At 43.0% G+C, this 72,089-nt stretch overlaps 1 protein-coding gene across 3 annotated transcripts; it reads right to left on the bottom strand.

The window, feature by feature from the left end:
• Positions 1-38,006: 38,006 nt before the first annotated feature.
• LOC126355517 (cuticle protein 18.7-like) lies at positions 38,007-62,014 on the bottom strand. 3 transcript variants are annotated; one of them, XR_007565505.1, is made up of 2 exons: positions 61,948-62,011; positions 38,007-38,074 (listed from the first exon to the last, which is right to left on the bottom strand). XR_007565505.1 is itself a non-coding variant. In XM_050005860.1 (2 exons), the coding sequence occupies exons 1-2, from the start codon at positions 61,957-61,959 to the stop codon at positions 59,163-59,165; spliced, it is 432 nt and encodes a 143-aa protein (XP_049861817.1). In that variant the 5' UTR covers positions 61,960-62,014; the 3' UTR covers positions 59,015-59,162. The 3 variants fall into 3 exon arrangements, 1 of the variants encoding a protein (XP_049861817.1); XR_007565504.1 differs by lacking the exon at positions 61,948-62,011 and adding an exon at positions 40,186-40,240; XM_050005860.1 differs by lacking the exon at positions 38,007-38,074 and adding an exon at positions 59,015-59,582 and having other exon boundaries at positions 61,948-62,014.
• Between the last annotated feature and the right edge of the window lie 10,075 nt (positions 62,015-72,089).

The raw sequence follows: 72,089 nt of genomic DNA, 5'->3' as shown, positions 1-72,089 counted from the left end.
TATGAAAAAAATTTTCAAATCTGTATTGGCCACTGCCCAAAACTATTTGTAAATTTTTTTGTGGGGAGCATGGGTGCTATGTAAGAAGGCTGTTCAGGTTTTTTTGTTGGTAACGCCGCCGCCACGTAGCGCTCTGTATAAAAATCACTGGCTCTGCCGTGTGCAGTCTGTGGCTGGTTTGCATTGTTGTCTGCCATTGTAATGTTGGGCAGCGGCAGCTGGATGCCAACAGCGCGTAGCGTTGCGCAGTTGGAGGTGAGCCGCCAGCAGTGGTGGACGTGGGGAGAGAGATGGCGGAGTTTTGTAATTTGTAAGACTGGAAGTCATGAACTATCATATATATTATGACTATTAAGGTAAATTCATTGTCTGTTCTGTATTAAAATCTTTCATTTGCTAACTATACCTATCAGTAGTTAGTGCCTTCAGTAGTTTGAATCTTTTATTTTGCTGGCAGTAGTGGCGCTCGCTGTATTGCAGTAGCTTGAGTAACGAAGATTTTTGTGAGGTAAGTGATTTGTGAAACGTATAGGTTAATGTTAATCAGGGCCATTCTTTCGTAGGGATTTTTGGAAGGCAGATTGCGTTGCGCTAAAAATATTGTGTGTCAGCTTAAGCACAGTCGTCTATAAATTGTTCTAAGAGAACGTTTCAACGTCTTTAATATAGATCTGCCGGCCGCGGTGGTCTCGCGGTTCTAGGCGCGCAGTCCGGAACCGTGCGACTGCTACGGTCGCAGGTTCGAATCCTGCCTCGGGCATGGATATGTGTGATGTCCTTAGGTTAGTTAGGTTTAAGTAGTTCTAAGTTCTAGTGAACTAATGACCACAGCAGTTGAGTCACATAGTGCTCTGGAACAATAGAGGGCCTATACCACTTCCTAGGGAAACGCCGGATATTACTTCTCTTTTACTCGATGACTTTCCATCTACTGTTACGAACTGTGACCTTTCTGACAGGTAATCACGAATCCAGTCGCACAACTGAGGCGAGAGTCCGTAGGCACGCTATCTGATTAGAAGAAGCTTGTGAGGAACGGTGTCTAAAACCCTCTGGAAATCTAAAAATACCACTGAATTATAAGGATTCACTTTGCACTCAGTTTGTGGTGTTACTTGCGGTGCGCTGCATTCTGTTTAGTGCCTGTGGCGATCATAAAATCTGGTACGAGAATTGTGTGTTTTTGTTGTTTGGCACCGTTAGCAGCAATAATATCCGAAGAAGACTGCCACAAACTCTAGGAAATAAGGGATGTTATTCGGAACCAGTGACGTAGCATGTGGAGATATGGCACAATTACGAGCCGTTACCTTACACTCCTACATGATACATTTGGAGCGATGCCTCAGAAACGTATGGAAGACACCTCTCGTTATCCCTACCAAAGTAGCGCTGATCAAAACCCACTGATTAAAGTCTCCATCATACTTCAAGAGATTTCAGGAAATCATTACAGCTCCAACGAGGGCTGCGTTTTTAACCCTTTCCTTTCCATCAAAGCTTCGTTTACCGTCTTGGCTGTGGACAAATCCGGCATCCGTACCTACGTAGATTTACATGAAAAGCCTTTTCTTTCAGATATAAATACAAGTAATGTGTCTTGGAACTTCCTAGTGGTAATCATTACGTAATTCGATTCACGTAAACGTAACTTTATAGTTGAGAAATTATACGAAAATATGTGTATGTATTTGTGTGTCATTGAGGATCGGGAATGGGTGTGTATTTAAAATTATTTTCTGATTTCTCAGGTTTCCTTGGCATGATTGATTAACAGTGTACTTTCGTTAAAAGGGCAATATAAACTCGAAAGATTGGCCCTAAGTACATTGTTAACTTATCTCTAGTCTTCATTCCTCACAACTGCCTCAAAGTCTAATAAAAACTGTTTTTTGTTATAAACTTAGTAGCATGAATAGTGAACGTATATTGGTCTGACAGTTCCGCATAACTACTGGCTTTCGCTGTTGGTAACCATGGCCAGCCTGGTGTTGTCCGTCAACGAAATTTATTTGTGTTTTACTGGGTGGATTCATACGCAACGCCAACGAGCAGACCTCATGCATAGACGGACAGTACCGCTGAGCGTTGAGGAATGTGGATGTAAAAAATATCATGAAATCAGCAGAAAGCGCCACTCGTGAGTTCCAAAGTAGTATTAGCGGTCCAACTAGCACACTGACTCTGCGTAGGGAGTTAGTAGAGGTACAATGGCCGAGCAGCTCCTGACATGTCCCACATTTCTGTAGTATATGATAAGCGACCAAAGGTGTGGTGTAAAAGCGACGCCATTGGGCATTGGAAGAATGGAAACGAGTTATTTGGAATGATGAATCAAGAAGCACCCTGTGGTAATCCGATGGATGGGACTGGGTTTTACAAATTCCTGGAGAGACTTACTTGCCATCACGTCTAGTGCCATTAAAGATGCACGGGAGAGTTGGTGCTACGATATGGGGCTAATTTTCGGGGTTACAAACTAAAAGGTATCAGATAGATCATATAATGGTAAGACAGAGATTTAGGAACCAGGTTTGAAATTGTAAGACATTTCCAGGGGAAGATGTGGACTCTGACCACAATCTATTGGTTATGACCTGTAGATTAAAACTGAAGAAACTGCAAAAAGGTGGGAATTTAAGGAGATGGGACCTGGATAAACTGAAAGAACCACAGGTTGTACAGAGTTTCAGGGAGAGCATAAGGGAACAATTGACAAGAATGGGGGAAAGAAATACAGTAGAGGAAGAATGAGTAGCTTTGAGGGATGAAGTAGTGAAGGCAGCAGAAGATCAAGTAGGTAAAAAGATGAGGGCTAGTAGAAATCCTTGGGTAACAGCAGAAATATTGAATTTAATTGATATAAAAATGCAGTAAATGAAGCAGGCAAGCAGGAATACAAACGTCTCAAAACTGAGATCGACAGGAAGTGCAAAATGGCTAAGCAGGGATGGCTAGAGCACAAATGTAAGGATGTAGAGGCTTATCTCGCGAGGGGTAAGATAGATACTGCCTATAGGAAAATTAAAGAGACCTTTGGAGATAAGAGAAACACTTGTATGAACATCAAGAGCTCAGATGGAAACCCAGTTTTAAGCAAAGAAGAGGAAGCAAAAAGGTGGAAGGAGTATATAGAGGTTCTATACAAGGGCGATGTACTTGAGGACAATATTATGGAAATGGAAGAGGATGTAGATGAAGATGAAATGGGAGTTACAATACTGCGTGAAGAGTTTGACAGAGCACTGAAAGACTTGAGTCGAAACAAGGCCCCGGAGTAAACAACATTGCAGTGTAACTGCTGACGGCCTTGGGAGAGCCAGTCCTGACAAAACTCTACCATCTGGTGAGCAAGATGTATGAAACTGGCGAAATACCCTCAGACTTCAAGAAGAATACAATAATTCCAATCCCAAAGAAAGCAGGTATTGACAAATGTGAAAATTACCGAACAATCAGTTTAATGAGCCCCGTCGGCAAAATACTAACACGAATTCTTTACAGACGAATGGAAAAACTAGTAGAAGCCGACCTCGGGGAAGATTAGTTTGGATTCCGTAGAAATACTGGAACACGTGAGGCAATACTGACCTTACGACTTATCTTAGAAGAAAGATTAAGGAAAGGCAAACCAACGTTTCTACCAGTTGTAGACTTAGAGAAAGTTTTTGACAATGTTGATTGGAATACTCTCTTTCAAAATTCTAAAGGTGACAGAGGTAAAATTCAGGGAGCGAAAGGCTATTTACAATTTGTACAGAAACCAGATGGCACTTATAAGAGTCGAGGGGCATGAAAGGGAAGCAGTGGTTGGGAAGGGAGTAAGACAGGTTTGTAGCCTCTCCCCGATGTTATTCAATCTGTATATTGAGCAAGCAGTAAAGGAAACAAAAGAAAAATTCGGAGTAGGTATTACAATCCATGGAGAAGAAATAAAAACTTTGAGGTTCGCCGATGACATTGTATTTCTGTCAGAGACAGCAAAGGACTTGGAACAGCAGTTGAATGGAATGGACAGTGTCTTGAAAGGAGGATATAAGATGAACATCAACAAAAGCAAAACGAGGATAATGGAATGTAGTCGAATTAAGTCGGGTTATGCTGAGGAAATTAGATTAGGAAATGAAACACTTAAAGTAGTAAAGGAGTTTTGCTATTTGGGGAGGAAAATAATTGATGATGGTCGAAGTAGAGAGGATATAAAATGTAGACTGCCAATGGCAAGGAAAGTGTCTCTGAAGAAGAGAAATTTGTTAATTTCGAGTATCGAATTAAATGTCAGGAAGTCGTTTCTGAAAGTATTTGTATGGAGTGTAGCTATGTGTGGAAGTTAAACGTGGACGATAAATAGTTTGGACAATAAGAGAATAGAAGCTTTCGAAATATAGTTGATACAGAAGAATGCTGAAGATTAGATGGGTAGATCACATAACTAATGAGGAAGTATTGAATAGGATTGGGGAGAAGAGAAGTTTGTGGCACAACTTGACCAGAAGAAGGGATTGGTTGGTAGGACATGTTATGAGGCATCAAGGGATCAACAATTTAGTATTGAAGGGCAGCGTGTAAGGTGAAAATCGTAGAGGGAGACCAAGAGATGAATACACTAAGCAGATTCAGAAGGATGTATGTACTGGGAGATGAAGAAGCTTGCACAGGATAGAGTAGCTTGGAGAGCTGCATCAAACCAGTCTCAGGACTGAAGACCACAACAACAACAACAACAATGTGGTCCCTTTACTGCGGCTAAGAAAACAATAAACAACTAGGCATATGAACATAATTTATAGTGTTGTGTAGTGCGTAAAGGAGAGGAACATTTCGAAGATAAGCATTGTATCAGAAATACAATGCATCCTGTCATGAAGCACCACATGTGAGGCTGTGGACAGTGGACAATAACATACATGAAGAGGACTGGCCTTCCCAGAGTCCGTGCCTGGAAGCAATGAAACACCTTTGGGATAAGTTAGAACTTTGACTTCGCTCCAGAATCCAGCGTCCAGCATCAGAACCTTCTCTGATTTCGGCTGTTAAGGAATAACAGACTGACATTCCTCCACTAACATTCAGACATCTTATTAGAAGTGTGCCCAAGAGGGTTCGAGTCGTTATAAAGACGAGGAGGGGACAGAGGGCCACATTAGTCCACAAGTAGGTGTCCGGACACTATTGAATACCGTAGATTAATTCCACGTAGAACCGGCGTGCATATTCAAACTCTTCAGTTTTTTCTAGGCTACGCCGAGCAACGGAAAGACCAGTTGTTGATCTGCCGTCTTAAATAGAGACTTACATTCAGCTAAGCAGAGCAGGAAGGGAAGTCTTTCTGATGAACACGGTGTTACACTGAGCTATGCGACTTTTGAGACGTAAGCTCATGAAATTTGATTTCCGCTTTTGCCTAACGCTGTCGCACTTTCTTAACTATTACACAGTCTAACTCTATAGCTCTTGAACTTTTGTGATTGAAATACCACGTGGCGTAATTTCAATGTTTTCGTATTTTTGGTAAATATGCTAAGTATTTATATTAACTCTCATTTCATGTTGTAGTTTCTGAAAGAGCTGTCTTCTATGTTGTATATTCGTATCTGGTTTGACAGGGAGATATCATATGTTTGACATTTAAATGACTGTGAACAAATCAATAGAAGTGTGTTTCATATTGTTAGTTGTTGGAACGGCTGTTATTACAACACAGGCCCGAACACAAGGATTATTTTATATATATAGAATTTCACACGGATGTATTAAGTGCATTTTTAATGGATGGCTGTATCGTTTTTGTGTGTACTAGAAAGGTATAATTTTATTGCTTAAGCACAATATAAGACTGGCATTCTTCACATCTATATGTTGTTTTCCATATTGTCTCTTGTCCTTTCTAATGACGAAGTACATGAGGTAATAATTAATTCCTTACGTATGAGATATCCCATTCACTTTTCTGAAAAGGACAGTCGGTGGGGACGTAAATATCTCCACGAATATTTTGGCCTGATCATGAATGTTAGTGTCAGGAAACGTCTAGCTTCTCAGTATTTTAGTCATCATTAAAACTAGTATGCATTTCTTTGGACTTTTTATTATAGTACTTCAGAAGTTTATAAAAAATTGTTACGAATCATTCTAAAACATCTTGCCTTGTTACTGGTTTCGTTACGTCTTTTCATAAGCAGTGGCTACTATAAGCTATATGAACACTGAGACTAGAGAATTAGGTAACGTTTTGTTTTGCGCCTAAAATCTCTAATGCCTCTCTCCCATCTGAGTATCGATATGCAAGCTAGGACTGCTAACCATTCTTCAGTGTGTATCTGATAACAGACTGCTAGGGAAGGAGCAAGTAATTTTTTTATTACATTGTCACTACTAAGTTTTAAGGCCTTCGTGCAGTCTAATACATTGGCCTGAAAGAAAGAGCGGAATCAATGTCTGATTTGTTACAGCTCAAAACTTTCAGTAAATCTTAGAAATACATTAAATTTGTTTAAATACTCCAAGATACTGAAGTAACCGTGGAAATCGCCGAAAGACATTTTGCTTCAATCGCTAATACTCGTCACCCTATAGTACGTCTGGAGGCTGAACCAGCTGAAACTTTTATTTGACAATCGTGTTGTGTGCCACTAATGACACTGCGAAAAGTTCTGAGGCTCGCTAAATAGCTGTTTCGTGCAACTGAATAAAAACTAGATTAAGAAATCCTGGATATTCCTTCGAGGGACGCAGCGGCTGATAGACAATAATGTACAGACAAAACTGCCACAGGGTAGCTATAATTAACGTCTTTACTAGTTTTACCTATTAGGTGAGAGCAACTTTTTAGGGCAAGGAAGATCTGAAGATATTTTTCGCGTGACGAGCGAGGATGATAATAAAACTAATAATTCTAAACTACAGTGTCTTTGGCTGTACTTGAGTTAGAGCTGGAGCAATGACGAATGGAACTTCTTGACTGTGATATCGTCAAGCACAACGAAATATGAACATAACACGCCTTTTCTACGGCCTGCATCGTATGAACCTAACATATGGGATTGTTATCGATCTCATGTTGCCATTAGGGTTTTCATGTGTCATCTCGTCCTGGGCCAAACGGAAAATCTCTTTTAGTGGGATACCGTATGAGAAAAGGCGTATCTGACGCTAGGTTAGCCGTCCAATATCACGGATTACACTGATAAGCAAAAGCATTATACCGCTACATGACACCAGCTTTAGTGCCGCCAGATAGCCTTTGGGGCACATGTGGCAATAAGGAACGTTTATAAGCAGAGTAGGCAATATAGGGCACCAAACAGGAAAATCCACTGACACAAATGACTTTGAAAAATCGCAAGTTGTTATTACCCGGTCACTGCGAATTTAATTTGCATCTGGCTAGTGACGAAGCCGGATGTCTGTTCACCTGCTACTTTCTTTATCGCCTACGAACGCTGAAACCATGAATAGGCGATTATGTAGACATTCACACCTGATCGCAGAACGTGGATGACGGTGGCTTATCCGCTCTACAAAGTGGCATAGGTGGGTGTCAAAGACAGGTCTGCTGTCAGAGTACAATAGTGCTGCAGGCGCAAGTGCTTCGGAACACACCGTTCGGAGCAGTTTCGGACACCAAAGAGGACACTCTCTACATGTTCAAGTGTTGACCGTAGCACACTGTCAAATACGGTTGCACTAGCTACAGAATCAAGGAGGATCATCGGAAACGTGTCCAGATTCAGCAGTCACATCAACAATAAATGATTGTTTAAATTCCAAAGGAGATGACGTGGTAATGCAGGGTAATTAGGTACTGTTCAGAATCTTAGCTAGCACTGATCGAAATGATCGCAAATAGCAAGAACTATATGAAAATACCAATCACGAAACTGAGGAAACATCCTCGAAAAAGCAGAATTAATTGTGTATTGCACGAAATGTGTCAAACAGTAACCAAATTCAGGAGCGAATTAACTGACACGATTAAGAAAAAACTCAGGACGTGCGAATAGAATGTTACAAAGAATATCGGGTGAAAAGCAGGCAGACAGAACATCAGTGACGATTTAGGGACAGAAAAGGAGAGTAATCACAATTTTTTCGTTGAGTTGAATTCCTATTCAAGGATCACACCATTGGATGAACGAGACGAATGTTTCTGGGTGATAAGAAAAACCATTAGAAAAGTTACCATATTTGTTGAAGAACTACGTACATGTTTGCAATATCAAATAATGGAAAGCGTGAAAGTCCTAGAACAACAGAGAAATTCACATTGTAGTTTCAGTAACGAAACGTAGACAAAGTAAACCTTAGGTGTTGTTACACATGACAACTGCTTGAATGTATGACAAATTCAATCTTTCACACCGTCCAGTAGCGTTTAGGACTTAGTTCCGAGATAAACTACCAGCTAATAGTTATTTCATTGACGTTAAATGGCATATTGGGACTATATTTTCCGTGTGCTCTTTGCAGAGCATACTTAGTGAGTAAATACTAGCTGTTATTTTATGTCTGGTCTTAATTAACTCCATAATTAAACCTTCCATCACGTAGTGTTCAACAGCTATAAATAGCGATATAGCGTTACAGCCCCCATGCCACATACCTCACTGACATGGAACACGTCTGGCAAGCCATTGTTATGGTTGTGCGAGGCTAGCGGTGCGAGAGGCACTTGAATGATCTTAACACAATACGTTGTAGCGGCCGACGTTATCATTATTACGAGAAAGTAAAGCAAAGTGGTATTATGTACAAATGTTTAGTTGAGTTGCTTATTAGTCATTGTCCTCATCACCTTCATAATAATCACCATCCTTAATTCATCGCTCCTGATACATAACTCCTCCTGAATTCTCTACGCAAGACCGTTTTCAGTGACCCATATCCATCATGTTATTTCATATTTCCGTATGTTCATCATTTCGGTCTACTTACATTCCGTCCTAAATAAATAAAAACTACGTCTTCTGTCCGACTCAACCATAGTTTCTTTTACTGCCTCTCTTAACAATTACTGTAATTCATTTATTTGTTGATAACTGAGTAACTCTCGGTTTTCTGCACTGAACATCTCTTTGCTACAGATCAGAACTGATAATACACACTCACTGCAAAGTTTGCGTTTCAGACTCACTGCGAGCTTGTTATGAACACTATGCGCACGCATCAGAGTATTCTTACAATTCAGTTTGTCTAGCAACAGCTCTCCTAAACACAAAACCTCTTCAAGCAGTCCCATGACCTCATTGTTTATGTATGCAGTATCTATACTAGTCTTCATATTTGTCTTAATGGAACACGAACGTAGTTTCTCAATACTTCATTTCTCAGGGCATTCTAGTACACATTTAGTTAAAAGTAAGTCAAATGCTTCGTGTCCTACGCAGAAATTCGTAGAAACAGTACATTCAATTACGTCTTTTACTTCTACTGTGTACCACATTTATCTCGAAAACCTACATGAAAATTTGGTTCATTAAGATTAAAAGATTCTGCGAGGCTGGTGGAAATTTTAGTCTTCTACTGTTTTGTGGCAGTTTAGTCTAGTATATCTCCTTCTCCCTGACATTTAACAATTAGACATTTTTATTTAGTTTTGCGGACTGTGTACACAATTTTAGAACAAAATTTGTATTACTTTGCTTTCATCTATAACTATCATCTCCAAGCACCTTACTTTTCTTCATACCTCTAATGGGATTATATAAGACATCTGGCAATGCTTTTAAAATGCCATTACTTCATTATTAATTATCTGTGTTTATTAGTCATCTCATACAGCGATATAAAATATCACCGAATTCTAGTACATTTTTTGTCTATTACACAACTAATAAAAAAGAAAACGATGCACTAAAAATGAATTATTCGTATCGTATGGAAGTCGGTATTTGTGATGCACATGTACAGTTGAACAAATGACTACAGTTTCATAAAAACTGTATGGTTTATTCAGGAGCTTCACAAATTAAACAAGTCAACTATTCTACCTCTGGCCCTTATGCAAGCAGTTATTAGGCTTCGCACAGATGGATAGAGTCAGTGGATCCCCTGCTCTGGGATATATGATGCCATATTATACCCAGCTGGCGCGTTAGTTCGACAGAATCCCGATCTGGTATGAAAACTGGGCCCATAATTGTCTTAACTTTTTCAGTTGGGGAGCAGTTCGGTGACCTATAGCAGTAGAAACTCTTGCTGAAGTGTAAGACCTGGATTACTTGCCATGAAAAGACAACAAAACTAAGCGTGGGCTATCGTCGACATACCAGTGTGCTGTAAGTGCACCGCAAATGAGAACAGAAGGAGTCCTGCTGTAAGAAGAAATGGCACAAGAGATCGTTACTCCTAGTTGTACAGCAATAAGGTGCGTCACATTCAGGTTGGTACCTCCAGACACCTCTGAGCTGGTCATCGAGTGCTAATTAGAAGCGGGACTCATCCCTGAAGACAATGATTAGCCAGTCAACGAGATTCCAGGCCAATAAATCTCTTCCACTCTCCCATCAAATTTACAATCATGTTGATGCACCACTTATTTCATGAAACACTTTATTGAATTTTCACAGTGAATATTCCTTATGTCTGTGAATCCTTTGGATATGTATCATTGTTTCTATTTTTATGGTTAGTGGGGTAAACACCACAGTTTGATGCCAAATCTGCTGCTGTGTAATATAAAAGTTATCGTACCTTCTGTTCTTTTCTGATACAGTTTTTGATACACTTCTGGAACCCGTACTTTGTTTCACTTGATTTTCTTTAACTGGTCTAAAAGGTGCATGATCTATCTTTGTGTTCCAGAGCACTCAAATTAGAAGATTTTTTAATAAAAAGTAGTAGAAGGAAATAGGTTTTGTACCTGTACGATACTGTTCATGACTACAAAGTTCGTATTATGTGGCTTAGTTACAGAAAGAGATAAATGTGCCCCATTGCCACAGGTTATTATTTGAGTTCCCACAATCCAGACCTACCAATAACCTATCACCAAGGCTGAAACAACCTTACCCGTAGTTACAGTTTTACTGAAAATTATTCGATTTTACAGATCTATATCGGCCTTTGACTTTCTTTAAGATCCTGCGTTGGTTACTACAGTGCATAGTATTAAATGGTTAATAAGTGCCAATGACATATTTTGCAGTAAAAAATAATTTATTTACATTATATGGATAAATAAATGTTCATATTACATTCTGGCATGTGCTTTTGGGGCTGAGGTATCATTCTCAGTGAGGTTAGCTGTCTAAACGGTCTGACCCGTCACTTAGTGCAGTAACATCAACCGTGATAGGCAGCCTTGGCAGCCAACAAGGCAGCCGAAGGGGCAGCGTAGGCAGCCGGCGCCACAGCAGCCACTGCGGGGGCGGCGACCACTGCGGGGGCGGCGTAGGCGCCGTAGGCGGCAGCAGAGGCGGCGGCGAGGGCGGCGCCGTTGATGGCGGCGTCGCGGGCCCTCGTCTGGGCGACGGCGGCCAGGTGGGCGCCCCTGGCGGCTGCCACGTCAGGGGTGTCCAGGTTGTAGCCGCCAGGCCCGACGACGATGTTGGCCGGACCGTAGGCTGCTAGGCCAGGGTGGATACCACCCACAAGTACTGGTGCGGGCTGGACAGCAGCAGCAATGCCGGGGGCGGCAGCGACTGCGGGGGCGACGACGCCGGCTCCCAGGTAGCCGGGCTTGGCCAGGGCCACGGCCACGACAGCACTCAGGACGATCTAGAAATACATTTTATTGTACTTGGACACGAGTGCACTGGGGCTTTTCTCTTGGCATATTCCATCATAGCTGTATGTATATTACACACATATTATACTATTAGGAGCCGTGGATTTTATAAAAAAATGTATGTTCCATGGAGTCTTCTTAACAAGAGAAAATATTTTAAAAAATCACTTGTGAATATTCCAGAACAGCTTGCAACACTCTTAATATTGAGCATGTATATTACCTAAGCTTCAACAGTAACGCAGAACGTATTCTCACTTTAAAAACTCAATATTACTATGTCAGTTCGATGTTGGCTATCAAATTATATTAAAATTTTTGTGTGAGAGAGGCAGATAAGTTACTTTCTACTGAAAGCAAGATACCACAGAAAGGCCTCCAGTTTCGTTGCCTCTTTACACTATTAGCTGCAGCTATTGTTCAGCTCTCTCAGAGGCCAAATTTCCAGTTGCTTAAGTGTTCTTTGCCTTCTCTTGTATGAAACCTGAGACTGCTTCTTTGTGAAGTACAATAAGCCTGGGCAGTTTCCATTTACTTACAAATTTTCTTAAGGTGAACATACTGATTCACAAACGTTCCCTAAACCGTTTCGCAAATTTGCACTAAGTTATCCTGATTATAATCCGAAGCTGTATACAGTTAAAACTTCTACAATGTTTGTTTATAACTGAGTGCTCAGGCAAGTATGGCTGTCAGACAAGTGTCCTTTGCAACTGCTGCATACTGTAAATGATCTGAAGGAACTTGTAGTCTGAAGTGAGTTGAGTATTAATGAAGGTAATGACTGCTCTAGTAACGTATAGAAATACAGCAATACAACTTAAATGCAAGCATGCTTGAAGTAGCTACAACAACCATAGGCTGTAGTGTTGTAATGTACTGTTTGGTGTTTTCCTTCCCTTCTCTCAGGTCTTCATCTCGAAGAAGTCGTTTACACAAAACTACATTGTGACTATGTTTCTTGCCACTGTAATCAGGTAATACGTGCAAAAAGGGCATCTCTGCTACATGGAGCCTCATTTATACTGATATCACTCCATAGCCTTACCCCTCACTACTGGACATTTGACATCTGATTCATAGTACATAATTCAACTTCTCCACTGTAATCGTAAATTGCAAGTAGCAGTTACAGCTCATACTAAAGGTACTTAATAAGGGATGTAAATAATACGTGTTAAAAGTGTTTTCATTTCTGGCTCCCACAAAGTCAGTTTCCTAAATCTGTGACTATGAATCTTCTGATTCCGCATTTACAACCCAACATTTGACTACATCTAAGAAATCTTGTTCACTGGTCGTTAATTAAGGACAGCAGTTGATAGATCTTAAAGGTAACTGTTCTAGTAACTGATATGTAAGGGTACGTTAGGTAGCGTCTTATGTAATCATTATTACGAATAATAGTAAAGATTCAATGTGAAGTATATATGTGCCCTGGGTGCGGAAATATGGTATTTCAGAATATAGAGGGTCAGTCTCATTGATATTCTGAATTAAGTCCACTTCTTCGTTAACTGAATCGATAGTGGGATCCGGTCGTAATGGGAAAATGGTCAAAAGACTGTACTTTGCCGCGGGGTACTCACCAAGCACTTCATGGTGTCAGTGGTAGACGTCTGCTGCTGTGGGCACTGCTGGTCAAAAGACTGTACTTTGCCGCGGGGTACTCACCAAGCACTTCATGGTGTCAGTGGTAGACGTCTGCTGCTGTGGGCACTGCTGCACTGTACCGCAGTACAGCAGAAGACCAGCTTATATACTGGTCAGCTGCAGTGCGTCGGCCTCTGGCGCGTGAAAGTGCTGCAGCCGTCCTTCCGCTGCGTCGCCAATGGGCGTGGACGGCCAGTGTTAACACCAGGGTCAGCTGATATCCGTTTCATCACTGACACTCTTTTTTGACGAACAGAATAGCCACATCAGTCAAGAGTTGACAGGCGTAGTTCACATAAGCATTCGAGAATCTGTCTAGTTCGCAGTAGTAATTTGATTTCATTCTTTAGAGAGAACCAAAGCAACTTCTACAAGGTCTAATCCACAATGACGTGCCAAAACATTATGATAGCCTGCTTAATAGCTTGTTGGTCGACTTCTGGAACACAATGCTGCAAATATCTTAGGTGAAGGGGTTCCAGAAGTCCTTGGCCTGTTTCCGGAGGAATAACAACATTTGTCTACACATATGTCATACAATAGTTTGTGGACACGGATCTGGAGTCCGATAGCGATCCAGTTATGTCCCATCGGGTTTAGGAAGGCCCAATTTTGTGAACATATGTTCAGTATCATATACCACGAAACACAGAGCACGCGACCAAGAATTGTATACTGCTGGAATGCTACCTCCACTGCGGGCGGTACCAATCATAAAGGTATGCTGGCGGTCCACAGTGTTGTTCTCATAGCCTACAGCTGTCATTGTGCGCTTCATTATTGCCACAGATTCCGTTGAGACCGTTGTGACTGTTTCTGCTTTCACTGACCTACGTTCGTGGCGCTGTGCATGCTTCGATCAACCGTTCGCCTTGGTAATGATGTATCCGGTATCACAAGAAACGCTATTCACCCAACTAGGCGAGATCTTTCAACTGATTGACAGTACACGCTCGATTATCCTGTGCGCACTAGAATAGTAACTGACGATGTCGTTGGGTCAACATGGAGCACTTAGGGGTCGTGTGTTGTGGAGATCAATATCAGAACTGTACTCTCAACGGTGTGCTCTGAAACAGCTGAGCATGTGTCGTCATTGTACTCTTTCGTCAGATCTGTCACAGGTCGCTTCCTACCGTGCTTTACGGTGCGGTCAAACCGTTCGATTTCCACATTCCGTGATGACGCACGGAAGTCCAACGCTTGTCGCCTACTTGCACATTCTTCTTAGATCAACCACGTTCCATAGATGCTCATGACAGTATCATCCCAATAGCTAACCAAGTTGGTCGTTTCCAAGGTGTTCGTTGTGTCTAGCCATAATAAGCAGGCCTTTGTCAAAATCGCTTGTGTCAGTTGATTTATGCCAAAGAAACTGGTGTAGGCATGCGTATTCAAACACATACACTATGTGATCAAAAATATGAATTCAAAATGGTGTTGGCCCACCCTTGGCCTTAATGGTCGGTCGGTGAGGTCTGGAACGAAGTCGACGTTCCAAAACATCCCATAGGTGTTCTATAGGATTCAAGTCAGACATTTGGGCAGGCCAGTCCATTACAGGGACGTTACTGTTGTGTAACCACTCCGCCACAGGCCGTGCATTATGAACAGGAGCTCGATCGTGTTGAAAGATGCAATCGCCATCCTCGAATTGCTCTTCAACAGTGAGTACCCACACACTGCCATCGGATCGCCACATTGTGTACCGTGATTCGTCAGTCCACACAACGTTTTCCCACTGTTCAATCGTCCGTTCAATGTGTACCCTCCTTACACGAAACAAGGCATCGTTTGCCATTTACCGGCGTAATGTGTGGCTTATGAGTAGCCGCTCGACCATGAATTCAAAGTTCTCGCACCTCCCACCTAACTGTCATCATACTTGCAGTTGATTGTGATGGAGTTTGGAATTCCTGTATGGTGGTCTGCATAGATGTCTACCTATTACACATTACGTCCGTCTTCAACTGTCGGCGGTCTCTGTCGACCAACAGATGTGATCGGCTTGCAGGCTTTTGTGCTTTACGTGTCCCTTCACTTTTCCACTTCTCAACCACGTCGGAAACCGGAGACCTAGAAATGTTTAGGTCTGTAGATATCTCGCTTACAAACGTATGACTTAAGTGACACACAATCACCTGACCAAGACCGTGAGTTCCGCGGAGCGTCCCATTGTGCTCCCTCACGATGTCTAATGACTACTGAGATGGCTGCTATGGAGTGCCTGGCAGTAGGTGGCAGCGCAATGCACCTAGTATTGAAAACGTATGTTTCTGGTGGTTCCGGCAGAATGTGGCGATGCTGTCGGCAACGCCTATGTAAGACAACAAGTGTCTTGCTCTGTTGATAGATCGGTTACTGCTGCTACAATGGCTGAATATCAAGATTTTAGTGAGTTTGAACATGGTGTTGTAGTCGGCGCCCGATCGATCGGATAAAGCATCTCCGAGGTAGTGATGAAGGGGGGATTTTCTCGTACGACTATTTCATGAGCGTAAAATATCAGGAAACCAGTAAGACGTCAACTCTTCAACATCGCTGCGGCCGGACAATGTTCCTGCAGGAACGGGACCAGCGACAATTGAAGACAATCATTCAACGTGACTGAAGAGCAACTCTTCCGCAAACTGCCGCAGATTTCAATGCTAGGCCATCAACAAGTGTCAGCGAGCGAACATTCAAAGAAACATCATCGATATGGCCCTCTCGTATACCCTTGATGACTGCACGACATAAAGCTTTACACCACGCCTGGGTACTTCAACACGGACATTGGATAGTTGATGACTAGAAACATGTTGCCTGGTCGGACGAGTCTCGCTTCAAATTGTACCGAACGGATCGACCTGTACAGGTATGGAGACAATCTCATGAATCCATGGACCCTGCATGTCAGCAGGGTACTGTTCAAGCTGATAGAGGCTCTGTAATGACGCAGGGCGTCTGCAGTTGGAGTGATATGGAACTCCTGATACGTCTAGATACGACCCTGAGAGGCGACGCATAAGTAAGCATACTGTCTCATCAGTGGGATCCATTCATGTCCATTACGCTTTCCGACGGACTTGGGCCATTCCAGCAGGACAATGGGACACCCCATGTCCAGAATTGCTACAGAATGGCTCCAGGAACACTCTTCTGTGTTTAAACCCTTCCGCTGGCCACAAAACTCTACAGGCATGAACATAATTGAGTCTAAGTGGGACGCTTTGCAACGTGCTGTTCAGAAGAGATATTCACCCCTGGTACGCCTTGCAGTATACTTGGTGTCAATTCTCTCCAGCACTACTTTAGACATTAGTCCAGTCCATGCCACGTCGTGTTGGGGAAATTCTGCGTGTTCGCTGGAACGCTAGACGATATTTGGCAGGTGTACCAGTTTGTTTGGGTCTTCAGTGTAGTATAATGGTAAGTGTCGAGGAGACCTGAACAGTTGAGCATAACATACAGTTTTTCAGTTATTGGAGAACTGAACACAACTATAGATTACGTTTAGAAAGAATAGTTCTTGGCATGAAAGAGGGTGCGTTGCGGAATAATGGCAAAGTCTGATAAGAAAGGAGGCTTCTCAGCCAAGATCGCATTTAATTTCGATGACAGGTTACCTGCATCTGATCTGTGAATAGTAAAGTGTAACACATATTATATTATGAGAAATAACTTACATTGTAATAAATATCTTACTTTGTACGCTATTTTTCATAATTTAATACGCTTTACAGTTGACTTACACTGTACACAGATCTAATGATGGTAACTCTGTTTTACCGAATTCGGTCATCTTAACGAGAGGTTTTACAAGTGTGATCTTGGCTAAAAAGTTATTAGCCTTCAAAATGGATGTTTACAATTCGCATCTTATTAGTCATAAAATTTATTCCAATTCATTGAGGCTCGGTGCTGCAGCAACCTCCCAATATGATTAATATTAAAAAACAGTGCTAGTTTGCAAGTTTGCAGAATGCTATTTATTGGCTCGAAAACGACTCGCCGGCCGCCGTGGTCTCGCGGTTCTAGGCACGCAGTCCGGAACCGTGCGACTGCTACGGTCGGAGGTTCGAATCCTGCCTTGGGCATGGATGTGTGGGATGTCCTTAGGTTAGTTAGGTTTAAGTAGTTCTAAGTTCTAGGGGACTAATGACCACAGCAGTTGAGTCCCATAGTGCTCAGAGCCATTTGAACCATTTTTGAAAACGACGCATAGGAGGGGGGGGGGGGGCTACCCTGACCTACTATGCTCAACAGTGAAAACCGAAAACGTAGATATTCAAGACGTAAGGGACAAGAAAGCATATAAAAATGTTATAGTTACTGCCAAAAACGATTCGTCAAATACTTCTAAGAAACTCCCTAAACGAACGTGAAAAATACCACCCCTTACGGTGCTTTTCACGTTCGTCTGGATTTTGACACAACTGCAACATCGTGATTTAATGTGCGATAACATTCGTTGCTACAAAGCACGCAGTGTTGGAGCTGGAGACTGGGAAAGAAACCGCCACTTGTGTCTTAGCCAATGACTCAGGTACACCTGCTACTACGGCAGCGTGAGAACGGCTCCTGTGTCACTTCTTAAGGACCATACATTCACCATCTATAAGAACCCAAATAAATGATATTAAATATTATCCAATTATTTTCAAAATACGTACACTCCCTATTGACATTCAGGAGAAGATTGTATCTAAATTTCAGCTTTATAACTATCATAGTTTCAGGGATAGAAAAAAGGGCTAAAAAAGCCGAAAACCAACACTTAGGAAAATAAATTCAGCTAGGAAATATAAGAGTTTATCGTTTGGTATTGACTAGAAACATAAACAGGGTTTGCAGGGTGTTGAATTTCTTGATTGAGGTTTTCATATTAAAACTTCAAGAATTTTTCGTTTTCGTGATATAAAAATCAGACAAAATTGTTATTGGTGTCTAAGATTTTTGCAGGAGTATATGTGAGTGAATGAGAGTGTGTATGCGGGACATTTGTCAAATTATAATGTTGCATTATATACCGCCTCAAGTAAACTGCAAGGGTTACGTAAGCCTGTCGTGTGGAAATGTTCATACGGAATTTACCCACTCTGGTGATGACGTATGTCTAGGAGTAATTGCTACTGTAAGAGAGCAGCCAGAAAGTCAGCTGGAGTATTATCTGTATCTAAAGGACGTTTCCAAATTTATTGCCTTTTCGTTAAATAAACATTACTTTAATATTTGTATATCAGAATGACGTAGGTGCGTCTGTATGTAAGCATTGGTGCAGGCCAGTTTTGGCGTGAGTATGATCATGAGCGGGAATTTTGACTGGCAGCCAGTATGGTCAGCCAATCAGAATTGAGACGGTGCTCACTCGTTACCTGATAGTTATAGTGGAAGTGAAGCGACAAGAGGGGAGTCTCTCACTAGCTTTGAAAGTGGACGGTCATGATACTAGTGCGAGTCAAAATAATGTGTAACGCGTCTGATTCGTATTGTGACTAACACTGAAATAGTTACGGACAGCTATGTGAAGTTTAGAAGTTTTAGAACTGTATTGTTGCAATGATATTCGTTTGAGAAAATTTGGCCTTCGTAGTATCCGTGTGGCATGTTTCAGTATTCAACCACTGAGCATTTTTGGAGAGTAACTTCTTTTTTTAAATCCACCAGAAGTAGCGATTGTAATAACTCATGTTAGTGATGAAATTAATGTCTGTGGAAACGTTGGTTAACTTGGGTCATATTTGGGCAAACGTCTGGCTGCTGTGGGTACGAATTGACTGTGTGAGTTGTATTCTTCACGAAAATAACCAACACTTTAAATGTGCACTGAACATTACCATTTCTTTGTTTCCAAGAACAAATAAACATTTTTGTGTGGAATTTTCGGACATCATTTTCCAGAAGCCAATCCATTATCTTACCACCCGATAAATTTTTTATTGACAGTTTTCTACACAACTTTATTACATTACTAGGGTTGCTCAGCCTCAGTAATTGTAGATATTATATGGTGTTTTTTTTATCAACGCTACTTTTACATCAACTTGTAAGTATCTACGTTGCTGAGTGAAGGGACATCGAGTAGACGCCGTTCTGAGGTAGGTGAATTTCTAATTTGGAGCCTGCACAGCACACGGAAATTCAAACCCTGTCTCGCCGCAACACCACGAATAAATCTACAGAGGAATACTTAATAAGTGTGACCTCGGCTTACATTATGCGATGTAGGGCGTCAGTCATAGTAGTGTAGAGTAAGAGTGCGCTCATTAACTGTAAACATAGCCTTGGAACAAATTGCAGGTGGCAAGTCCGCGTTCCCAAGGTGTGTACACAGTACTGTTAGTATGAGAGGCGACTATTGATGCTGGTAAAGATAATAGTCACTAGCTGACGCCAAATGCAGGCGCAAAGCCATCAATAAACAATCGTTGAAAAAGGGAGAAAGAAATTGTCATAAGCGAGATACATATGTGTTTAACAGTAAATAAATTGTACAGTTATTATTACAGAATACTGTTCATTACCAGAGGAATGGTGTTCTAAATATGCGAACCTAATACAGTAAAGCAGCAACGAATTAGAAACAGGAAGAAGAAATGCGTCACAAGGCTTAGAAATTGTGTCACAAGGCTTAGGCATGTCCCACCCCTCATTAAATCGACCAAGACTTATACGTATAATTGTAAGAACAGTTATTATTATTATGTTCTTTAAGATTGTTTTTGGGTTTTCAGAAATACTGTGGGAAGAAAGCTTATTTACGTTGCAGATAGCGTGGAAGACGTTGCCCAACGATCACCACGAAAGTTCGACGTAGCGGCAACTGGGAAAGGAATGAAACGAATGCTGCAAACAACCGCGAGCCATGGAAGAGCCTGGTCCGCGAGTGCGTCGACATTCCTACGTCGTTGTTGAACAACGTCAAAGGAAGAGATATTCTGCTTGCTCTTTGTAAGCAGATCTATCGAGTCTCGAAAGATTCATGTGAAACGTATAGGCGGGTGACACATTAGGTGGGACCCGACGCCTGTAATACTTCCACAGCTCGTAAAAAGTTGTTACACGGCAGAACCAGTAGTTCATCATTTATGTAGATAATAAGTAGTAAAGATATAGGAAAGGAAGAGTTGCGGCGTCAGAACGAAAAGTGATACATCGCTCAGCAACGAATAAGGACGTAAACAGCGGGCGTTACGTGGTGAAAAGAAATCAACTGATAAAGCTTAAAGCCACGTAACACTGCACGGTATTGCGTAATACAAGCAGAACGGAGAAGCTGACAGAGAATAACAAGATAAAGTATTATACAATGCAGCATTCAAACAGAAAAACCTTCCTAATTAAAAATTTAGTGAAACTTTGCGCCAGGGCGCGAGTTATGAGATACATAAGCGGGAATGCTTGACAGTAAAATATTTAAAAAGAACTATGCAGAATGACTAAAACTAAAAGTAGGCTAGTAATTATCGAGAGTAAAAAATATGGCAATGAGCGTATGGCATTGTTGGCCGGGAGGCCCCATCCGGGGAAGTTCGCCTGCCCAGTGCAAGTTTTATTGCAGTCAACCAGACATTGGGCGACCTACCCCTGCCGGTCAAGAGGATAACACAACATCCAGTCCACGAACGGAGAAAAGCGCCAACCCGGCCGGGAATCAAACCCTGGCCCGATTGCATGTGAGAAAAGCACGTTACCACCCTACTAAGCGGGCGGACTGCCAAGAGTATTTAGCCTAAAACATATTTAGTTCCTAAGCCTTGTAAGATATGAAAAAGGCTACAAACCTCCAGTATTCCATAAAATATAAAGCAATTAGAAAACTAGAATTGTTTGAAGTGGAACCATAAAAGAAATTTACGACAAAGCATTACCTTCGTAATAAATTACTATACTGAACACGACATGCGGGGAGGCGCATAAGAGAGAGCGCATTATTAGTAAAATTAAGTAAAGTACCTAAAAACAAGCCGTGGCTTGTCCATGTGAAGAAAATATAGGCCTATATAATTAGTTTATTTGCTAAAGTTACCTTAACACTCTTTGTGGATAATAGGAACCTTGAAGACAAACTACAAACCCCAAGTGCAGAGATTATGTTAATTACAAACAAGGATTCTTAAGGTAAGAACATGAGAGATATATACATAAAACAAGCGTTATTAATTAAACACCATGGCAGGAAACCAAAGATTCTTTAAAGGTATGGAATATTGGGTCATAAAAACAGTGGTTTTTGCTGACTTATCTTCACTGAGTAAGACATCCTTCCTAGTATATGAATGCTAAACTATTTCAGTTTCTTCCAGAGCGTTTAAGATTTTTCCATTTAGGAGCGCGGTGTAACATCATGAGGTTCCCGAGCGTGAGTGGCTAGTGTCCACTGAATTTGAGACGCTCGGCGAAGGCAGAATTGCACTTTATTTATCCCGTTATTGTGAACCAATGTCCTTGGAATCTAGTGGTAAAGGTCCTTCCCATATGCCCAGTGTAAGCTATGCTACAGTCGTAACAACCAATGACAAGCGACATACATATCTTGACGGGGTCGTTCGTTATGATATACTGGTAGTGAATCTTATTAGCAGTGACAAATACCACCTTTACGTTAAGATCACGAACGAGTTTGGCGATTCTATGAGACACGTTACATAGAAACGGAAAGATAGCACCGTTATTGTCCTGCAGTGGAGGCTGTGGGCATCTCCATGCTCGCTTGGCGTTGTCTTTAGCCTGTATATCTTGTCAACGATGGAATGTGTATAGCCATTATGAAAAGCCACATATTTTAAATTATCCAGTTCCCTATTAATTTTTTCATCTGTAAGTGGAATCCCAGTAATACAATGTACCATGGCTCTAAAGTAACCCATCTTATGAGGATGTAAGGACATGGCAGGTGTGATGGAATCGTTAGTTGAAGGCTTAGATTAAAAATTTATCTTCTCCTCAGTGGATCTTGTTTACATTCCATTCTCTCATTCTATGTATGTTAAGTACAATTCTGAGGCACCCTACGTACTCCAATCTTGCATATGTGAGTTGGACTTAAGTATTGGTTTCTAAATTATAGGTCATTTGCCGGAAGGCCTTCATCATTTTTAAAGTTTTGGAGTTCTATGCTATTTTAATATTGCTATGAGATGTTAATTTGTAATTAAGCTTCTGTTTGTCTGTAGTACTAAAAGAACTGTAACGAACTGTGTTTTTAAATTACTTTCTTGATGGATGATGCTAAATTCATTTATTCTGACTTGCAAGGTGCTTTTCCGAAAAAAAGAGCTGGCGAATTAAGTTTTTACTCTTTGTTTGATGTCTCTTAATGTTAACAAATAGTTAGCCTAGCACCTTACTACCCACACTACCAGCTCCCTACCACTTCAGTGACAGCGGAACGTGGTTGTATTAGAGTGGTAGGGTCCTGATTCATATTAGTGGTAGAGAAAGATAAATTTTGCAATGTGCTGTACATTTTATTTTACTTTGAGGCAGTTATGAAGTTGTGCTGACTCGTGTATCAGTGAGGGTCCTGGAACTCGCGTAACTATGTAACAACTAGCTGAATTACAATTTTTTTCCAAGGGACATGGGCATTAAAGGCAGCATGAGCTGACTGAATCAACACTTGCGTGATGCACTGGCTTGCAGTCTTATCGTTATCGTCAAAACCGTTGGCGAGGTGTGCAGCACAACACTGAGCTCCTGCAGGGGAGTGTCCAGGTGTTTAGGATCCAAGACCAGCTGAATCACCTAGCTAATCGCATCCAGGACCTCCGTTTTATAAACGCCAATCCTAAACAGATGCCCTTTATAGAGGACTTGCACGATAAGAATTATGTGATTACAACCAGAAGATAGCTTACTGAAGTGGCAGGAGAATAGTAGACAGAAGAAGGACTCGGTTATTGGGCAGGTGAATCGTCCACATGGAGCCCAGCAAGGGGCTGGAGACAGGTAGGAATGCGTAAGGTGTTTAAAAAGTTGCCTAACCTGCTCCGGTCTGTAGCGCAATGCATTACGAGCGTGTCTGTGAATACCAATGAAAAACTAGGTGCAGCCAACAGTGCACTTGACGAACCAAGAAGGAGCTTTGGAAGTCATTGATTTGCTGATATTTCAGGTACATTAAGTAGGATGATCACAGAAGCGCTTGATGAAGATCAAGCACAAAATGGGTTTCCCAAAAGATTGCTAGAAGGATATCTGTCCTTGTGAGACAATACTTCTTACATGTCCTGGGACTAGAGCGTGTCTTGAGGAACAAATTTAGGATGGAAATCAGTGTCCAGTAACGCCATCCAATGACTCTACAGAGCGTCGAAGTTGTAGGTCCTGGGACCTGCCATTAGGCCACCGCTTTGGCAGCTAACGTGGCTTTGTGTGCTCAAAAACTGTAGAAAAAACGTCTCACAATGTTGCTTGTTACTCAGTGACTGTGACTGATTGCCCTCATCGCCAGTGGAGGAGATGGTGCTAGCAGCAGCGTAGCAATGCTTTGTCTCCTATGAATGTGATGTTCTGTTGCCCTGGCACATGACGGTTTAGGACGCTGGTTCTTATCCGCTCTTTATTTTTCCCCAGAAACCTTCTAAAATTTCTAATGTTTTTTTTTTCGTATGCAGATGACAAACTGCTGATGGAGACATACGTCCAAGACCGTCATCCAACAAGGCAACAGAGCATTGCATTTGAAGGAGACATCCCGCTGCAGCTCCCTCCATCTTCACCACTGGCGATCGTGGCAGTCGTGATCACTGAATGACAAACAACATTGCGAGACGTTCTGCTCGCGGCCTATCAGGTTACAGCGTCAGGTTTGGTGCCAAAGGTGTTACCTAGAGGCAGGCACTGGCGCCTATAACTTTGTCATTCTGTATCGCCCTATCCTCGATTTGTTCCTCCAGGCAGGTTCTACAATTCCTCGATGTTTGTTGCAACATTTCTGGGACAGACGGTGCATTATGTAATGCTCTGCCTTTCGTGTACTCTACCGTAAACCGTGAACTGATTTGTTTCTTATTATAATCAGGAAGCAAAATGTCACTAGTGGATTCGACGGGATTTAATAAATTTGTTCATATATGTGAGTTACTGTCTGCCAAGGACACATATTCCACACCGAACTGTTCGTGCAAAGCCACTACCCGCTGTAGGGAAAGCTCTGCCTTATCTTAGGGTTCTTGACTTGTAGAACTTATAGTAAAGGAGTTGTACATGGATAGACTCCTGTGGAGTGATGTTTTTGGACGGGCTAGATATATACTGAAGTATTTAGACAGCATTGTTATGTTTAAATTTTAGTTGGATCTGAAGGAGCCTTGGCATAAACAGAGGTACCGTCGTGGGGTGTCAAACTTCGGTACTTTTCATGTGAAAAGAGAACAGGCTCAGGCTTTGTTGGAGGTTTTGGCCCAGTATCTGGAAGCACTGACAGTTAGCGTGGGATTGACTGATAAGCTTCAGTATAAAACTCATCTTACAGATCAGACTTCAGTTTGTCTCATTATATTACTGGTCGACTCCGAATATGAATGTTCTGAGCTAAACGACAGATGAACTTCTGGCTGATGACTTAATCAGACCTTCACAGTCCTCCTGCGCATCGAAAACCGTTATCGTACCAAAGCCCAGTTGCCGAGGATACCATCCTACCACTGACGACTGCACTCTCGATTAACAGGTCATTTTGGAGAAAGTACCAGAACCCATTTTTATAACTGGGCCTATCACCAAGTGACTATCACAGAGGATATGAACGCTTTACCGCGTTTTCAACTGAATGGACTCAGTTTGTGTATGGCTGTGTACAGTTTGGGTTGACTACAGTAGCAGATGTATTATCTTGGCTTTAAGATTCTGTACAAGGTGATCTAAAATTTAAATTTGTGTATAACTATTTAAACGACGTGGCGGTTTATAGCAAGACCTTTTATGAATACTTGGATCACATAGGGCAAATTCTAGAACGCTTACATGAGGTGGGGCTGATGGTGAAGCCATCAAAGCTTATTCTGGCTCACAAGGAGATTTTATTTTTAGGTCAGATAATGACCACAACAGATTTAAAACAGACCACGAACACATCAAGACCATTCACTTACTCCTAGGACAAAAAAGTCATTGCCAGGTTCATTGGAATGGATAATTAGTTTTGAAAATTCATCCCAGTTTTGCACAGGTAGCCGTACCTTTGAACCAGTGGCTGTGGAAGGTAAAAAATTTCTAATGGGGTGACAGTAAGCAGGTGTCCTTCGAGTCTTTGAAGGCGGCCTTGGCTAGGGTACCCATGCCAGATGTACCTGATTTTGCCTGCGAATTTGTCGTGCAGACGGATACTTTTAATTCTGGTACTGGTGTCAAGTTCCTCCAAGGAATTAAATAGAAGAGAAAGCCCACCGGATATACATTAAGATCCTTTCGACCACGGACAATAAATACTCCGTCTACGAGGTACAGATGCTGTTCAGTTTGGAGTGATGTATGTTTAACGTAGACAACAAGTCCATCCATTTAGAAACGGATATCGACGCGTTGACAGATGAGAGAATCACCAGATGGGCTGTTAGGATTTCGGCCTTACGTTTCGGAATGCGCCGTAAAAAAGGCGTATATAACCGGGTGGCTGATGCTCTCAGTCGCACGTTACAGCACAACGAAGATATGGCTGATGTCCCTCAAAACATGGAAGAGCCGATATTTATGGTAGCAGACAACAAGGAGATCACAGGACTGTTTGGGAGCTTAACAGAGAGACAAGAGGCTAAGCCTGACTGCACAATGTCAATCAACAACTTAAAGAGTATCAAGAGGTACCTGATTGTTCACAAAGTAGAGAGATGTTCAGCTATCGAACTCAAATCGATGGGGAGGACAAAATACACCAACCCAAGGAATTGGTTTCGGCTGTCTTAATGTAATTAAATCACTCTCCATGTGGGGTGCACTTAGGGGTATATAAAACGATCGTGAAAACTAAAAAGCATCTTACCTGGCCCACCTTATATGGCGATGTTACGAAATTTATTAGCCAGTCCCAGTACCTAGCTAGGAGAACTTAGTTTCAGTAGGGTGGATCACCCAATTGACGAAACCTTCATCGACTACCTTGACCTTCTATCCTGTACGAAACAAAGGCAACCAGTATGTGTTAGTAATTTTTGACTCTTTTTTCGGATTGTTCCGTTGCTACGGACCGCGACAGGTACCACTTGTGTTACTATTAAGAATTTGACCTACATTTTCCCTGTTTTTGGGGCTCCAAATGTTCTGAGTAGTGACAATGCCCCAGAATTCGTCTCCTAGAAGTTTAAAACGGTTTGTTTGGTCACAGATGATGAGAAAATGACGCCTAAGCTTGTATGACCATTCACAATAGTTAAGGTGATATCCAGCAAACTTCTCGATCCAAGATCAAATCATCTGAAACCGTACTTGGTCACATATTAGACAGTTAAAGCTCATTTTTGAAAACCAGGCTACCGAGAAAACCTCTGACGCTCCAGCAGGGCCACCCTCATCTGTTCGAACTTAAGGAGCTTGGGGTGGCGGACGATTAGGCAGTGTTGGAACCTTATCTCAGCCGCACTTCTACGATATCAATAGCATTCGATATGTGGAAATATCTTCGTACGGTTGCTGGGTAAGCGGTGGAAGCGCTTCCGGAAGTGGGCAGCGATGTGTCGAAGAGCGTAGATGTATGGGATTGTAGAGCAAACGTTAGGAGAGTTCACTTTTGAAGGCTCAGTGTGATTCTATTTAAAAAACATTCGTAGGTTGCACAATATTCTTTATTAACTCAAGAATGACGTGTTTTCCCTAGATAGGGCAGCATCAAGGTATGTTAAAAAATCGGAAATTTTGTGCCAAAAGGCATCCATCTAGCAGGTATGATGAAGGCTTTTTGCCCAGGTAGGGCATCATCGGGTTATGTTAAAAGAAAATCAGACATTTTCTCCCAAAAATTTATAATTTTGCAACATACCATCATGATGCACTGTCCGGGTAAAACACCTCGTTCTTGAGTTAATCTACGACTGTTCTTTAAATAGTAGTAATATAAGGTTGCTGTAATACCACGCCAAGATGGAATGGAATAACTTTTATGCTCAGAGTGATGTTATGATTTCGCGTCGCTGAGGACGTGTTTGCCTTCACGGCTGCGTGATCTTTGGGGCGGATGTGGTACTGTGATGCCTCTCTGAATTCGAGCCACCAGCCACACATGATTTCAGCACCGGAGGCTGTCTAGAATTTCTACTCATCTGAAAACCATTCGAATCTTCCTAGTGAGCATCTACTTCCATAAATGAGCAGCAATTTGGACGTGTTAAACAGGAGTCCAGAGCCCCCACCAACATGATTACGTCGCTTCTAGCATACTATCACGTGAGAGTGCTCTCGTCATTTAACTGTAGGAAACTGCTTATGGCCGTTTTGAGCATGCATCGCGCTTTGCATCGTATGTGGGTTATTTGCTGAATGTTCTTGGTAGCTGCACCAGATTAGTTGATGGTGTACCATTTGTAAATGTGTAGCTAGTTGGTGTTCACTCAAGATTCGTGTGTTATGTTGTTTTTCCTTTAGTGAGCTATGCCCTTGAGAGATCAGTTTTATAACTTCGTTTCTGGTTTGCATTTTATGTCCTTGTATACATTTTCAAGTCGATTTCTTTCTCTCTCTCTCTCTCTCTCTCTCTCTCTCTCTCTCTCTCTCTCTCTCTCTGTGTGTGTGTGTGTGTGTGTGTGTGTGTGTGTGTGTGTGTTAGTGGTAACTTTATTAATATAACATCTTATGCTACTTTGTTAATATAGCTCCCTGCATTACAAGGGACAGAGGATATTTATTATTGCTCTTATCACTATTATTGTAACCACATGGTAAAGAAGACCGAAAGGGGGCCATGCCTCAATTGAAGACTAACTCAAAGCAATGAACCAGCTTGAAGTACTGTTTAATTCATGAATCTTTTTATTAAAACAGATGACTAACTAGTTAAATTAGTGTGCTTTTACTGTAATTTTAGAATGCATTAACCACAGTTCGGATGAGGTCGAGCCTTTGTGATATTGCCATCACGTTCTGGTGTAATCAATTGTTCTGTCTGTCGCCCTTGGCTGGGCGGAAGTTAATTTAAGGTTAATCTATTTTTTTTAATTGGTCATAAAAAATTTATTTTTTCTTTTAATTTTACTTTAACTTTGTTGCAAGGCGTTTTACCGGATTTACTAATTTGGTGTCAGTAGGTGTTATACTCAAATAGCTGGGCAATAAGATAACCGTTAGCAGCATTAATTTACTGGTCAATATTTTCTATTTATTGTTCTATGGTGCTTGTTCCAAACTTAGTTGTACATGGCCGTTTATGGTGCTTCCTACTGGTTAAAGAAACAAAAATAAGACTGTGCTAGTACCGCCATGAAGTGGTTTTCAGTCTCTATTATGAATATGGCCATTGCCGATAAATTTTGAGTTATAATTATTCGTCTTACCACCAGTGAGCGGCGCCTATATTCTTGTTTGTCATTCTGTGTATGTTAAGAAACTTTTTAAGGCTCCCCATTTACTATATAAACATTTAAAAAAATATTTATTGCGAGAAAGTCTTGATCATTTTTTAAAACTTTGGAATTCTGTGTGTGGTTTTTATTATTTTTATGTTTTTTTATATTGCTATGAGGTGTTCAACTTGTTATGGAGCTTGCATTTCTCTGTTGTACTACAAGAACAGCCACTAACTGCTTTCTTAAATTATTTGTTGATGTAGGTGCTTTTTACGAAAACCATAAAAACTTCCTCACTAAGTATGCACTATTTATATATTTGTCGAGTCTTAATGTTAGTAAAAATGGTTCATATGGCTCTGAGCACTATGGGACTCAACTGCTGTGGTCATCAGTCCCCTAGAACTTAGATCTACTTAAACCTAACTAACCTAAGGACATCACACACATCCATGCCCGAGGCAGGATTCGAACCTGCGACCGTAGCAGTCGCATGGTTCCGGACTGCGCGCCTAGAACGGCGAGACCACCGCGGCCGGCTTAATGTTAGTAAACTGTTGTTAGATTTTGATGTGCTTTTTTTGGTAAAACATCTTACCACTCACCCTGCCAGCAACCTACCACATCCGTTCCTTATTCATCAATTTAGTAAGCAATCCCTGAAAACCACATGGAGATTTTCATTAACACTGTGGACGTATTACTGTTTCCTTTCCCTTGTTGTGGTACTAGCAGCCTGCCCCAACTTTGCGTGGGTAGTACTAAGTATCTAGGGCTAGTCCACTTGCCTGGTATAACTTTGATATTGCTTATGGGCCACTATGTAGACTTATAAATGAAATTATGAGGAGGACATAATACCATCACTTTCATATAATTTAACCTATTTAGTCAAGGGGCGACAACAGCATCTAGAATTTAACAGCGATTCCATATTTGGAAACACAATCAGAATGCACCACTCTTCCTTTCCGCGTAATGGATGATATTGTTGCACCTGCTGGCACCCATTGAAGACGCGGTCCTGAATGCCTCTATCAGATGTTCGTGCACATTGTGACAATGGTCTGCAGGTGCGCCATGATGCATGAACGACATTTGTATTCGTTGCTGCAAGCCTCCAGAGAGGTAGGCAATACATTAATCAGAAAATCCAGATAATGCGCCCCACATACTTTGGTGGTAGCACATGTGGCCATAATAATCTGTCGCTAAGTACGCCTGCCCATACGTTGATTGAGAATCAGTCTTGATATACAGCGAACTTCTCGATCCAAGATCAATCCATCTGAAAGTGTATTTGGTCACATATTACACAGTTAAAGCTCATTTTTGGTAACCAGGCTACCGAGAAAACCTCTGACATTCAAGCAGGGCCACCTGATCTGTTCAAACTGTTGATGCCCTCTTTCCTGAATTTGTTGGGGTTTTACATCTCCCCATCCATGGTGATTATGGAAATTCGCAACACCATCTCTTATGAAACCTGCCTCATCGGTAAATAAAATCTTGACTGTGATCAGTGGATCCGTGACACACTTCTGCAACAGTTGTCAACAGAATGGCCGTCTGCCATGATGATCCTGTGGCCTTAGGGCGTGTACGCGCTGTAGATGATATCTGTATAGCAGTTGTTTATGACTTACCTCCATAGACAAGAGAGTGAGACACGTCTTCTACTGTTACTAATCGTCGCACTCTGATACCAAAGGTTTCTTCCGCCAAACGTAGCACACGATCCTCCATGTCAAACGTGCAGACATGTCTTCTATGGTCAGTCTCCCGAGCTGCAAGGGTACGCTGGAGAAGCCTTTCGAACAGATTGTCAGAGGGCACTCTGCGCTGTGAGTAGTTTCCGGCGTAGAGGCCATGGTCTTGTAGGCTACTTCCATTTGCTAAACCACAGCAGAACATGATATCTGCCGTTTCAGTTGTCGATTAGTAGGCTTCCATTGCTAACAAATGGTGGAAGAGAGAAAACTGAAATTTACTCCGCCATTTTTACGTACAAACAGCGCGATAATAGTAAACGAATAACTGAATTCATGTTTGGAAGGAGGTAAAACAGCATGATACGTGCCCAGGTTTGGCAGTACTCTACAATAAGGCAAACAAGACGAAAACTAACGCAGCCTACAACACAATTGGAACCACACAACTAACTGCAGACAACCTGATAGCAGATAGAGTACTGGATGTAAGACTTCAGAACACTCAGCCGACACATCTGACGGAGTGCCAATGCCACGAATGTGCTAACACCGGCAACCAAGAGTAGTGTAGACATTCCTAGAAACAAGTGATTTTCATGAAAAGTGCGCGTTTCCGGACCAATGTTTACTGGACTTACTTTTCTTGTTTCGGCGACTTCTATATATATTGAAGAGAGACAGTTTTATAAATCTTTAGTATGTTTCAAAATCCAAACCTGTTAACAACTGGCGTCGCAACTATGCAATATCTGATTCTCTGTTCATGAGCGGCGTCTGTTACTCGCTCTTGCTCGCACTAAAGAACCACACAGCGTGGAAGGAATCTATAACCCAAGAAAAAAGACAATGATTGCTCTACCCGATTGTTTGTGCCCATACAGTGGCCAAGCCCTGCGCTGACTATTAGTGATGCCTCATACCTTCTTGCCATATCAGCTTCGAGTAGGCCATCCACCAGGTCTTCCACTCATTCATCACTGCTCCAAGACGTAGCCCCGCAGCTACAGCGGAATGCTGTGTGACAGCCTCGGTATGTGACACTGATTTGAGATGTGTTGGTCCGCAACCACAATACTGGCCCATAGGCCAGCCGCAAATACCACGGCTTAACCGGCAGCGATGCTGCAGGCTTCCTGACAGAGGCTCTGTGGTCATGGCACTCACTACTGGGAAATGTGCCAATACTGGCAACGGAGCGGGCTGGAGGCCTCTTCTCCCTCCCATGCCACTTATCTAAGCTCCGATTGGCGCTATCTACATTACAAACACCGCCGACTGTGGTCCCTAGTCAAGCACTAGCCTGATAGCAGGAGAGACGGGGCCGGCTGGGCGGTGCAGGTAGATTGAAGTGTTGTGAAACATAAATTCACGTCACATTACGAAACAGCATCAGTACAAAGCACCCAATGCCACATGACATTGGTATGTATCCCTCTCGACCACACAGCGTTGGTACAGAGCTCCCTCTGCCACACAATATCTGTAGGTTACATCATTAGTCACACAACATTAGTCTGAAGCACCCTCTGCCACACAGCATCAGTATCAAGTGCTCTCTGCCACGTAATACTGCTATAGAGTGACCTCAGGCACACACAAAACGTTGGTATGTAGCACTCTCGACCACATAACATTGATACAGAGCACTGTAACATTGGTAATAAAAGAACCTCTTGAATGACTACAGATAGGACGTTCGTAATCACAGGGCATGTACGTTAGTACGGTCTGCAGAAATCATTAACATTTCAGTCACCTCAGTTCAGCATGTGTCCTGTTGCTAGTGGCCACAGGGTCCCCCATTGGCCAAATAACTTGTTTCGTGCTTGATGGCATCGAAATGTATCAGGCGTGAATGGCGTCCTGTGGTATAACCATCTATGCTGCATTCAGCTAGTTCCAAAGTTCACCTGTGGCGGTTGGCATTGGGTTACAGTGCTGCATCTGTCGTTTCACCACCCCCGTGGTGATCCGGTCATCTGGTGGGCCAGGGCAAAATATGACGCCTGTGACACCAAGGAGGCACGTGTTTTTACTGCAACATGTGGTCGTGCATTGTCTTATCGAAATATGGCGACTGGGGTGTTAGGAGTAAAGGTATGGCTACGGATAGCAGGATGTCAGTACATAGGCGATACTGGTCACAGTGCACTGGACACGCACCAACTGTGACTTGTGGATGTCCGTACCCAATAGCGCGCCACACTATAAGTCCTCCAGTCGGCGCTGTATGTCTTGTGCGAATGCAGTCACTGTGATGCGGCTTCCCTGTTTGCAGTGAACCATACTGCGGCCATCATTTTAAAACAAACAGAACTTGGATTCGTTCGAAAATACTATCTGATGCCATTCCTGCCCTCGCTGACGTCTTTTCATCCACAGTTCCCACGTAGAATGTTTCTGCACATTCGCCTAAGGCAGGCTGAGAAAAGAACTACACGCACGTAACCCATGGCGTAATAAGCGGTGACGGACTGTCACCCCTGATAGTGTGGAATGTGCTAAACTGTCCCACGGTTGCGCCAGAGTCGAGGAGAACACAGATCTGTCCTACAACGCCATACGGATGGGGTGTCGATCATCTCGCGGTACGGAAGGGGGGGGGGGTGGTGGAGATAGTTTGGGGGTGCTGTGACATGACCCTCATCTCGTCATGTTATACGTCCTTCCGTGAACTATTCGGCACTCCCTCGTCACACTGCTGAAACACTTTGTACCACACCAGCAGCAGTTTCCCGGGTGGATGCATCACATTCTCTCATGCCAGTAATGTTCGAAGCATCATGAACGTCTGCTCAAGTCACATTGAGCCATTACTTTTCGATTTATAACGACAAAGAGAGCCGTAGACATATTTCACTGGTAGACGGTGATGCGGAGCGATATCGATGTTAACGTTGAACACGCGGGCCGACATGGTTCAAGTGCTAATCATTTCTGCAGAACGTACTAATTTAATGTCCTGCGAATATAAACGCCCTATCTCTAAATTTAAGTGTCAGGAAGTCATTCCTGAAAGTATTTGTATGGAGTGTAGCCATGTATGGAAGTGAAACATGGACAATAAATAGTTTGGACAAGAAGAGAATAGAAGCTTTCGAAATGTGGTGCTACAGAAGAATGCTGAAGATTAGATGGATAGATCACATAACTAATGAGGAAGTATTGAATAGGATTGGGGAGAAGAGAAGTTTGTGGCACAACTTGACCAGAAGAAGGGATCGGTTGGTAGGACATGTTCTGAGGCATCAAGGGATCACCAATTTAGTACTGGAGGGCAGCGTGGAGGGTAAAAATCGTAGAGTGAGACCAAGAGATGACTACACTAAGCGGATTCAGAAGGATGCAGGTTGCAGTAGGTACTGGGAGATGATGAAGCTTGCATTAGATAGTGTAGCATGGAGAGCTGCATCCCACCAGTCTCAGGACTGAAGACAACAACAACAACAACATCTCTAGCCTTTCAACGTGTTCTGTTTTTCTGAACATGTGTGCACCTTCTTCCAAGTAACATAAGCACATAACATCTTCCGCCAAGAAAGATTGGCACAAAACAACTTTTACCAAACAACAGTTGGTACGAAGTACCCTCTACAATGTAAAATTAGCACGAAGAACCCTCTTCCAGGCAAAACTGTTACGGAGCACCGCATGGCAGGCAACGTCAGTAAGGAACATCCTTCACCACATAATAATCGAACAAAACATTCTCTTTTACGAAACTCCTACTGCCATGTAACATTGTGACACTGGTAGGGAACACACATACGAACTACTGTGAATACAAGGAGTTCTGCGAATCACTGCTAGATGATTCTCGCGTTTCTTTTCACAGCAGTGGTGAGTTTAATTCATCGTAGTTCATCCAAGATGCATGATATATTTTGCAATTGTGTACTCGAACTTTTCTCGTAAGTCAGTCTATTAGTGATAACTGTACCAAAATTCCTATAATAGTTCTTGAGATTAGCCCAAACAGACAAACAGATAGAACTGTGGAAAAGGACTTCATTTTTTATATTTGTAGGAGAGAAACAGAAGACAGATAGAAAGGTAAAATACGATTAAAAGATGTGTCTGATTAAGATTTTTAAATAGTAACTGTATTGGACCTACCTGTAGTTCAAAACAGATGTATTTTCTGAAAAGAAAAACAAAAGTATTAAAATTGTTAAATTTGATCCACACTAAGCTTTTATTTATTGTCAATAACAGATGCTACGCTAAAGAGCATATATTCCATCGGTAACAAATTTATATGAGATAAATTACTTTCAAAACTTGGAAATTAATAAAAACACCATTACATAACTCGACATCCAGAGTGGGGACCAAGGACTTGCGAAAGTATAAAAAATAGCATCACTACATTGAGCCTAAGTAAATCTTGACAAAAAAATGGATTCCCAGCATGAAGATAACGACATACATCACTGTGAAGACTCGTACCCATATCACAGTTTTTTAATATCTTCATATATTTTGTTCCTTTGACACATTCCTTTCCGAGTTTCCCATATTAAAAGATCACAAATTCGTAACGCAAATAGTTGAAAAAATTCAGATTCAATCATCACGTGTATTTTGTTTTTGGCTGTACATCTGATAATAAGTAGTGTTTCAATTGTGATTTCCTTTATTTGTCTTGAAGAAATATGGCATCACTGTGTTGACATACATGCTTCCTGATTTTGTGACATACTTGTTAGACTAGTAGGTATTACACTAGTAGGTAGTAGGAGCGATAACCTAAGTGATTAATGAGCGGAATGGCCTTTTAGCATTATCTTAGTATTTCAAATTCCGAAAGCCAATATCTGACAATTTCAACCACAGAAAAATATTCATATAAAACGTACACAGCTTGTCTCAGCAATATTCATCCATACAATTAGGAATAATGTGGTTTCTATGTAAAAAAGATAGCTTATTACATTCCATGCTAACATCGTTCCTTCTCATACATACGTGTATTGATCATAATTCACTTAGGAGCTACATATGGTGCCTCTTCACTGTCATACGTAAACAAAGTATCTCTTTTGGCTATTAGTCCAGACAAGTCGATAATTTTGCTTACCTATAAAACAGACCACATGAGAATTGCACTAAGATAGTAACAACTACAATTACAATTAAGGCACTGAACAACCATTAAAGATAGATACAACATGTCATTATCTATGGTAAAAAATTATAAAAGGCACATTCGCCAACAATTTGAAAATGACAATTATAAAAACTCTTTATCGGGCCCAACGTAATTTAAATTTCAAAACCTCGAGACGACAACATTTCATATACACTAAATGAAACAAGAGAAAAGTACACTCTTAATATGTGAGCCTGCAAAGGGTTTACTAATGTCCTGTACCAACACCTATGACTAAAGCCTTGAACTAAGGCTAACACACTTAGCAGTAGGCATAGCTCACACGCAATATAAGCCCAACCACTGACAACTGATGATCAATAGATTGGCTACTGGCAGTAAAACATTTTTTAACACATCAACTGTAATTAATTCACCATGGCGCACGCCTGCTAGCTTTATTCTGTATCAGTACTCGCACAAATAAATGCAATGGCCTGGTAAACAAACCTTGGACCGTTGTGGTAAATCAAAATAATATGTTGCCAGAGAGTTCCTTAAACACAAATCATAAAACTAAAACCCTAGGCAGTATTAACTTATTTAGTCGTTTCGCTGCACTCTCGAGATTAAATCCTTTGTCAGGACAGGTCAGTCAAATTGAGTCTTATATTTAGCAAACACATAGGTAGTGAGCAGAAAAAACACGCCAATTCAGTTCACGAAGATTGTGAGTGAATTTCATCTCTTATTATAAATGTTTCTTACTGGCAATTCATTTACTATCGAACAATTGCAGCAAAGATCTGTGGACAACATCTTGGTCGGATACTTCAACAACGCATTACGCTATACATATGTTTCAAGACAGCTAATTGTAAATGCGATTTTGCAGATACCGATGCTATCAAAATGACAGTCTACGAGTGACACAACATGAACGAATAAAAGACTTCGCAAGTGTCTTGTGTGCAATGTGGCACTTCATGGAACAAAAACCTGGATGCTGAACTGAGAGGCTGAAAAAGGGATGTAGATGTGGATGTGGAGGGGAATAGAGAGGATGAGCTGATTGGAAAGAGGAAGTAAGGAACGAGATTTAGAAATGGTTGGCGAGAGAAGACTTGTAACTGTCAATGTCCTCATGTGTTGTCCTTTGGCATAGTTGTTATAAACTGGACTGGTTTTCGATTATTAGCTTACGTATATGTCTGTGTTTTGAGCCTGAATTATAAACTGATATGTTTACATAAACCCTCTCTGATAGAAAGAGAATCAAAATCCATCTGAAACTGTGTTTAAAATAACTTTCACCAAAAATAACATAAAATGTAAACTTATATACTAACTATGCTATTCTGAGAAACTCTGTACTGTGCAGTACAGTGAACAATGCTACAATGTGGAGTTTGCAGTTCAAAGAGGCAAACATAACTAAATGAAAATCCTACATTAAATTACAAAACGAATTATGAAAGAATATCTGTCCAAAGTTCTTTTAAAATGACCTGTAACTTTATGTCTGCAAACTGAGTAAACAAAATACCAAATATTGGTTGATGCACAAGCGAATGTAACACTGTACCGTACGAATAAGACTCTCTGCGTAGGAAATGATATCTGTACTGTACGTTTCCTAAACTGAACCTAAATTCAATCGTAAATCATAAACTGCTGTGCATAACTGTGAATGAGTTACCATTTACATTTTTTGACAGTACCTCCAGCAATCTTACGTGTAGTTACTGTGTTACTGGTTGTTAATTGATTTCACAATTTTATATCTGCCATTGCATGTCTTCAAGTTACTTAATACTTTACTAGAATGTATAGTATTAAAGGTTTAATGTAAGGAAGCGATATGTTTTGCAAAAGCAAATAATTTATTTACCTCATACACATAAATATAAGCTCACATTACATTACAGCATGTGCGTTTGGGGCTGAGGTATTAACTGAGTGAGGTCAACTGTTCCAACAGTAATAACTGTCACACAGAACACATCCATCAGCCGTGATAGCCAGCCTTGGCAGCCAACAGCGCAGCCGAAGGGGCAGCGTAGGCAGCCGGCGCTACAGCAGCCACTGCAGGAGCGGCGACGACGGCGGGCGCGCCGTAGGCACCGTAGGCGGCGGCAGAGGCGGCGGCGAGGGCGGCGCCGTTGATGGCGGCGTCGCGGGCCCTGGTCTGGGCGACGGCTGTGAGGTGGGCGGCCCTGGCCGTAGCCACGTCAGCCGTGTCTAGGTTGTAGCCGCCAGGCCCGACGACGATGTTCGCTGGACCGTAGGCTGCGAGGCCTGGGTGGATCCCACCCACAAGTACTGGTGCGGGCTGGACAGCAGCAGCGACGCCGGCTCCCAGGTAGCCGGGCTTGGCCAGGGCCACGGCGAGCACAGCACTCAGGACGATCTGGGAAAATGTTTTAGTGTACTTGGAAGTGACTACATTGAGGTTTTTCTTCTGTCATATTCCGTCGTAGGAACGAGTATGTAACATACATATTGTGCATTTGGATAGTGTAGCTACAAATGGGTGTTAAATGCCGTCTTATTAGCAATATAAAATATTGAAAAAAAGCGCTTACTATTTCACAAATACAGCTTTCAACACTTAAAAGTTAGAACATATTTCACATAAGGTTTAACAGAAACAGAGACGCATTATGGGTTAACAGGTCTCATTTTCAATAGTGGGTTTTATTACGTCATTTCGACAGTACTTATTAACTTATATTGAAATTTTTTGTGACAAAGTTGTTACATACTACTGAACACAAATTACTGCTGAAAGTCGTCTTTCTTATTTAACCTTTCACACAATTAGCCGCAGCTTTAGACTCCTCTCTGTTAGATGCCCTGTATCTAGTTGTTTAAATATTCATTTCCTCTTACTGTAGGTAGCGTGAGGTTGGTGTATTGATGGGTACAATGAATCTGGCCAGTTTCCACTAGCAAGCAAATGACATAAACTTTGTAGCTTTCTCAACCTGGATATACTAATCCAATTACCTTGTATTGTATTCTATGGAGCTGGGGACCTATAAACGACAGAGAGGCTTCGTCCCCACCGTAGCCCTTAGTGGTTCATAACCCAACAACAGGCTGGAGCAGTCCACTCACCCCACCGCCGCCTCACACAAACCCAGGGTTATTGTGCGGTTCGGCCCCCAGTGGACACCGGGGAACGTCTCACACCAGACGAGTGTAGCCCCAAATGTTTGCATGGGGGAGACCGTATTTGCGCAGCAATCACCGACATCATACAACTGAGGTGGAATAAGTGGAACCAGCCCGCATTCGCCGAGGCAGATGGAAAACAGCCTTAAAAACCATCCACAGGCTGGCCGGCATACCGCAACTTCCACAATTTCACCAACTTCCACAATTTTGATTACAATCGAAGACTATATACGGCAGACTCCTCCAGAATTTTGATACACGAGCCCTCAGTCACGTGTGGGTGTCGAAATATGGCTCGTCTCCTTCGAAAATGTGGCATACTAAAACTCATCTCAGTTAACGTAGAGATGGGAGAGAGCTGACATATAAACTTGCAGTTTCGCTACTGTGTACTGAAGCTATTGACATACAAAATAAGAGCTGTACACCTTAATGCAAGGGTACTTTTTGCAGCTTCAACAGCTGTAGACTGTAGTGTTATCATGTATTCTTTAGTATTTCACCTCCCAGTGACTTCGACTTACACTATCTTACGGATCATTGTACATTTTTTTTCTGACATGGAAATAACAGTTGTGTGTAATTGTAAATCTCTTGTAAATTGGCTGACCTGCTCTCGGGCCTTAACATGGGTGCAGTCGTTTACATAACACGATATTTCGAATGCGTTCCTTGCCGTCATCTTCACGTCTTACCTGTCGAATGGGCGTTCATTTTTTTCTTTTTTTTTTACATATTTCCTTCTTTGTACTCTTATCGCCCTCCACTACTTCGCTCATCATTGTACATTTGAAAGCAGATATATACTACATAATTCTGTTTCTCTGTCGAATTCGTATATTATAAGCAGCAGTCACAACGTCATACGAAAAGGCACTTGACAAAAAACATTAAATAATATGCGTCAACGGTATATGCCTTTCAGCTTCCTACAAAAGTAGGATGGAGTTTCCTAACACTACCATTAGGAACCAAAGTCTTTCTCTTTCTGTAGTTACAGTGCAACATTTCATTACACCTAACAATCTGGTATGTCTTTTCTTAACTTGGGCGAGTTGCTACATCGTACAAGTGACTATAGTGTTTTAGTAAACGATATATATTGTTCGCTCCTTGTATTAACGGTATCGACTCACAAAGCTATTATCATGAGTAAGAGGAAAGCTTCAATCTGGAATCTGTATGATGACTGGGAGCAGGTGTATGACACTTCAGAACAGAAACGGCCATTGTCATTAATATCCTGAATTCAGTCAATCCTCTTCATTAATATGGTCGACACTGGACTGTAGTCGTAATGAGAAAATGGAAAAAGACAATGCGTTTCCATGGGGAACTCACCAAGCACTTCATGGTGTCGGTGGTAGGCGTCTGCTGCTGTCTTCTGCTGTCTGCACTGCTGCAATATACATCAGAGCCGCAGAAGACCAGCTTATATACTGGTGGGCTGCAGTGCGTCGGCCTCTGGCGCGTGAAAGTGGTGCAGCCGTCCTTCCGCTGTGTCCCACTGGGCGTGGACGTCCAGTGTCGACATCAGGGTCAGCTGATACCCGTTCTATCGCTGATTCTGTTTTCCGACGAACAAAATCGACACATTGTCCGAGAACAAACAGGATGGTCTACATATACATTTGAATAAGCATCTAGCTTGCACAGGCACATTATTTAATTGTGTAAAACTGATCAAACTTCTGTAAGGGCTGACATACACTGAACAGCCAAAACACCATGGCCATTTGCTTAACTGCTCCTTTGTCCACTTTTGGAAAGCAATGCAGCAGCGTGACACAGATTCGACCTCGTTAAATTTCCAGAGGTATAAGGCATCAAACGTCTACGTACGGGTCATAGAATGGCCTTACGTTATGCTTCGATGGTGTGCGGAGACGGACCTGGTGTCAAAAAGCGTCCTGTATGCGATCCATCGTGTTCAGAAAGGACAAATTTCGCGATCAAAACATCTTATTTCTGAAACTGCTGAAGCTGGCTTCAGGTCTTTCGACAAGGATAATTATAGTGCTGGAGAATGCCATAGGCACTGGGAAAGACATCAAACACGAAACGATCCAGGTGATCCGCATTAACTTTCACGTACTCTATAGCTGTCACTGTGTTGATTACTACCAGAGGTCCAATAAAATCCCAGAAGAATATCTGTGCCTCCATCGATCTCCATTCGTGGAGAAGCGTACGTTTTGATCGTCGAGCTGGTGTACCAATACAAGGGATTCATTCGTCTATGCAATACGCTTCCAATGCTCCAGAGGTTAATCTCGATGATTCTGTACCCACTGGAAACATAATTTGCGACGGCGTTGGATCAATATGTCAACACAAAGGGGTCATCTGCTGCGGAGACCCATGTTCAACAATTTGCATTGACCTGTGTTGTCCTGTATTATCACTCTACTCTCTCTCTAGATCTGCTACAACTCGCTGTCTCTCCTTTGCAGTGTATGGTCAGTCGGCAAACCTTCGATCTCCACGTTCTGCGGCTGTGAAGCACCTTGTTGCCTAATCGTGGTTTCTCTGTTCTTTGCACATTCCCTAGAGTCTTGCAGTTCACCGTTTCCTAGATACCAATTTCCAGATGGCTGGCCTTTGCCAAAGTCGCTTATGTCAGTTTATCACACATTGCAGACCATATCGTAGCTAGAGTCACTCCATAGTTGTCTATGCACCGCTTATATATTTTCCTTACCATGCTACCTGCCCTCAGGCTGCTTTTCACCTCATGGTGTGCAATGGTTGTAATACTCTTGCTCATCCTCATACAAATTTCCATAATGCATGGTGTTTGTTACACTGAGAATAGGCCACGCCTAACAGTTTACAGAGCTATTGATACTACAGTAGTGACGACAGCAAACCACGTGTGTCCCCCGTTGTTTTGCAACGCCCATCTGCGTTTGTGGAATGTGTCCTGAAATTTTCGCGTACCAATAATGATGTGGCTCACCACGGTGAAAGTTGGATTATGGCAGCTGTAATACGCTGTGGTGATTTTAAACGTAAGTTGGGCCTGCAGAGTTTTAATGATAGAGATATGATTTCGCACTGCACATTTCAAATCAGCGAAGTGTTCTCCAGAAAGACTGGTACTTCGTATTTTTTGTCTGCAATGCCCTTTTTACTTAGAACCCAAAATTATCCTAAAATAAATTAGACGTGGTCTGTAGGTGTGACTAAATGTCACAGAACAACCACATGCAAGAGATGCAGTCATCCCGCTAACATCAGGTGCTCCCATTATGCTTTGTCTTAAATTACTATACTACTTTCAACATAGGATTATACAGCCAACCGGTTCCACATAATTGGTAGGTACATCGACCTAAGTTTCGACACCTACTAGGGGTGTCTTCATCAGAATGAAATTTTGATAAATCGTAAAATTACATTGCCAAAAAGCAGTGGTTAGAATTTAGAGCAGTTATGCTCAATTCAACAGTGAAATAAAAGTCCTATGCACGTGACAAAGGCTAGAACGTTTTATTTCGCTTTTGACTTGCACATAGCTGTTCTACCAATATAATTTTACCATTTAACAACTCTCCATTCTGATGAAGACACCCCTAGTAGGTGCTGAAACCTAGGTCAGTGTAGCTACCATTTATGTACAACCGGTTGGTTGTACAATCTTATGTTGAAACACGTTGAAACACTTGTACTTTGCTGAGTAACAGCCATGTTTAAAACTGTTACTATGCTACGTTCATCAACACACCATGCAACTGATAATGTGTAATATTCCTTGATTCTCAGCAGCTGAGGTATGTCTACATGAATGAGTGTAACAGATCTTGGGATTGACTATTCCTTTGTCGTCACCGTCTATTTATTATTTCGCTGCTGCTAATAAATACCGGAGTTACATAGTACTAATAAATATATCCAAAATACTTTGAAAGCGATTCACCTAAGAATTTATTTTCTACTTAAATGTCTGTAATGTTTCTAATTACTGTAACTGTCGATTCACAAGCTTTCATTAATTCTCAACATGCATTATCAAACTTGAAGAATATACACATGACAACGTGTTTCGGCCACATATTACCTTGAGGCCCATTGTAGATTTAAGCTGAATATCTCTTTGCTCGTTCTTGAAGAGCTGTTTGATGAGACACTCTTAGGGATGTCAATGATTCGACACTGCACAATTTCTTAGAAAGTATTCCCACTACTTCTCCCTATATTTAGTGTCTATTAGGTATTGATATACTGAAAGTAGTATCGTAAAGGGGTACTGAAATATATAAGGATGTACACACAAAGAAACGTAAGAACTTAGTTAATGTGTAGTATATCTGCTGTAGCTAAATACAGACACTCTGCGGAAGCTGTGAGCAAATATAGAACAAAAGATATAACGAATATACTTTACAATATGTTTACATTAGAAACTACATTGTAATAGCACAATGAAAGGCGATAAGAGACCCACAGTTCAACCTGAAACCCTGTCTCTCACTGATAATTCTCTCAGTGAGATAGATATCGACACACAAGTCACAGCCTACCTTCATACTTTTGTAATGTTGGCAGTAACAGTCTCCTGCATGTCAATCTTCAGCATTGACCCTGTTAAGAAAATCTAATAAATTTCAAAGAATTGGCTGACACAGAAGAACTGAGACTACAAAGGGATGCAAGATGTGCGTTATTATCAGACAACTAGATATATCATATTCGAGAAGTCAGGTAAGATACATAATGTTCATGAGGGAACAGTAAGAATGGAAGACCAAGAGCAGAGAGATCGTATTAAAAAGAGCGATAGGTAGAAAAATACTAATGAAGCAGTATTTCAATGACGAATTATAGCACACACAAGAAATTTTCAGATGTGAGATCATAGGTTAATTTGGAGGTATGTTAATAATAAGATTCGCTCATGGTACTCCTGTAGTCAAAGTGACGAAGAATAACAGGAATGTTTTATGGATTTATCAAACTCCTGAATAAAGAACACGGAATATAAAGAAACAAAATGATAGTGAGCGACGGCTCTACTTCTACTTAGAATTTTAAAATTTATGTAATATTTATTAACTTCGAAGTATTATCGTGGCAGTAGAACCTGATCCGCACATAAATAATTACCATTTAGGATTCATCTATGAGAAAGGAAGTTCAGTACACCTTTGCATTCGGCTCATCGAAATATAGTTCATTGAAAACATATTTAAATATTGCTAGACGTTAATTACATACGGCTGATTTCTAAGTATATAACCGCACATCCATAAAAATAAGAGTGCAATGAATTGTTTATTGACCTCAGGCATATGTGCAGTGTGTGGTAAGCCGCAGGGCCAGTGAGGCTTCACTGACTCGCCGACATCTGCCGCGCACAAAACACCGAGTCCTTCTGATAATCCAAGTTCTAAATTTAGACTTTCTCACTACAAATACTTTACCAACGTGGCTACCCCGCTTCGCAGTCTGACAGAGGTCTCATGCACAAACTCTCTTCGTATAGTAATTCAACCAACGCCCTCCCACACCATACCTCATACACACACATACACACATTTGCGTCTCCGATTTTATGCTTTTTAATCTCACAGTTGTTCCCCAACTGTCATTGTCGTGATTCCCAGGCTCGATAAATTCTGATCTTGTAACCAACAGATAATTTGGTACCAAGACATGTATGTTTAATTTCTGAACAAATTAACACTTAACACTGTATGTCCTAAATATTGAATGAGTTACTATGATTTGTGGAATTAATGTGCGAGTAGTTTGAAGAATTGGTGTAGCCCTTCTGATTCTAACGGACCTGAAGATGCTAAAGATATGTATCATTGCCACCTAATTTTTGTCTTTAATTAAATAAACACATAGACATATATGTTTCTTCTGATACCAAATTATTAACTTCAGTGCTGTTACTGTGTATAACACTCTGTTAATTTATAGTTTCTCTAAAGTCTATAAGTCCCCTACTCTATGTTCATCATGCAGCAACCTTAGTGATATGTTTCCAGTAACAAAAACTGTCTAGGTTGCAATGGAAACAGAAGATTAATTGATGAGCTTCGTCTCTTCAGGGCGTATTCAGAATTTGTTTAGGAAGTTTGGGTAAAGCATTAGTCATAAATAGTCAAAAGTTTGCTATTTACTTTCCTCTCATGTAGTTCTATGTGATTATAGCTGTATGTCTTCGCCGAAGATTCATACTAAAATTTTGGGTGTTCATGAATAATGCATTACCCGTAATTCCAAAACAAAGTTTTGAAGATACCCTAGAACTCAAAATGCGTCAAAGAAGCTTCTGCTGTTATTGCAACCTTTATTGTTTTTCTTACCGGAAATGTCTCAGAAGTGGTCAGTCAAATATGGTAATTAATTATAGCCTCCCACTATCCAAACAAATTTGCGAATGATGTAAGTGAGTGTTTATGGAATAGTTCTCACCGAGATCTGTCTGTTGACATCTCCTTGAGAGCTGCAACAATTTTGTATATTTCATAGAGTGGCAAATCAATACAAGAGATCATCTTTTTGATAAGCTGTAGCTCTGAAAGTGATGGTCATATGAAAAATCCCCGATAATTATCAGTTCTACCTAAATTTTATCTTTGGTCTGTCGCTTTTGCATATGGAAATCTTGATACTTTCATGATGTAACACGACTCATATGAATAACATTAAATGGTACTCCGCGAGTTTTACCGTCTGTCCCAGTGCAGCCACCTCTCCATGCTTGGACAGCTCACAGCTCGCACTTTCGGAAAGGGTTCTCAGGGTATGATAGCCCACCTGCTGAGGTGACGTGAGGCATCCCCTGTCCAAGAATGTGTACTTGCCACCCTGCCGGCCGTCCGAAGCGCACAGAGTCAACCTCCATAAAAAAACCACCAAGTGGCCGTAAGTTGTCATTGTTCTATCATCCAAGTCGTCCGTATAGATAGATGCCTTGTCATGAGTTTCTTTTTACCTTGTCATGTCACAACCGGATGAAAAAAACATCAGAAATGAGATAAGTCACAGCTATAAATGGAAGTGGGGTCTGCGTAGCAGATGAAATTAAGGAATTCCGTTGTGTTTCAAATAAATAAAACTTCACGAAATAAACAAGAACGGCATTCAAAGCAGTTACCCTTCACATAGGTGATTATGGTGTGCTGGGTAGCGGTCGAGGATACTAGCTAACAGGTGAGCAGAACATAGAGTTTATCAGCTACTGGACAAGCAGAAGAATATTTGGCGTGGAAAAGACTGTGTTGCAGAACAAATCCAGAATCTTCTAAGAAATAATTCGATCAGTAAGGTAAGGACTCCGACACGCTCCGAAACGCTGTTATGAAATTCGCGCAATGCTAGGGGCTGATTTAAGTCAGTTCACCCTTTGCTGGGGGCTAGATCAAGACTGTTCTCGTGCATATACCTAATAATGCCTGTGAGAGTTGTAGTCAGTACAACGTGATGCAGCCCCACTATCAGGGGGAGCCTTTCTCAGCTACACCGCGTGGACATCGTACAAGGGCTAACTTTAACAAAAAGATAAAACGAATAAATTTCAAATTAGTATCAGAAAATTAATTGATGAGGATAATTTTATATATTCACGGAGAGATAAAGTACAACTAAAAGTCATGAATGCACAATTGTATAGACTTGGAGCATAAATTAAATTAAATGGGCCTGGTTGATCAATATGTCCCAAGTCGATAATATTAATTTTCCTTCATCGTGGCTTACAAGGAACTTAACGAGACTTAAAAAGAATTTTATATATTTGAAGAGAAGTTTAGTATAAAAAGCAGTTATGACATAGGAACAAGCACCTTTAACGTAGGTATTCTACCAGGAGCTACGTCTGCCTCACTATATACATCAAAAAGTTATAAACTAATATTCCAGTAGCAGAAACCATCGAAATTACCAGAAACAACTTAGTGAAACGTAAGCCGTTGATTTGTGAAGAAATTGTTGAATTAACAACACTGCTGAAAAATCGTTTTAAATTGTAATAGTTCTACATTCAATCGTAAATTTTACACTCAGAGCTACGGCTTAGCTATGGACAATTCTCTAGCGAGTACAATTGCCAAAATTTTTGTCAACTACTACTGAAGCAATATTTTTGGAAGACAACGCACAAATATATAATAAAGTCATTTATTGGAAACGTTATTTAGATGATACGTTATTGCTATATAATGGCTCTCAAGAGGATCTTAATTTTGTAACGAGTTCTGTGAATAATTTCCATCTTACTTTGATATTCACAATAGGCCATAAAAAAAAAAGAACCATCAACTTTTTACATCTGACTATTTGTAATAGAAATCGAAAACACATTTTTAGTATTTTTAGGAAACAAAACATAAATGACGCGATTAGCAAAGCTAATTCGTGTCACCCCACGAAATACGACAGAGCTTTCTTCTTAACCATGCTGAATAGAATGATGAAACTTCCGTTATCCACAGATCAACAACAGAAATAACTCGAAGTTTTAATACAAATTGCATCTGCTAACGACTATAATTCTTGAACAGTTGATGATCTTTCCCAAAAGGTATGATCAAAACGACCACACGATCCTGCAAAAGAAACATTTTCTAAAATGGCATATATGGGAACAGTATCTACCAGAAGAAAGATACTCTTTAGAAATTCTAGTTTAACCATTGCTTTTCCAACCAAGAACATCCTTTTCAATAAACTCAAACACATTACCGGCAAATCTGGTAAACAATAACGTGGATCACTAGTGTATAAGTTAACTTGTAACGATTGTGACCAAATATATACTGGCCAGTCTGTTCGTAATTTTAAAACTCGCTTCAAAGAACACATGTCATGTACGTCACGTAACAAATCAGTTTTTGGACAATACCTTACCAATAGCAAAACTCAGAACGATCTTCAGGTTATGGACACCAGCCCTATAGGTTTAAATACGTATGTTGGAAAAATTGTAAATTTTTGTTCACAATAGGAAAAGCCCACTAGCTCTGTTAAATGAACACTTAGATTTCCCTGAAAAAGCCTTTTTTTAAATTGTTTGAAGACATCTTTTGAAATAAGGATACTTGCTCCTTCAACTATCTATGATTATTAAGCTTCGTTGTTACAACCATTTTTACGATTTTTCGCATCAAATAGACAACAAATCTTACAAATGTAACTCATTTTCTTATAATTGTGACTCTCTCCAGATATAAATGTGGGACAGTCGCATAAATACTAATTTATAATACAATAACGTCAACGATTTTACGAACGACATGTATATATAATTTTTACTGATATTGTTAAGATACATTTTTATTCCAAGCGCAAAATGCTGATAAATTATTTGTAACATAAACGTTTCCTCTTGTGAACAGTGATGTAGTGGAGATTATCTACAGTACCTTAATGTGGCTAAAACGGGGCCACTTCCTTAAGCAACACCCCTTTTATATTTGGTGAGTGACATCGGCCTCCAGTGTTACACAAGCGTCAAGTACATCTTTGACAACTAACAGACATATCAACCTAGATGTCTCCATGGAAACGGCGCCCTAATACGTTACTGTAGGCACCAAGAGATGGCACACATATACAAGTTGCATGCAGTTTCTTCTAGTGATTTTTGAGATATTAAACAAGCGACTACTAATACAAACATACCAAATCTAATTATCATGTTAATACACCATACATTTGGTTTCATTACTAATAAATAGCAGCTGGTATCGAACTAACGAACTTATAGTGCTAATTATTTCACCCAGACGACGCTCTGGACCTCATTTAACGAATTACACTAGACTGTCATGCATTTTATGCTGCTGGCTGTAGCATAGATTATGAACCATAAGCGAATATAATCTCGTTTCTTGATAACTTAAATTAGAAAGATAAATAATTTAGAATGAAGACTCAAAACATTATGTAGGTCGTTTCGCATTGGCTGACTGCGATCCTTAAGCTCTGGAGCGCCTTCTCTCTACCCTATAGAACGTGGCTGCTTAGCCATCACCACCGATTACAGTGACTGAGACATCCACAGCGGACCAGGTGTCACAGCCGTCATCAAAATGGGTAATGGTACATCGTTTCAGAGCATACTTTTACAACATTGGCTTCTCTGTGTAATATAGCACTGTTACATTTATTATTACACTGCAAACTCTTATGATGGCCCGCAATTAAAAGGCCGAATTGTTGAGAAGTTAACATCGGTAGCGATCAAGACTGCTTTTAAATAACTTTATCACAATAATATCGCTGTTCTCCGACAATGGTATACAAAATTATGTTAGTTTCTTTGTTTTATTGTAATACTTGGTACCCTCCCCAGCTTCATAAGGGTACCACGAAGTATTTATGATCGGATAAATTGTGTGATATTATTGTTACATTCTTTACAGGCCACTGTGTATAATTACAATTCGGAGAACAACGTTGGGTAACTCAGCACCTCTACTTTCATATAATTTAAACAATTTAAGCACCACACGCCAGGAAAGGTATCAGAAGGCATGAGTTTTATCTATCCCAAGTGTTCCATAAATAACTGACTGTTGTACTGAAAACTCATAGCAATTATTGGAGCTACGAGCTGCAGGGATGTCTGGTCAGCCTGACTCCAATGCCAGTACGGTGTGGTCTGTCCAAGTACGACTCGGTTCCTCTAACTGCAATGGAGTTCGGTGAGATCTACATCCACTTTCCAGCCGTCCAACTCCAGCTCCAGTCGAGATTGAGCTCCTTTTGTGAATAACGTTTTATTGTATTTTCCTTCATACCCCTAAACATTAACTTTGTACCTGTAAAGCGGTTCTCATGAGCTTTTCGCCTGTACGAACAAATGACGACTGGAATTGCAGGCAAAGATAATAAATCCAGATCACGGGATAGATACCCTTAGCACAAGTAAACGTGTATTTTGTGGGGGTCTCATGTGTCTTATACGAGAATTCAGTTTGTTCATTACTTAGAGTTAAATTTTTTAATATTTTTTCATACCTGCAGAACACAAGATACCAGAAAATAAGGATTGACTAGAAGTACCCACTTAGGATGGTAAAAGTGTATTGAAACATACACTACATGATCAAAAGTATTCAGACGCCTGACGGGAAATGACTTACAAGTTTGTGGCGCCCTCCATCGGAAATGCTGGAATTCAGTATGGTGTTGGCCCACCCTTAGCATTGATGACAGTTTCCACTCTCGCAGGCATACTTTCAATCAGGTGCTGGAAGGTTTATTGGGGAATGGCAGCCCATTCTTCACGGAGTGCTGCACTGAGGAGCGGTATCGATGTCGGTCGGTGAGGCCTGGCACGAAATCAAACTTATAAGTCTGTGGCGCCTTCCATCGGAAATGCTGGAATTCAGTATGGTGCTGGCCCACCCTTAGCCTTGATGACAGTTTCCACTCTCGCAGGCATACTTTCAATCAGGTGCTGGAATTTTTCTTGGGGAATGGCAGCCCATTCTTCACGGAGTGCTGCACTGAGGAGGGGTATCGATGTCGGTCGGTGGGGCCTGGCACGAAATCAGCGTTCCAAAACATCCCTAAGGTGTTCTGGGGGATTCAGGTCAGGACTCTGCGCAGGCCAGTCATTTACAGGAATGTTATTGTCGTGTAACCTCTCCGCCACAGGCCGTGCATTATGAAAAGGTGGTCGATCGTGTTGAAAGACGCAGTCGCCATCTCCGACTTGCTCCTCAGCAGTGGGAAGCAAAAGGGGGCTTAAAACATCAAAGTAGGTCTGTGCTGTGATAGTGCTACATAAAACAAAAAAGTTTGCAAACGCCCTCCATGAAAAACACGACCACACCATAACACCACCGTCTCCGAATTCTACTGCTGGCACTACACACGCTGGCAGATGATGTTCACCGGGCATTCGCCATACCCACAACCTGCCATTGGATCACCACATTGTGTACCGTGATTCATCACTCCACACAACGTTTTCCCACTGTTCAATCGTGCGTCCAATGTGTACGCTCCTTACACCAAGCAAGGCGTCGTTTGGCATTTACCGGCGTGAGGGGTGGCTTATGAGCAGCCGATCAATCATGAAATCAAAATTTTCTCACCTCCCACCTAAGTATCATCGTACTGGCATTGGATCCTAATGCAGTTTGGAATTCCTGTGTGATGGTCTAGTAGATGTCTGCGTATTTCACATTATGGCCCTATTCAAGCGTCGGCTGTCCCTGTCAGTCAACAGACGAGGTCGGCCTGTGCACTTTTATGCTCTACGTGTCCCTTCACGTTTCCACTTCACTACCACATCGGAAACAGTGGCCCTAGGGATACTAAGGAGTCTAGAAATCTACGTGCAGACGTATGACACAAGTGAAACTCAGTTACCTGACCACATTCGATATTCGTGAGTTCTGCGGAGTGCCCCATTCTGCTCACTCACGATGTCTAATGACTACTGAGGTGGCTCAAATTGAGTACCTGGCAGTAGGAGGCAGCACAATGTACCTAATATGAAAAACTTATGTTTCTCGGGGTGGCCGAATACTTTTGATCACATAGTGTATTTCGGAGTTAATAAGATCTGTTTGTGTAATTGGTGAACCTGTGTTCCCATTGGAACCTGAAATATAAAAACAAAGTACTGCATTAGGTGTCTGGTTGGGCAATGTGAGCCAACGGCTCACTGCATGTGGTGGACAAGGCGCAAATTCTGTTGTCAGCCAATATGTCATGAAGGTTCAGTTCTGTCATATCTGCAGCAGGCGTGCATTGAACCTTGGACCCATGGCGGGACGGTCTAGGCGCGCCACGCTGCTTCAGAGGCTTTGTTGGAGAGGCGGCATGGAGGCGAGCCGCCGAAGCCGCCACCAACGCATGCCGGCTGCCGACCACCGCTTAGTCAGGACGGCGTGACAGCGACAGTGGTCACAGTAAGAAATGCCAAGCCAGAGGAAGACGGCAGAGTTGCATGGGGTGACTGCAACTGTTGGATATAGAGAGGCGGTTGGCAGCTGGCGGCGTGCGACCTCCACTGTGCGGAGCTAAGAGGACCTCAGTTTGTGCTTCGGATCATAGACGGCGGCGGGAGCCCGGGCAGGTCGTCGTTAGTTCGAACGTAGCTTTATCAGTAGCACGTCCTCAGCTCTCCCCCCCCCCCCTCCCCCACCGAGCTAGGTGGCGCAGTGGTTAGCACACTGGACTCGCTTTCGGGAGGACGACGGTTCAATCCCGAGTCAGGCCATCCTGATTTAGGTTTTCCGTGATTTCCCTAAATCTCTTCAGGCAAATGCTGGGATGGTTCCTCTGAAAGGGCACTGCCGACTTCCTTCCCTAATCCGATGAGACCGATGACCTCTCTGTCTGGTCTCTTCCCCCAAACAACCCAACAACCCAACCCCTCCCCCTCCCTCCTCTCGCCTTTGGGAGGAAGGGGGGATTCGACAAATAGTGTTGGCGCTTATTCATAGCCCTGTCGTGCCGATGCACGGCTGCCACTGTGGTTCATGCACGACCAGAGTGAGCTCGTCTGTGAGGAAGACAAGCGCTGCCTCATATATTCAGTGACGTTGACGCTTCCTGAAGAGTGCTGTCTGTCCAGAAACCTGACTTGAAATCAAGGAAGCCGCTGGCATATCGAAATGCTGATTCGGTTAGCTGCTACTGACACCCTGGATACGGTACTGGCCCCTGGTGTTTGTCCGTGCCATTGCAGTAAGTCAGTGTTTTCAAATTAGTTCGTCTGAGTTGAAATTGTGCGCCGCGGTGGTCTAGCGGTTCAGGCGCTCAGTCCGGAGCCGCGCGACTGCTACTGTCGCAGGTTCGAATCCTGCCTCGGGCATGGTTGTGTGTCATGTCCTTAGGTTAGTTAGGTTTAAGTAGTTCTAAGTTCTAGGGGACTGATGACCACAGACGTTAAGTCCCATAGTGCTCAGAGCCATTTTTTTTATTTGAAATTTGAGATTAAACATTTATCACCCTAGTGTTACTATCAACGAAAACATCCTATGGTTGTGTGGTTGAGATAACTCAAAAAGTCTAGTATTCCGTGCAAAGTTGTTAAATTTCAACATGAATAGCAAGTAATGATGTTTGTAAACGATACTGGAGTAACAGCGATCTCAGTGCGAAATTTTGAAGTTAAAAGTTGAAACCTGCTCCTCTTTCCGTAGTCAACTGCCACCATTGCACAATGGTCTGAAAGATGGTGTTCAAATAGTGTGAATCCGGTCAACATTGCAATAAAAGTTTTTGTTATAATTTTTAGCCCAGGGTTGAAAATGCCGCTACAGTTTCAAGGTTCTCTTATTATCACAAGACCAGTTTCGGGTTCTTATACGTTCATATTCTTGTAACTTGTTGCTGTTATCCCAGAGCGCCGCAGTAGACGTGTACAAATTTTAGCTTTAAAAAGAAATACCAAGGGTCCAGCACACTTCCCTGGCGTACGCCTGCAGTTATGTCTACGTCTGTCGATGACTTTCATCCAAGATAACATGCTGCGCTCTCTCTAACTAGGGAACCCTCAGTCTCAAAAAAATTTTCAAATGTGTGTGGAATCTTATATCTTATGGGACTTAACTTCTCACGTCATCAGTCCCTAAGCTTACACAGTACTTAACCTAAATCATCCTAAGGACCAACACAAACACCCATGCCCGAGGGAGGACTCGAACCACCGCGGAGACCAGCCTCACAATCCATGAGTGCAGCGGCTTGACCGCTCGGCTAATCCCGCGCTGCAATCCTCAATCTAGTCATAAATTTCGTTTCATACCACATTCGATAGTACGTTCCATAATACTCATAGGTGTGGCACTGAGACAAGACATACTGCATCTTCCTGACTGCCTTTGCCCATGAGGTTCAGGGCGGTGTAATGTTTCTGGCTTTAGAGTCATCATACTCAGCTAAAAGAACTTCCTCTTAGAGCAGTTAAGAAGTCGTGAGAAAGACCGCCTGATTTATGGCCCTCCTTCTCGACTGGCTGCTGCGTGCGAAGTCGTGCCCAAAAATGATGAATTTCTGTTATTAATATTAGAAAAACTAAACAGGCTTTCATAAAAAAGCACCTCTTAATAAAAGGCAATTTTTTGTTATCGCAAAAGTGTTAATTACCAGCAGAATAATAAACGGCTTAAACTACAAGCAGACGAAGCACTTCGAAGATCTTTGGATCGCGCCTAACTTACATGGCTGACGAAGTGGTTAGGCTGTGATCACAGCTGGTTCGATGGTCTCGGAGGACAGACATGTTGTCTGGCGCCTTCGGTTCAGTTACGATTTTACTAGCAGTCTCTGCTTTCCAAATGTAAAAGCTGGTTTGGCAGTCTGGGAAGACAGTTATGTTGCCTTCCTCGGTCGGTTAAGAACTAAGATAACAATTTCTGGTTTTTGTTTATTTTCTGTGAAACTGTGAAGGATGGAAATTATTTTTGATTCATAAAATGGACTATAATTGTGCAGTTTCTCGGACTCTCCTAATAAAAAGCGAGTGGCATCCCGTTTAAACAAAACGAATCCAAATTTAATTATTTATAAAATTCCAGTTCCTCGCAATGGCTTCTTGCAGCTTCAAGTTAATGGACTCACGGAGAAGGAGCTGATTCCTGCGCAGGAGACGTCATAAAAGACTGCAGATTGGGGAACATTATTCAGAACTTATGCATGCCACTCATGGTCGTGGAAGCAACTGGGCACCTCGTGTGTACAGAAATCTTAGTACGAATGAGATCGATGGCACGCCATTTGTATTAACTCAGAGGAGCTACGAAGGGAGGAAATTTTCGAAGAAAGGGGTTTATGGGACACTAGTCAATCCCTCTCGCCAATCTCTCTCTCTCTCTCTCTCTCTCTCTCTCTCTCTGGGTCTCTTTCACGTGTCGTACATGGCATCCTTGGTGGGGAAATCCTTGAAGTCGATGTGCTTTGGGATTACGAGCCTAGCTTTTACTAGCGAGAATTGTGACCAGCGAACCATATAAGGAGTGTTATACGTGTGTACTATAAATGACGGGAGAACTGCATAAGAACTGTGATCAGTAGGTTTTAAAATGTATTTGAACTGTTTCTGAGCCTTAGTTTCATTACACTTGAACTGTAATAACTGATGCAGCAAAATCAAATTTTTGTTACTGTGAAAGTAGTGTCGGTATAAAGCAAGGATGGGAAGTGCTGAAGTGCCACGAGAATAGTAGTTAACGTTGTGTACGCGATCCATGGGGTTACGCTGTTAATCGTCACTTCAACTTTCGTCATGTTTCGAGACGCTGCAGCTTGCAGAGATCACGAGGTAGCCACCGACGACAGGTGTGGCGGCAGCAAGCAGCGCCCTGCGCAGGTAGCAGTAAAAAGGGCGCGTCTGACGTGTCAGCGTGAGCACGCGACGAGGAAGGAGTTGCAGCCAGCGCCGGAGACCACAGCTAAGACGATCAGCGACAGTACGTCGAGGAAGAAAAGCGGTGCAGGAGTTGCGCTTGCATATAGCAGCCTACGATCTGTAATTGGTACTTTGCAAAATGTCAGTGAAAGGGGAATGAGATACTTTCTCAGAAGCAGTGAAGGTGTTCGATCTCGCGCTACAAGTGATGCGGAGCTGTTTCATACGCTAAGCTTGCTGACAGCTTATCAGCATACGAACTTCAAGCCTACAGAGGCTACAGAGACACTCAAGATGAGATCATAAGGCATGATAACGAGAGGCACCGTGGCGGACCACCCAGCTACAACGATGCTCCAGAAGTAGTGGGGAGATCAGTACAAGATAGACCCTGGAAGGATTTCTGACATCCTGACAGCCATCTCCCAAATTATATACGTGGGTAGTGTGGCAGCACAGCCACTGTGAATCCTGAGCTCGCCGGCCGTTGAGGCCGAGCGGTTCTAGGAGCTTCAGTCTGGAACCGCGAGACCGCTACGGTCGTAGTTTCGAATACTGCCTCGGGCGTGGATGTGTGTGTTGTCGATAGGTTAGTAAGGTTAAAGTTGTTCTAAGTTCTAGGGGACTGATGAGCTCAGACGATAAGTCCCATAGAGCTCAGAGCCATTTGAACCATATGAACCAATCCTGAGCTGTGCCTCAGCCTGCCAGTGGGTAACAGTCCCGACAAAATAAGAAAATATACACTACTGGCCATTAAAATTGCTGCACCGGGAAGATAATGTGCTACAGACGCGAAATTTGACCGACAGGAAGACGATACTGTGATATGCAAATGATTAACTTTGCAGAGCATTCACACAAGTTTGTGGCCGGTGGCGACACCTGCAACGTGCTGACATAAGAAAAGTTTCCAACCGATTTCTCATACACAAGCAGCAGTTGACCGGCGTTGCCTGGTGAAACGTTGTTGTGAAGCCTCGTGTAAGGAGGAAAAATGCGTACCATCACGTTTCCGACTTCGATAAAGATCGTATTGAGGTTTATCGTATCACGGTATTGCTGCTCGCGTTGGTCGAGATCCAATGACTGTTAGCAGAATATGGAATCGCTGGGTTCAGAAGGGTAATACCGAACGCCTTGCTGGATCCCAACGGTCTCGTATCACCACCAGTCGAGATGACAGGCATCTTATCCGCATGTCTGTAACGGACCGTGCAGCCACGTCTCGACCCCTGAGTCAACAGATGGGGACGTTTGCAAGACAACAACCATCTGCACGAACAGTTCGACGACGTTTGCAGCAGCATGGACTATGAGCTCGGAGACGATGACTGCAGTTACCCTTGACGCTACATCACAGACAGGAGAGCCTGCGATGGTGTACTCAACGACGAACCTGGGTGCAGGAATGGCAAATCGTCATGTTTTCAGATGAATCCATGTTCTGTTTACAGTATGATGATGGTCGCATCCTTGTTTGCCGAAATCGCGGTGAACGCAGATTGGAAGCATGTATTCGTCATCGCCATACTGGCGTATCACCCGGCGTGATGGTATGGGGTGCCATTGGTTACGCGTCTCGGCCACCTCTTGTTCGCATTGACGGCAGTTTGAACTGTGGGCGCTACATTTCAAATGTGTGTGATACGAACCGTGGCTCTGACCTTCATTCGATCCCTGCGAAACCCTACATTTCAGCACGATAATGCACTACCACATGTTGCAGGTCCTGAAGGGCCTTTCCGGATCCAGAGAATATTCGACTGCTGCCCTGGCCAGCACATTCTCCAGATCTCTGACCAATTGAAAACGTCTGGTCAATGGGGGCCAAACAACTGGCTCGTCATAATACGCCAGTCACTACTTTTGATGAACTGTGTATCGTGTTGAAGCTGCATGGGCAGCTGTACATGTACACGCCATCCAATCTCTGTTTGACTCAATGTCCAAGGGTATCAAGGTCGTTATTACGCCAGAGGTGGTTGTTCTGGGTACTGTTTTTTCAACATCTGTGCACCCAAATTGCGTGAAAATGTAATCACATGTCAGTTCTAGTATATTTGTCCAATGAATACCCGTTTATCATCTGCATTTCTTCTTGGTGTAGCATTTTTAATGATCTGTATTGTATATAGTTTGACTTCTGATATCTAGTACAGTAGCATCAGGTAGTATGGTGCTTTGGAATGTAGTGTTGTGCGATGTAGTGTATGTTACAAAGATGACTAGCACAGCGCAGGTGTCTTCCGGATTCCTGGTGAGTATATACCAGTATGCCAGGTTGCCAAAGTACGTATTTTCGTTTTCCCTTCAATACCAAAATGTAGAGTTACAAATAGACTTGAAATTTTATGTTAAGATAATACATGTTATATACATCTGTTGATATTCATGTTCATCATTTTGTCTTTTCCTGTGTTCAGGTGACAGGATAAAGAAAATGAGAAATGCATAACTAATCTGGCTTCCTAGTGAATTTAGTAGCACTTCTCAATTTTTCATTTATATGCCTGTTGTCTCGGAATGTGTTATGCAGCTCTTTGAAATTATTGATCGATATTTTCTTTATTACCCGTGCACTGTGCTCATGAGGTCTGTGGGTCTAGGATGTAACAGTTCTGAGCCCGATACCGATCAGATTCGCTATGTAGGTCCCAGCTGGTTTGGTTTGGCAGCAATATACTGAAGCCTCTACTTCCAGCTTAATTAGGCGTTGTTGTGATGAAGTTCGCTGCAACACAGCCTAGACATCAAAATGTTTTAGTGTTTTACTGTTTTAAGTAGCATTTCACAAGATGACATGGCAGTACAACAAGGACTGTAAGGAGATTGACACCGAACACAGAATTCCACATACTTGTAATCCTAACTACAGTACATATTCTAGGTACTTTTCAGAGAAACCATCTAGTACTGTTTTTCAGAATGTGCTCGAATGGCTACCACATGTAAAGATGTAACTTTTCAAAGTGATTATTGTTTTATTAAAGTCTTCTCTGATGATGTTAAGATGGCTGTCAAACATGTATATTGGCAAACTGAGGTTTCCTCTTAAATTTTCAGTTTGGCGCTGATGACCCTGCTGTTTAGCGCCCATAAACCTCAAACACTCACACAATTTTCAGTTACATCGAGGGGTTCATGTGGCATTGGAATGAAGGATAAGTCTGTGTTCGTCGAAATCGATGCCAGGAGCGGAAAATTGTGGGCTTTGCAGTAATTAACAGTAATTGAACTTGAATGGACCCTATTTATTCATGTAAAGATGGAACATGAGTGCCTACCTAGGGCTGAGCTCCCGAACGCTTCCCCACGTGGTCACACGACTAGTCTGTGATTGGAGGGTTGATTCCGCCAACGCGCCTTGCTAGTAGCCTACCCTCGTCAGCTCAACCTACCCGTGACACTTGAGTCTGACCGAGGAGCACGTGGCAGAAATGTGGCGACCACGGTCTTCCCGCCAGCACCTTCCACCACACTGTGCCCAAGCCGGTTACGGCCGTACACTATGAATGGAAAACATTATTTAATACAATTTTATCTTGTGCGGTCTCCTCCCTGCACGTCTTTGCCCCCACTTGTTACTGAGTCTTGCCCAGACAATTTGGCAAGCAGCTTCAATTAAAAATAAGTGAGGATAATCACTGTAATCGATACTGTTAAAACGTACATTTGTAATGTATCTTGATACTTTAACAGACGGGAGTTCCTTTAACGTTTTTGATAGCATCTGCAGTATTGTATGTGGGCACTGGAAGGTGTTGTAACGTCTAGCTGTGTGAGGGAGCATTTATGAGAATAAACATCAAGTAAAATATGAAAAATAAGAACTATTAGTTTGATGGTGAAAAAATAATTTATTTTTTAAGTACCACCAACATATAACAGTATACGAAAATTTGTAGCCTGTGGTGCAGAATCTGAGGTTTCAGATACGGTGAGGTCGAGTGGTGCAAAGTCGTCAAACGTCACACAGAAGAGTTCATCAGCCATGGTACGCAGCCTTGGCAGCCAGCAGGGCAGCAGCAGGGCCACCGTAGGCAGCAGGGGCCACGGCAGCCACGGCGGGGGCGGCGGCGACGACCGCGGGGGCGGCGTAGGCACCGTAGGCGGCGGCGGAGGCGGCGGCGAGGGCGGCGCCGTTTATGGCGGCGTCGCGGGCCCTCGTCTGGGCGACGGCGGCCAGGTGGGCGCCCCTGGCGGCGGCCACGTCAGGGGTGTCCAGGTTGTAGCCGCCGGGCCCGACGACGATGTTGGCCGGACCGTAGGCGGCGAGGCCCGGGTGGATGCCGCCCACATAGACAGGAGCGGGCTGGACAGCAGCAGCGATGCCGGGGACGGCGACGCCAGCTCCCAGGTAGCCGGGCTTAGCCAGGACCACGGCAACGACAGCACTCAGGACGATCTGGGAAATTTCAGTTTCCTGCTTAGAGAGTGAGTCTTGCTTCATGTTCGTATGTGTGCAAAGATTATAAGGAGCTTCAGTGAAACACATGGTTTATCTTAATGTTCAGACAGAGGTCTTCATTAGTTGGCTATGGGAAGTCTTCAGTTTGCTTATTTGTGGTGCTCTTATTAAGCATTTTGCTATGCATAGTAATTTTCGCTTGCTTAAATGCACGTCTCCTGACATTGTCAAGTATCATGTAATGAGAAACAATAAGGGCAATTTCTCCTTGTCTCCCATCTTCCAAAGATACTCAAAACTCGGTAACCACCATGCTTTACCTGTCTATAGATTCTTCCTAAATCGTTAGGCAGGCCTTTAAATCCTTCAAGTTTATGCTCTTGGCGGAGATTCGAAAGCTGATTTTGGTAGAAGCAGTGCCTGTGTCTATCAGGATTGATTATCCAGTGGTTCGTCGCTTCTGAGCAGTCTGTGATAATATGATCATAGAGATACACAGTACGGAAGTGGTCCCTTGCAGGAAGTTAGTCAAAGACGTTTGTAATCGTGAATTATGCTGTAAGCATAATTGATTAATTGAATAATTAAAACACTCTGGCAATTGTTATTACATGTGCGTTTATTACGCCAATACCGGGTTGGTTTTAAATATACATCTCCAGCTGATAAAATGTGCCTGTATCATGACTCACAAAATGCTCATCGCCAGACAGAATGCTCATAGGGAAATGTTAGAACATGAAAAGCAGTCTGATTCAATTTTTGCCTTGGACCTTTATAGCTAACAGTATCTACAGGGAAGATAATAGCATGCTCTGGAGTACTGGATTCGGCAGGCAATGCAACACAATATTTAATTAAATGAGAAATGGCTACTGAAAATCTTGTTGCTTTTTCTGTCCTCAAAAGAAGTTCTGATAACATACATGTTGAAACATATCAGATAAATGATGTGATTTTGCTATTTTGATAATTCTGTCCTGCTTTCATTCTATGATAATGCCTGGTTCTGTTCCCCTCAGCTATATTTTTAAACAAAGACAAACAGATCACAAAGAAATGGCAGCTTTTTCCAGCGACTACGCCAATATTGTGTCCGGTGTCACTTTCTCAATAGTAGTTAGTATTACGTCAAATATATAACAACTTATAAAATAGTGGAAAATAAAATAATTTTTTTGTTCTAGTCAAATTTACAACTGGATGTCGGAAAGACAGATTCAGTGGGAATCAGATTTTGCCGTCATACGTGTGTTTTCTGTGTCACTGCTAAGCATCTGAACTATCGAAAAATACATGGTGACAATTATTGAACCATATCAAATAAAATGGTCACAGCTTCTGCACGGTTTGCGTTAGGACGTTGAAACTACATGGTTGGCCGCGGGGCATGATGTGAATTTTTATGAGGCTTGGATTAGCGACGAAGCCAACTTTCATTTGAATGAGTTCGTCAATAAGTAAAGTTGGCGCGTTTGGGGAACTGGGAATCTACATTTCGCGATCAACGAATCTCTGCACCGTCAACGGGTGACCGTGTGGTGTGCAATGTGCAGTCACGGAATAATCGGTGCGATATTCCTTGATTCACGGTGACTACCGTATGATACGTGAAGGCTTTGGAAGATGATTTCATCCCCAATATCCCGGCTGACTATTAACTTTGATGTGGTTCATGCAAGACGGAGCTCGACCCCACCGAAACAGGAGAGTATTTGACATCCTGCAGTAGGACTTTGTGAACAGCATTCTGGAGCACCCAGAGGCCACTGATATGGGCCTCGATTGGTCGCAATATTCTCCGGATCTGAACACTCGCTACTCCTTTTGTGGGACTGTATTAAAGACATGGTGTACAGCAGTAACCACAAAGCCATTGCTGAGCTGCAATCTGCTATTCAGAAGGTCATCAGCAGCATCGATGTTCAGGCACTTCGCTATTCGTCTGTGCCACATCATCGCCAATCATGGCAGGAATATCGAACATGTCATACATAAACCGAATAACAGTAGTGACGTTTACATCTTGAATGAAGTACTTTGTAGCTAATTTACTTTTTTCCGTCTATTTCATTAACTGTCACACTGTATATTACAACTGTTACTAACTGCGTACTCAAAGTACAGTTTCGATACGATACATGTATCAGACGTGAATGCTTCACCAACAATCGCAGATAGCTTCGTTCTGTTTTCTCAAAGATAGCTACAAAAGTAGTTCGTTTTAAGAATTTTTGCCACAAATTGTGCCACTCGTAGTCCTTCTAGATTACTGTGTGTTTCTTTTCCCTTTTTTCTTACATATCGAGTTTAGTCCATTGGTCTATATGATACGACTGTGTGGCGTCTCTGGGGCACTCACCAGGCACTTCATTTTGTCGGTGGTGGTGGTGCGTCGGCTGCTGCTGCGGCTGCTGGGAGCTCTGCTGAACTGTGCCGTCAACCCACCGGCGGTCTGTATATATAGAGACCAGAGGGGCGCCCGGCGGCCGGTGAAAGTGGTGCAGCGGCCTTCCTCCACGTGCTCAGGGGCGCGCACTTGGCGCTACCGGTAGCCGCCGTACACCAGCTGATTTGCTGCATATCGTTGACGCACTGCTCCGACAGAAGGAACTAGGCCTATTTCGCAACGTCTGCACGCACTTTATGTCAACCTCCAACACTCGAGGTTACTCACCGGTCTTATGACTGCATGCCATTTATACGAGTTTGACAAAAGTCTGCTTCGGTTTTCCACGTAGCATCTCCACTAGAAGCTCCATAGTACGACTCTCAATTCTAGTCCTTCTAGATCACTGTGTATTTCTTTTTTTCATTTTTCTTACATATCGAGTCGCTTAGCGGAAATGCAGGATGCTTATCTCTTCAAAAAAAATGGTTCAAAAGGCTCTGAGCACTATGGGACTTAACTTCTGAAGTATCAGTCCACTTCGAACTAACTAACCTAAGGACATCACACACATCCACGCCCGAGGCAGGATTCGAACCTGCGACCGTAGCGGTCGCGCGGTTCCAGACTGTAAAGCTTATCTCTTCAAGGGTGGCTATTTAATTCAACACTCACCTATGTCACTGTCCCAAAGGAGAACACTGAGTTCATTTGCATCTTTGAGACTACTCTCCAAGATGCTGTCGCGTGCACCATGACAAAAGGTCTACTCATGATTGGTTCTTTACAGTCAAGCTTGACGAATTGCGTCAGTGGTTTCAGTTTGCCGATAATGACTGAGGAATGGAACGGTTAGCACTAGACACAACGATGCTCCACATTCATTTTTGACCCATAACACTATCGACGAAACCACTTCAGTATTCGCGACCGTCCGCTTCTTTTCTACTTTTTTTGATCACCTATCATATAATAGGTATGATGAGTTACGCCGTCACTTCACCTCAGAGAGGAACGAACACCAAATGCCTTCGATTTATTGATACTTCAATCTGTCTTCCCCAATATTTATGACCCTTTACAGCTTCGTCTAATACTATCAAAGTTATTTCTTCATGTCTTAATTTATGTCCTACCATCCTTTCCATTCTGCTACCTAGAACATAATACATGACTACTCTACAATTCACACTTAATAGCCTGTCAGAAAGTTCATCTAACCACCTTACACGGTTTCTCTACCGCAGCACTCTCCAATACCAGTCACATTCGGGAAGACGACGGTTCAATCTCGCGTCCGGCCATCCTGATTTAGGTTTTCCGTGATTTCCCTAAATCGCTCCAGGCAAATGCCGGGATGGTTCCTTCGAAAGGGTACGGCAGACTTTCTTTCCCATCCTTCCCTAATCCGATGAGACCGATGATTGGTTGGTTGGTTTGGGGGATTCAACGGACCACACTGCGACTGCCATCGGTCCCTTTTTCCAAATACTAAAACTACCCACAGAGAATAAAAAACGTTCAACAGAATAGGAGACAGACGGCACAGAACAAAAGGAACCTAGACAAGGACCAGACAAAACGAAATAAAATCACACAGAGTGTGACGGTGGTTGGCCGACCATAGGATCAAAAAAAGGAAAATGCAACCACCGAGAACACATTAAAAACGGAGTTTAAAACCGTAGGCCAAAGGCTAGAATCAGCACAAAACAATAGAATAAAACATAAACACTCATATTAAATGATAAAAAACCCTGCCCTAATAAAACGCAAAACTAAGCCACCCATAGCAGGGTCATCTGTTAAAAGGGCAGGGAGCGTGTCAGCCAAAGCGGACGTCTGCCTGAGCACAGCTAAAAGCGGACACTCCAATAAAATATGGACCATAGATAAAACGGAGCCGCAGCGACATAGAGGTGGGTCCTCACGGCGCCATAAGTGGCCGTGCGTCAGCCGACTGTGCCCAATGCGCAGACGGCAGGGACAACAGACTCCTGGCGGGAGACCCGCATGGACGACCGCCACACAGTCGTCATCGCCTTGATTGGACGGAGTTTGTTTGGCGTGGGCAGATTGCGCCATTCAGTGTCCCAAACTGATAGAACTTCGCGGCGTAAGACTGCCCGCAAATCAGTCTCCGGGAGGCCAATCTCCAGAGATGGTTTACTAGTGGCCTCTTTCGCCAGGAGGTCAACATTTCATTTCCGGGTATCCCAACATGGCCCGGGGGCCACACAAAGACCACAGAGCGGCCGCAACGGGCAAGAGTATGCAGGGACTCCTGGATAGCCATCACCAGACGAGAACGAGGGAAACACTGGTCGAGAGCTCGTAAACCGCTCAGGGAATCGCTACATATCACGAAGGACTCACCTTAGCAGGAGCGGATATACTATAGGGTACGAAAGATTGCAACCAGCTCAGCAGTGTAAACGCTGCAGCCAGCCGGCAGTTAACGTTGTTCGGAATGGCAGGGTGGAATAAAAGCGCCGCCGGATTGCCACTGGAGGGAATGAGTCCTTCGGGCGCTGTGTCAAGTCGAGCCCAAGGCAAGGGCGACGAAACACATCATGGGGGTGTACCCAAAGTGACCCGAAAAGGAGGTGGAACAGTGAAAACCGTAAGCCCAGAGAGAAGCTCTCTGACGTGGACCGCGATCGTACAACCTCACCGGGGCCGACGTTCTGGCAGATGCGCGACCGATTGCGGGAACAGGAGACGATAGTTTGGATACCTGGCCAAGCTAAAAACATGGGCAGCATAAGCGGCCAGTAAATTTTGGCGCCTTAACTGCAATGGAGGCACACTTGGCTCTGCTAGTATGCTGTCCACTGGGCTGGTCCGGAAAGTGGCAAGGCGTATTCCGCTGTGTAGGATTGGGTCCAGCACCCGCAGCGCAGATGGGGATGCTGAGCCATAAGCCAGGCCCCCATAACCCAGACGAGACTGGATTAACGCCTGGTAGAGCCGTAGGAGAGTAGATCGGTTGGCGCCCCACCTGGTGTGGCTCAGGCATCGCAAAGCATTTAGATGCCGCCAACACATCTGTTTAAGCTGCCGAATATGAGGCAGCCAGGTCAACCGGGCATCAAAAACTACACCCAAAAACCTGTTTGTCTCAACCACAGCAAGAAGTTCGCCATCAAGATAAAACCGCGGCTCCGGGTGAACAGTGCGTTGCCGGCAGAAATGCATAACGCAGGTCTTGGCAGCCGAAAACTGAAAGCCATGCGCTACAGTCCAAGACTGCGCCTTACGGATAGCGCCCTGTAGCTGTCGTTCAGCAGCTGCAATGCCAATAGAGCTGTAGTAAAGACAAAAGTCGTCAGCATACAGGGACGCTAGTCACACGTATCCACCGCCGCAGCGAGCCCGTTAACGGCAATTAAAAACAGGCAGACACTTAAAACAGATCCCTGTGACACACCGTTCTCCTGGACTCGGGAGGAACTATGGGAGGCCACGACTTGCACGCGGAAGGTACGATAAGAAAATTTATGATAAAGATCGGTAGGGGGCCCCGAAGACTCCATCCATGAAGTGTAGAAAGGATGTGATTACGCCATGTCGTATCGTACGCCTTCCGCATGTCGAAAAAGACATCGACCAGGTGATGACGGGGGGCAAAGGCAGTACGGATGGCCGACTCCAGGTTCACCAGATCGTCGGCGGCGGAGCGGCCTTTACGGAACCCACCCTGAGACGGAGCTAGAAAGCCCCGAGACTCCAGAACCCAATTCAAGCGCCTGCTCACCATCCGTTCAAGCAACTTGCAAAGAACGTTGGTGAGGCTAATGGAACGGTAGTCGTCCACCTCCAAAGGGTTCTTGCCTGGTTTCAGAATGGGGATAACAATACTTTCCCGCCATTGCGATGGAAACTCACCCTCGACCCAGAGACGGTTGTAAAGGTCGAGGAGCTGTCGCTGGCAGTCCACTAAAGGCGTTTCATCATCTATGAGTGGATGCCATGTGGCCCAGGAGCGGTATCAGGGCAAGTGGCTAGGGCACTGCGAAATTATCACTCACTCAATGGAACATTGTACGATTCTGGATGGTGGGTGCGGAACGAAAGGCTCCGACGTTCCATCCGCTCTTTAATGGAGCGGAAGGCCAGGGGGTAATTCGCAGAAGCGGAACTCATGGCAAAATGATCTGCCAAGCGGTTTGCAATAACGTCGGAGTCAGTACAAACTGTTCCATTCAGTAAGAGCGTAGGGACGCTGACAGGGGTCTGATAGCCGTAGACGCGTAGAATCTTGGCCCAAACCTGCGATGGAGTGACATGGAGGCCAATGGTGGACACATACCGCTCCGAGCACTCCTGCTTGCTTTGGCGGATAAGGCGGCGGGCTCGCGCACGTAGCCGTTTCAAGGCGATGAGGTGTTCGATAGAGGGATGGCGCTTGTGACGCTGGAGTGCCCGCCGGCGACCTTTAATCGCTTCAACAATCTCAGGCAACCACCAAGGCACAGTCCGCCGCCGAGGGGACCCAGAAGTACGGAGAATGGCAGATTCGGCGGCAGTAACGATGCCGGTGGTGACCAATTTAACCACCGCATCGTTGTCATCATTAGAGAGAGGCTCAATCGCAGCAATGGAGGAGAACAAGTCCCAGTCAGCCTTAGTCATAGCCCACCTTCAAGGGCGCTCAGCAGACTGACGCTGTGGCAGTGACAGAAAGATCGGAAAGTGGTTACTACCACACAGGTCGTCATGCACACTCCACTGGACAGATGGTAAGAGGCTAGGGCTGCAGATCGAAAGGTCAATGGCGGAGTACGTGCCATGTGCCACACTGAAGTGTGTGAAGGAACTATCATTTAACAGCGAAAGATGGAGCTGTGCCAATAAATGCTCAATGGTAGCGCCTCGACCTGTCGCCACTGACCCACCCCACAGAGGGAGTGACCCAAGAGATCCCCTCTGAGCAAGAGAAGCCGAAGAAGACTTACGCTTCTCCGGCTTAAAAGTGGGGACTTGGTGTCCCCAGTGGTTTAGTGGGTGCTGCCCCTGAGGTAGATGGTGTGGGAGCAACAGCGAGAGAAGGGGCCCCCATCGTCAAGGGAGCAGGTGAGGTCCTCTGACTCTGAGAGCTGACTGTTTGTGGTGCAGCTAAAAGAGCTGGAGCAGGAATGACAGTTGAGGCATAAGATGCCATCATGCTCATGGGATGTAGACATTCAAATTTCCGCTTAGCCTCAGTGTAAGTCAGTCGGTCCAGTGTTTTATATTCCATGATTTTACGTTCTTTCTGTAACATCCTGCAGTCTGTCGAGCAAGGTGAATGAGGCTCTCCACAGTTGACACAGATGGGAGGCGGAGCACATGGAGTATCGGGATGAGATGGGCGTCCACAATCTAGACATGTGAGGCTGGAAGTACAGCGGGAAGACAGATGACAGTACTTCCAGCACTTAAAGCAACACATCGGGGGAGGGATATAGGGCTTGACGTCACAACGGTAGACCATCACCTTGACCTTCTCCGGTAATGTATCACCCTCGAAGGCCAAGATGAAGGCACCGGTAGCAATCTGATTGTCCCTCGGACCCCGATGAACGCGCCAGACAAAATGAACACCTCTACGCTCTAAGTCGGCGCGCAGCAAAAGTAGATCCCTATGGAAAATAACACCCTGGACCATATTTAAACTCTTATGTGGTGTGATGGTAACGTTAACATCCCCGCACAAGGAAGTAACCTGCGTGACTGGGCGGAGGATGCCGTTTTTATCAAAACTGACACAGAGCGCATTTTGGACAAGCCCTCCACCTCCCCAAACGTGTCCTCCAAATGCTCTTCAAAGAACTGAGGCTTCACGCATACAAAGGATTCCCCATAAGCTCTGGTACAGACGAGATACCTGGGCGAATACATGACACTGTCATCCATTGCCTTTCGTTCCTCCCATGGTGTGGCCAAGGATGGGAACGATTTGGGGTTATAAACGTTACCTTTAAAATGAGCCCTCGAACGCGTAGAGCAGGGCTTCACAACATGCGTGCTCGTGGAGCAAGCTGTGAGCAGCAAGGCGTAAGCACAGAGCACCGCGAGCACGCTACCCTTACTACCGGACCAGAGTGGAGAGTGTGGAGAGTCACGTGGAGCAAGCTGTGAGCAGCAAGGCGTGAGCACAGAGCACCGCGAGCACGCTACCCCCACTACTGGACCAGAGTGGAGAGTGGGGAGAGTCACGTGGAGCAAGCTGTGAGCAGCAAGGCGTGAGCACAGAGCACCGCGAGCACGCTACCCCCACTACCGTACCAGAGTGGAGAGGAGTCACGTGGGGCACACAACAGCTGCCGCCAGTTAATGTAAAATCTGCGGCCACCTACAGGGATATCACTACGAATTATTACTGCGTCAAATGAAACAAATAAAAGAGAACGTATACGTGCCACATAATTTTATTAGCTTAGTGTATGCCTCTACATTCATATTAATTTGTGAACTATTACACAATAAAAGCTGTCACTGAAGTGTGGGATTCTCGGTTATCTTGTGCTTTTTGCCCTTTACAATTGCGTCTATGTTTGGAGTAATTGTTCTTGTGCATTATAGGCGCATCGTGCAGTTTAAATTTAGATCAGACAATGCGTTTCAAAGGTGCGTGTTGTTACATTTTATTGCAGAGAACGGTTGTTCACAAACATACGTGGAACCGAACATTGATATTATTGTAGCCGCCAGTTTGTGCAAACGAGGAAATCTATCCTGAGGGAAGTGTCTGTAGAATTCCAAAATGTTTTTCTTGTTCTGAAATTTGTCTGTGTATTCTCTGTCACACTCAGGTCAATAATTTCTAGTTGCAGCTCAGGATGAATCTCTTCAGTATTTGCTAAATATGGGGAGGAGAACAGATCAAAATCACTGTATAGTGCTGTCACATCTTGAAAGCGTTCATCAAATTCTTCCTTAAGGGCAACTAAACTATGTGAATAACGTTCACAGTCGTTGTGAATATCTTGCATTGATGATAATTTAGGAAAATGAGATAGAATTCCTGTTTCCAGCTGACTCACCCAAAGTGTCAATTTCATTTTAAAAGCTCGTATTCAATCTATGAAATGAGTAATTAGCAGATATTTACCTTGTAGTGAAATTGTCAAAGCATTCAGATGGCTAGTTAAATCTGCTAAGAACGCGAGATCACATTTCCATGAAGGCTCTTTCAATTCAGGAAAACACATGTTATTTATTTCCATGAACATATTTATCTCATCTAATAGGCAAAAAAATTGATTTAATAATTCGCTACGACTAAGCCAGCGGATCTCGCTGTAATAAGGCAGGCTTTCTACATCCTCAAGAAAGCTTTTAAATTGCCTGTGTTGCAGCCCATGCTTCCTTATATAATTGGTTGTACGAACAACAACACTCATCACATTTTTAGAGTGATACTCTTTGCACATAAGTTTTCCTGGTGGATCACACAGTGAAAGCCCCTTATTTCATTCGGCACGGTCAGTTTTTGCATGTTCTCCTTCAACAGCACAACGAAACCTAATTTTTTCCGTGTCATCGCTGGTGCACCGTCTGTAGACACTGAAACTAAAGAATTCCACGACTATACTATATTTTCAGCACTTTTTTCAGCACTACTTAAAATATCAGCTCCGGTTGTAGTGTTCTTCATGATCTCTGTTAACACCTCTAATAAATATGGCAAGCTGCGCTGTTCCAGTGATATCAACACTTTCGTCCAGAGCTAGAGAATACGCCATAAAATCTGTAGAGATATTTGCAAACTGGCTCTGGACGTCGTCTGCAATGTCCTGTATGCGACACATAATGGTCATGTTAGATAATGGCACAATCCGAAACTGTTTAACTTGAGATGGACACAAATGTTCCGCTGAAACTACCAAACATTCTTTTATTAAAGCGCCATCAGTGAAGGGGCTCGGGAATTATGGTAAAAGCAAAGCAATTCTTTAACTCACTCTGAGAGCTGCCTCACTTGATTTTTCTTTGTCGTCGAGATCTTCTTCGGATAGCTTCCTTTTAAGTTTAATAACTTCCTGTGCACGATCTGGTCCATCAAATTTTCCACTTCCGTAGTCTTTCGCGTGGTACGACATATAATGTCACTGCAAATTAAATTTCCTAAAAGAATTCAGCGTTTTGTGACACACTAAACATTTTGCAACACCATCGTTTTCTGTAAACAGATATAATTCCTCCCAATGGGGGTTGAACTGCGAAAGCATGGTTGGGGTTACACAACGGCGACTTGAAATGATTCTTAACCAGCGAAGTGACTGCTATAGCTGATCGTAGTACTTTAAACGTTACACAGTCGGCGCTAATTCAATAGGCACGCTGCGGCCCTATTCAAACGTGCGCGCGCATTTCCCCTCCCTCCCCACCCTCTCTACTCCACGACCTTGCACCCGCTCGCGAGCAGGTGCCTGAGCAGACGCGAGTACTCGCGCTCAAAACCGGCCAGTTATTAATCCCTGGCTTAGAGACTGCTGGTGGCTGGCCACCAGCAAGAGATGATGAGCCACGCTTCATTGCGTGTCATCCAACCTGATGCCACCTACTCCGACCAAGGGCCCTCCCCATGGGCGCCACCCAGCCACAGCAAGGACCACCTGGCAGGATGGCTACTGCCGGGAGTCCTGATGCCCCAGGGAGACAGACATCTACTCCTTGGCATACATGGGGAGTAAAAGGCGCAGGCATCAGTAGGGAGATCTCTGTGTTGTCAGGGGGCTACAACCTACAGGGTACATGGCGACCCCACCACAACGACAGGCTATCGGGCTGGATCTTAGGTGCAAAAATGTATGAGGTCGTCGTCACAGCTAAAAGCAACACTGCACAGTGCAGCGTGGTAATCGCACCCAGGGACGTATCCTCGCTCAAGAGATGGAAAATTAGCGGGACACCATTGCAAGTACGAGAAAGACGGCTAAAGGTCTCAATGCACGACAGATACAGTGCACCATGTAAGGCGCCCTTCCCCAATTGGCTCGCTCTTCGGAACAATTTAGAAAGATGAAGGTCAAACCCGAGAGGGGACCATCACATAAGGCCGAAACATTTGAGACTCCTTTTAGTCGCCTCTTACGACAGGCAGGAATACCGCAGGCCTATTCTAACCACCGAACCCGCAGGGGGGTGAGACCGATGACCTCCCTGTTTCGTCTCCTCCCCAAAAACAACCCAACCAAACCCAATCTCCAATACCGCACGAGAAAAACAAACACTTGAATTTACCGCATAAGCTGAGATTTCTCTTATTGTGATGATAATTTCTCCCTATGTAAGTTTGCGTGTAAAAAAAAATTAAATTGGGAAGAGAAAGACCTTGTGCATCACTTACCTGACACTTTCTCCCATATTTCACTACAATTCAAAGCGAGGTGCCCTTGTTTGATTTTTTTCGATTTCCTCCGTCGATTCAATCTGGTACGGACCTCACACCTTGTGGGATGGACAACCGTAGTGCAGACAGTCGCTTTAGTAGAAGTGTTGTGTCGCCCAATAGAAGCCAGTCTTTGTTTTGCCTTCATCACAGCATTAACTATGTGATCCGTCTATTCTACGTTGTCCATAGCTTTCATCGCTAGGTATTTAGTTCAAAGGACAGCCTTTAATAGACGGTAAATAACAGTATCTTCTGCAAACAGTCTAAGAGGGTCAGCTTGTCTCCTAAATCATTTGTACAGACTAGAGACAACAAAGGGTCCGTAACACACCCTTGGGGAACACCATACATCCCTTCTGTTTGACTCGATGACATTGCGTCACTTACTATGAACTGTGACCTTTATGAGAAGAAAACACAATCCAATCGCACAACTATCACGATACACAGGAGGCACTCATTTTTATTAGAAGTTGCTTATGTAGAACTGTGTCAAAAGTTTTCTGGAAATCTAGAAATGTGGAATCAGTCTCAAATCTCCGGTCCATAGCACTCATTACTAAGCATGAATAAAAACTGCTTGTGTTTCACAAGAACGATACTTTCGGAATCCATGCTATACATTAACAAATCGTTTGCTTCGAGGTAATTCATAATGTTCGAATATAGTATATGTACCAAGATCCTACTGAAAATCGACGTTAGTGATATAAGTCTGTATTTCATTGGGTTA

The sequence above is a fragment of the Schistocerca gregaria genome, chromosome 3 (assembly GCF_023897955.1).
Source record: "Schistocerca gregaria isolate iqSchGreg1 chromosome 3, iqSchGreg1.2, whole genome shotgun sequence".
NCBI lineage: Eukaryota > Metazoa > Arthropoda > Insecta > Orthoptera > Acrididae > Schistocerca > Schistocerca gregaria.
This window is presented reverse-complemented; position numbering and strand designations above follow the sequence as displayed.